The 72,089-nt window shown below is 49.7% G+C and overlaps 1 protein-coding gene across 1 annotated transcript; it reads left to right on the plus strand.

Annotated features, from left to right (window-relative positions):
- Positions 1 to 42,012: 42,012 nt before the first annotated feature.
- LOC121836329 lies at positions 42,013 to 43,341 on the plus strand. The gene has a single exon (XM_042291203.1). It carries the CDS (start codon positions 42,013 to 42,015, stop codon positions 43,339 to 43,341), a length of 1,329 nt encoding a protein of 442 aa, XP_042147137.1.
- Positions 43,342 to 72,089: the final 28,748 nt, after the last annotated feature.

The raw sequence follows: 72,089 nt of genomic DNA on the forward strand, positions 1-72,089 counted from the left end.
AGGCCCAAGCATTTGACAGTCATCGACACCGGCATGCCCCCTCGCCACCGCCAAGCAGGGATATAAGAAAAGGGCTTCACGGGACCGCTCATCTATTGGCAGTCAGCAGCGGCAGTGGCACCCACTTCTCCGTGCTAACCTGTGTTCACGCCATTACAGTGTCTCGCTGAAAACGCTGCGTCGGTTCCAGCCAGGAACGAGACCATCGCCAAGGCCCAAGCGATTGACAGTCATCGACACAGGCATGCCCCCTCGCCACCGCCAAGCACGGATATAAGAAAAGGGCTTCGCGGGACCGCTCATCTATTGGCAGTCAGCAGCGGCAGTGGCACCCACTTCTCCGTGCTAACCTGTGTTCACGCCATTACAGTGTCTCGCTGCAAAACGCTGCGTCGGTTCCAGCCAAAAACGGGAGCATCGCCAAGGCCCAAGCGATTGACAGTCATCGACACCGGCATGCCCCTTCGCTACCGCCAAGCAGGGATATAAGAAAAGGGCTTTACGGGACCGCTCATCTATTCGCAGTCAGCAGCGGCAGTGGCACCCACTTCTCCGTGCTAACCTGTGTTCACGCCATTACAGTGTCTCGCTGCAAAACGCTGCGTCGGTTCCAGCCAGGAACGGGAGCATCGCCAAGGCCCAAGCGATTGACAGTCATCGACACCGGCATGCCCCCTCGCCACCGCCAAGCAGGGATATAAGAAAAGGGCTTCACGCGACCGCTCATCTATTCGCAGTCAGCAGCGGCAGTGGCACCCACTTCTCCGTGCTAACCTGTGTTCACGCCATTACAGTGTCTCGCTGCAAAACGCTGCGTCGGTTCCAGCCAGGAACGGGAGCATCGCCAAGGCCCAAGCGATTGACAGTCATCGACACCGGCATGCCCCCTCGCCACCGCCAAGCAGGGATATAAGAAAAGGGCTTCACGGGACCGCTCATCTATTGGCAGTCAGCAGCGGCAGTGGCACCCACTTCTCCGTGCTAACCTGTGTTCACGCCATTACAGTGTCTCGCTGCAAAACGCTGCGTCGGTTCCAGCCAGGAACGGGAGCATCGCCAAGGCCCAAGCGATTGACAGTCATCGACACCGGCATGCCCCCTCGCCACCGCCGAGCAGGGATATAAGAAAAGGGCTTCACGGGACCGCTCATCTATTCGCAGTCAGCAGCGGCAGTGACACCCACTTCTCCGTGCTAACCTGTGTTCACGCCATTACAGTGTCTCGCTGCAAAACGCTGCGTCGGTTCCAGCCAGGAACGGGACCATCGCCAAGGCCCAAGCGATTGACAGTCATCGACACCGGCATGCCCCCTCGCCACCGCCAAGCAGGGATATAAGAAAAGGGCTTCACGCGACCGCTCATCTATTCGCAGTCAGCAGCGCCAGTGGCACCCACTTCTCCGTGCTAACCTGTGTTCACGCCATTACAGTGTCTCGCTGCAAAACGCTGCGTCGGTTCCAGCCAGGAACGGGAGCATCGCCAAGGCCCAAGCGATTGACAGTCATCGACACCGGCATGCCCCCTCGCCACCGCCAAGCAGGGATATAAGAAAAGGGCTTCACGGGACCGCTCATCTATTCGCAGTCAGCAGCGGCAGTGGCACCCACTTCTCCGTGCTAACCTGTGTTCACGCCATTACAGTGTCTCGCTGCAAAACGCTGCGTCGGTTCCAGCCAGGAACGGGAGCATCGCCAAGGCCCAAGCGATTGACAGTCATCGACACCGGCATGCCCCCTCGTCACCGCCAAGCAGGGATATAAGAAAAGGGCTTCACGGGACCGCTCATCTATTCGCAGTCAGCAGCGGCAGTGGCACCCACTTCTCCGTGCTAACCTGTGTTCACGCCATTACAGTGTCTCGCTGCAAAACGCTGCGTCGGTTCCAGCCAGGAACGGGAGCATCGCCAAGGCCCAAGCGATTGACAGTCATCGACACCGGCATGCCCCTTCGCCACCGCCAAGCAGGGATATAAGAAAAGGGCTTCACAGGACCGCTCGTCTATTCGCAGTCAGCAGCGGCAGTGGCACCCACTTCTCCGTGCTAACCTGTGTTCACGCCATTACAGTGTCTCGCTGCAAAACGCTGCGTCGGTTCCAGCCAGGAACGGGAGCATCGCCAAGGCCCAAGCGATTGACAGTCATCGACACCGGCATGCACCCTCGCCACCGCCAAGCAGGGATATGAGAAAAGGGCTTCACGGGACCGCTCATCTATTGGCAGTCAGCAGCGGCAGTGGCACCCACTTCTCCGTGCTAACCTGTGTTCACGCCATTACAGTGTCTCGCTGCAAAACGCTGCGTCGGTTCCAGCCAGGAACGAGAGCATCGCCAAGGCCCAAGCGATTGACAGTCATCGACACAGGCATGCCCCCTCGCCACCGCCAAGCAGGGATATAAGAAAAGGGCTTCGCGGGACCGCTCATCTATTCGCAGTCAGCAGCGGCAGTGGCACCCACTTCTCCGTGCTAACCTGTGTTCACGCCATTACAGTGTCTCGCTGCAAAACGCTGCGTCGGTTCCAGCCAAAAACGGGAGCATCGCCAAGGCCCAAGCGATTGACAGTCATCGACACCGGCATGCCCCTTCGCTACCGCCAAGCAGGGATATAAGAAAAGGGCTTCACGGGACCGCTCATCTATTCGCAGTCAGCAGCGGCAGTGGCACCCACTTCTCCGTGCTAACCTGTGTTCATGCCATTACAGTGTCTCGCTGCAAAACGCTGCGTCGGTTCCAGCCAGGAACGGGAGCATCGCCAAGGCCCAAGCGATTGACAGTCATCGACACCGGCATGCCCCCTCGCCACCGCCAAGCAGGGATATAAGAAAAGGGCTTCACGCGACCGCTCATCTATTCGCAGTCAGCAGCGGCAGTGGCACCCACTTCTCCGTGCTAACCTGTGTTCACGCCATTACAGTGTCTCGCTGCAAAACGCTGCGTCGGTTCCAGCCAGGAACGGGAGCATCGCCAAGGCCCAAGCGATTGACAGTCATCGACACCGGCATGCACCCTCGCCACCGCCAAGCAGGGATATAAGAAAAGGGCTTCACGGGACCGCTCATCTATTCGCAGTCAGCAGCGGCAGTGGCACCCACTTCTCCGTGCTAACCTGTGTTCACGCCATTACAGTGTCTCGCTGCAAAACGCTGCGTCGGTTCCAGCCAGGAACGGGAGCATCGCCAAGGCCCAAGCGATTGACAGTCATCGACACCGGCATGCCCCCTCGCCACTGCCAAGCAGGGATATAAGAAAAGGGCTTCACGCGACCGCTCATCTATTCGCAGTCAGCAGCGGCAGTGGCACCCACTTCTCCGTGCTAACCTGTGTTCACGCCATTACAGTGTCTCGCTGCAAAACGCTGCGTCGGTTCCAGCCAGGAACGGGAGCATCGCCAAGGCCCAAGCGATTGACAGTCATCGACACCGGCATGCCCCCTCGCCACCGCCAAGCAGGGATATAAGAAAAGGGCTTCACGGGACCGCTCATCTATTCGCAGTCAGCAGCGGCAGTGGCACCCACTTCTCCGTGCTAACCTGTGTTCACGCCATTACAGTGCCTCGCTGCAAAACGCTGCGTCGGTTCCAGCCAGGAACGGGAGCATCGCCAAGGCCCAAGCGATTGACAGTCATCGACACCGGCATGCCCCCTCGCCACCGCCAAGCAGGGATATAAGGAAAGGGCTTCACGGGACCGCTCATCTATTCGCAGTCAGCAGCGGCAGTGGCACCCACTTCTCCGTGCTAACTTGTGTTCACGCCATTACAGTGTCTCGCTGCAAAACGCTGCGTCGGTTCCAGCCAGGAACGGGAGCATCGCCAAGGCCCAAGCGATTGACAGTCATCGACACCGGCATGCCCCTTCGCCACCGCCAAGCAGGGATATAAGAAAAGGGCTTCACAGGACCGCTCATCTATTCGCAGTCAGCAGCGGCAGTGGCACCCACTTCTCCGTGCTAACCTGTGTTCACGCCATTACAGTGTCTCGCTGCAAAACGCTGCGTCGGTTCCAGCCAGGAACGGGAGCATCGCCAAGGCCCAAGCGATTGACAGTCATCGACACCGGCATGCACCCTCGCCACCGCCAAGCAGGGATATTAGAAAAGGGCTTCACAGGACCGCTCATCTATTCGCAGTCAGCAGCGGCAGTGGCACCCACTCCTCCGTGCTAACCTGTGTTCACGCCATTACAGTGTCTCGCTGCAAAACGCTGCGTCGCTTCCAGCCAGGAACGGGAGCATCGCCAAGGCCCAAGCGATTGACAGTCATCGACACCGGCATGCACCCTCGCCACCGCCAAGCAGGGATATGAGAAAAGGGCTTCACGGGACCGCTCATCTATTGGCAGTCAGCAGCGGCAGTGGCACCCACTTCTCCGTGCTAACCTGTGTTCACGCCATTACAGTGTCTCGCTGCAAAACGCTGCGTCGGTTCCAGCCAGGAACGAGAGCATCGCCAAGGCTCAAGCGATTGACAGTCATCGACACAGGCATGCCCCCTCGCCACCGCCAAGCAGGGATATAAGAAAAGGGCTTCACGGGACCGCTCATCTATTGGCAGTCAGCAGCGGCAGTGGCACCCACTTCTCCGTGCTAACCTGTGTTCACGCCATTACAGTGTCTCGCTGCAAAACGCTGCGTCGGTTCCAGCCAAAAACGGGAGCATCGCCAAGGCCCAAGCGATTGACAGTCATCGACACCGGCATGCCCCTTCGCTACCGCCAAGCAGGGATATAAGAAAAGGGCTTCACGGGACCGCTCATCTATTCGCAGTCAGGAGCGGCAGTGGCACCCACTTCTCCGTGCTAACCTGTGTTCATGCCATTACAGTGTCTCGCTGCAAAACGCTGCGTCGGTTCCAGCCAGGAACGGGAGCATCGCCAAGGCCCAAGCGATTGACAGTCATCGACACCGGCATGCCCCCTCGCCACCGCCAAGCAGGGATATAAGAAAAGGGCTTCACGCGACCGCTCATCTATTCGCAGTCAGCAGCGGCAGTGGCACCCACTTCTCCGTGCTAACCTGTGTTCACGCCATTACAGTGTCTCGCTGCAAAACGCTGCGTCGGTTCCAGCCAGGAACGGGAGCATCGCCAAGGCCCAAGCGATTGACAGTCATCGACACCGGCATGCACCCTCGCCACCGCCAAGCAGGGAATAAGAAAAGGGCTTCACGGGACCGCTCATCTATTCGCAGTCAGCAGCGGCAGTGGCACCCACTTCTCCGTGCTAACCTGTGTTCACGCCATTACAGTGTCTCGCTGCAAAACGCTGCGTCGGTTCCAGCCAGGAACGGGAGCATCGCCAAGGCCCAAGCGATTGACAGTCATCGACACCGGCATGCCCCCTCGCCACCGCCAAGCAGGGATATAAGAAAAGGGCTTCACGCGACCGCTCATCTATTCGCAGTCAGCAGCGGCAGTGGCACCCACTTCTCCGTGCTAACCTGTGTTCACGCCATTACAGTGTCTCGCTGCAAAACGCTGCGTCGGTTCCAGCCAGGAACGGGAGCATCGCCAAGGCCCAAGCGATTGACAGTCATCGACACCGGCATGCCCCCTCGCCACCGCCAAGCAGGGATATAAGAAAAGGGCTTCACGGGACCGCTCATCTATTCGCAGTCAGCAGCGGCAGTGGCACCCACTTCTCCGTGCTAACCTGTGTTCACGCCATTACAGTGTCTCGCTGCAAAACGCTGCGTCGGTTCCAGCCAGGAACGGGAGCATCGCCAAGGCCCAAGCGATTGACAGTCATCGACACCGGCATGCCCCCTCGCCACCGCCAAGCAGGGATATAAGGAAAGGGCTTCACGGGACCGCTCATCTATTCGCAGTCAGCAGCGGCAGTGGCACCCACTTCTCCGTGCTAACTTGTGTTCACGCCATTACAGTGTCTCGCTGCAAAACGCTGCGTCGGTTCCAGCCAGGAACGGGAGCATCGCCAAGGCCCAAGCGATTGACAGTCATCGACACCGGCATGCCCCTTCGCCACCGCCAAGCAGGGATATAAGAAAAGGGCTTCACAGGACCGCTCATCTATTCGCAGTCAGCAGCGGCAGTGGCACCCACTTCTCCGTGCTAACCTGTGTTCACGCCATTACAGTGTCTCGCTGCAAAACGCTGCGTCGGTTCCAGCCAGGAACGGGAGCATCGCCAAGGCCCAAACGATTGACAGTCATCGACACCGGCATGCACCCTCGCCACCGCCAAGCAGGGATATGAGAAAAGGGCTTCACGGGACCGCTCATCTATTGGCAGTCAGCAGCGGCAGTGGCACCCACTTCTCCGTGCTAACCTGTGTTCACGCCATTACAGTGTCTCGCTGCAAAACGCTGCGTCGGTTCCAGCCAGGAACGGGAGCGTCGCCAAGGCCCAAGCATTTGACAGTCATCGACACCGGCATGCCCCCTCGCCACCGCCAAGCAGGGATATAAGAAAAGGGCTTCACGGGACCGCTCATCTATTGGCAGTCAGCAGCGGCAGTGGCACCCACTTCTCCGTGCTAACCTGTGTGCACGCCATTACAGTGTCTCGCTGCAAAACGCTGCGTCGGTTCCAGCCAGGAACGGGAGCATCGCCAAGGCCCAAGCATTTGACAGTCATCGACACCGGCATGCCCCCTCGCCACCGCCAAGCAGGGATATAAGAAAAGGGCTTCACGGGACCGCTCATCTATTGGCAGTAAGCAGCGGCAGTGGCACCCACTTCTCCGTGCTAACCTGTGTTCACGCCATTACAGCGTCTCGCTGCAAAACGCTGCGTCGGTTCCAGCCAGGAACGAGAGCATCGCCAAGGCCCAAGCGATTGACAATCATCGACACAGGCATGCCCCCTCGCCACCGCCAAGCAGGGATATAAGAAAAGGGCTTCGCTGGACCGCTCATCTATTGGCAGTCAGCAGCGGCAGTGGCACCCACTTCTCCGTGCTAACCTGTGTTCACGCCATTACAGTGTCTCGCTGCAAAACGCTGCGTCGGTTCCAGCCAAAAACGGGAGCATCGCCAAGGCCCAAGCGATTGACAGTCATCGACACCGGCATGCCCCTTCGCTACCGCCAAGCAGGGATATAAGAAAAGGGCTTCACGGGACCGCTTATCTATTCGCAGTCAGCAGCGGCAGTGGCACCCACTTCTCCGTGCTAACCTGTGTTCACGCCATTACAGTGTCTCGGTGCAAAACGCTGCGTCGGTTCCAGCCAGGAACGGGAGCATCGCCAAGGCCCAAGCGATTGACAGTCATCGACACCGGCATGCCCCCTCGCCACCGCCAAGCAGGGATATAAGAAAAGGGCTTCACGCGACCGCTCATCTATTGGCAGTCAGCAGCGGCAGTGGCACCCACTTCTCCGTGCTAACCTGTGTTCACGCCATTATAGGTTGGTGCTCCCAATTTGACCATTTTCGATCACTCTGCGGTTGTTGCTACTGCCGCTGCTGCCATTTCTAGTGCCTTCGAGTGTACTGTTGTTGAATACTATGCCCCCGGATGACGCCGATGAGTGTATATCCTGCCACGCGACACTTCCCGAGGACAGTTCGTTTTTAACTTGTGTTGAATGCAAGTTCAGTTATCACTTTGGTGATTGTTCTGAAACAAAAACAACTAAGGCAAGGAACGCAGCCGCCAAAAATCCTTGGGTATGCCGGACTTGCAAGATCACTAAAACGAGAGGTGGACAGCCAGCGGAAAAATCAAAACAGAGTAAAGAAACTAAAGATCACGACGATGGAAACATGCTGGTGAAAATAAACAAAAACGTGCTGCACTTATGGAAATGAAAAGCACTGTAGAGAACATTGAAAAAAAAGTACAGGACGTGTCAGACAAGTATGATGGGCTACTTGCTGAGATGCGCAGTCAAAGACAAGAAATAACAGACCTTACAGAACGCATACAAAAGGTAGAAAACACTGATAATGAAGAAACAAAACAGCGGAAGCGAAAAGTTGATGACCTCTAACAATACAACAGGCTACAAAACCTTGAAATTCATGGCCTACAATATTCGGTGAATCAGAATTTACTGCAGAAGCTGAACGACCTAGCCTTAGAGCTCGACCTACCGCCACTAACTGAACAAGAAGTGGAAGGACTACACAGGATGCCAACAAAGCCCGAAAGAACACCAGCTGTGTTGATTCGTTTTTCTACGCGAGCAACAAGAGACCGTTGGCTTTACAAAAGAGGTCAGCTTCGGGGAAACAGGGCGCAATTCTATGAAAATCTGACGGCACAGAACAAAAGGCTACTGTGGCTGGCGAAGACGGAGGCCAAAGAAAAGGGCTATCAGTACACATGGCAGAAGAACGAACGGATATATGAGAGAAAGAAGACTGGTGATAGTGCTCTCAGGATAAACAGCGAAGACGAACTGACAAATATACTTTGAAGATTGAAAACTTTTTTTCTTTTTTTCTTCGTTTTTACTTCCTTAGTAATGGAAAAGTCATCCACTGATTGCTGTTATTACAACTGTCAAACATTCAATAAACTTATAAGAAATAACGCACTAGATAACAAGCGAAAAATGTCCTTATTGCACCTAAATGCAAGAAGCCTTAGAAATAAAAATGACGAAATTGAACTGCTTATGAATATTATGAATCATAACTTTGACATTTTGGCATTTACGGAAACGTGGTTTACTGGGGTTGGCGATGCTGTTAGCTTCAACAATTATACCTGCGAGGGAATTTATCGTGAAAACCGGAAAGGGGGTGGGGTGTCGCTATATTTTCGTGACGGCCTAACCTATGAAATTGTTTCAGAGTTCACGTGTGTCAACTATAATTATAAATCATTAGCTGCCAAATGGGGTAAAATGGTTGTGGTTGCAATATACAGACCACCATGTGGATCATTGCAAGTTTTTCTTGATTTTATTACACATTTAGTAGCTTATATTACATACAATAACTTGAAAATTGTCATAGTAGGCGACTTAAACGTAGATCTGTTGTCTGAAGACCCCTCAAAGGTTGCACTTCTTGAAATAATGCAGTCTTCCGGTTGTGAAAACTTGATTCATTTGCCTACTAGGATAACATCACACAGAAAAACGTTAATTGATCTTTGTACTACCAACTGCCAAACTGATGACGCGTATGCGGGTGTATTTTCAGTTGGATTTAAGTGACCATTTTCCTCTATTTTGTTTTATACACTACGACTATTCAGGAAACAAGAACTCAAACCCACGTGAGAGCATAGCATACCGCGACACGAGTAACCAATATACTAAGAAATTTTACACTCTCGTTTCAAGCGATAACTGGGACGACGTTTTATCCAAACTGGACTCTGATAAGGCATACGACAACTTTGTAGCCAAGATAAGAGGACATTATGACACAGCGTTTCCTGTAGTTCATTACAAGAAGCACTATAAATCAAAGAAACCATGGATTACCACCGAAATATACAAGATAATAACAAAGAGAAACAAGCTCTTTGATAAGTTCATAAAAACTAAAGACTTTGAAGTCCTAGCCGTGTACAGAAAAGTGCGCAATAAACTAGCTGCAGACCTAAAGAAAGCAAAAATCAGGTATCACAGAAATAAGTTTTTATCTGTCCAAGATAGCCCTGAAAAAATATGAAGTATAGCTAGAGCCCTATTATCGTCAGTTCCCAAAGTCATTCCAAACGAACTAACAATTGAAGGTAAGACCTATAAACACGAGTCATTGCCTGAAAAGTTTAATTTCCATTTTTTCACTGCTGGCGCTAGAGCTCCTTCAGTAACTCACAGCGATCTCTATTAAACTTTTATTAATATGAATCAAACGAACTCTATTTTTATGGCACTAACCACTGACATCGAGATCAGAAACATAATTATCTCATTAAAAAACAACACCGCGTCAGGCTTTGACGACCTGACTGTAACTCCCATCAAAGCAATAAACGCCCTGATATGTTATCCTTTTGCTCATATATGTAATAGAATCCTTGGGACAGGCATATTTCCTCATAAAATGAAAATAGCTAGGGTGTGTGTCATACATAAAGGAGGTGAGCTAAGTAATCTGAATAACTATTGGCCAATTTCGATACTGCCATTATTTTCAAAAGTCGCTGAAAAAGTGATAAACTGTAGGTTTTCTAAATATATTTTTGACAAAAACATCATAACGCCTTGTCAATATGGATTCCAGAAAGGAAAATCCACAGAATCGGCTTTGTTAAACATAAAGGAAGAAATAATAAGTAATATTGAGTCTCGCCTTTACACACTCGGTATATTTTTAGATTTTCGCAAAGCGTTCGATTCTATAAAACATGGCATTCTTATAGGAAAGTTACCACGGTATGGAGTAAGGGGAATCGCCCTTAACCTTATCAAAAACTATTTATTAGATAGAACTCAATGTACTGTCCTGAATGGTTTTAGATCGCAGATTTCCCGCATACAGTTCGGTGTTCCACAAGGTTCCATCCGTGGACCTTTGTTATTTCTAATATATATAAATGATATTGTTAACGTGCCGCTTACTCCCTATATTATATTGTATGCTGATGATACTAACGTGTTCTTTTCCTGAGATAATCTGCAAAAGCTTGAAAAAACTGCAAATAGCTGGCTTAATGAACTATCTGTATGGTTAGAGTCAAATCAGCTAGAATTAAACACAAAGAAAACAAAATATGTAATATTTAGATCAAAGAACAAACCATTACACTATAAACCACATATACACTTTCTAAATTCAACAATAGAGTCTACTAGGGCACACAAATTTCTTGGAGTATGGTTTGAGGAGTTTTTAGGTTGGACTAATCATGTAAATAACTTCAGATGTAACATCTCACGTTCAATTGGATTTCTGCGCAAGCTAAGGGAATTACTAGCAAACTGGCTCAAACTAAACCTGTATTACGCTCTTGTATATTCTCGGTTACAATATTGTCTTTTAGTGTGGGGCACAACAACGAAAACGAACACTGAGAAAATATTCCTTTTACAAAAGAAGGCTATAAGAATTATTGACAATTTAGGCTACATCGAACATACAGCATCCTCATTCAAAAAATATAGGTCACTACCAAGAGAACATGTCCTATCTCATAAATTGGCAATCGTAATTTTTGATCAGATCAAGCATGATGAGGCACATTTCCTCGATACTTATCTTCATAAACGTGCGGAATACAATCTTAGGAGTACCAATTATATAAAACCAAATGTTAGAACTAACTATGGAACTCAAAAACTAGATTACCAAATTCCTAACCTACTAAATAAACACCCAAGCATTGTGCAAATAGCACAGCAGTGTAGAACAATCCACCCGTTCAGGAAAAAAGTTAGAGCATATTTCCTTGAAGCTGATCGCCTGCCTTAGATTATTTAATGTGGCTTTTATGTGTTCTTATTGCAAATATAGTGCCTTTAATATGTCCTTTTTCATGGTGTTACAAAGTGTTGTGATGTGTTAATATCAGACGTGCGTTGGATGATTTTGTTGATAATGACGATGTTAATGTCAATGAATGCAGTTTTCTCTGGTTTTTGTTTCATGATTTTTTTTTATTAGTTTGTTTCTTTTTTTATTTTTATTATGACGCATTGCTTATGTTTATATTGATGATTTGATTGGAATGGTTTACTGATGCCTATGTTTATTTCAATCTTGTTGCTAGATTATTGTATGGTGTCTCTGTTGACTGCTATGGGCAGGGGAGGGGGGGGGGCTAGCGGCCTCGTCAGAGGGCTTTTTTGCCTTCTTTTGCTGCAGCCCCCCAGACATATGTATCACAAACGTATGCCTGAAATAAACTATTCTATTCTATTCTAATCCAGTTCTCGGTCGTTATGCCCTATTCGGCCTCAAAGCCACTCGGGCCTTCCGTCAATACAACTAAGAGCTGGCGGACCTCTCAGAATGTACACAAACTGTCCCTCAACGTTAAGTGCCTTTCTCAACGCAACCTATTTGAAGAAGGTGCAATCGCTGCCGTGGCTATTATGTAGGTTCTCTTTGTTATTCATTCTCTCATATCGTATCCCAAGTTCGTTTATAGTGAACTCCTTGTATGGGGAATATGGATTGTTGGTAAACGATGCATCTAAGGTGTTCCACAAGACGTGCTATTCAGCGATGTCACTATTGGCGAGGCGCTCTTACCCGTTTATTTTCTCAATACCTTAGTGTTTACCCAAGCAAGGCCTCTGCACATGCCCACAGGCCTTGTGGGCATGTTCATGTCATCTTTTTTTAAATGAGCACGGGGCACAGTGCAATGTAAAAATTCCTGCAATTAATGAAGCAACGAGAAAATTGACGTTAAGTGCCGGATCTCTCCCGAAAACAGTACTCATAGAATGCGAGCTTGACACACTTAGGCTTTTGTGCTGAGCCGGGCACCGTGCATGCTGCATTGTTCATGCAGGCCGGAGTGGTAACAAAAGAGCCCCCCCCCCCCCCTACCCCTTTCGGGAGAGCACGAATCCCAGCCGAACGCTGACGCCGTGTTCAATTCAGTCAGCCGAGCTCTGAGTCATTGAATTTGTTCTCCCCATCACGGCCGGACTGGAAGCGCGCGCTCTCTTTCTCTTCTTATGGCCTTTGCAATTGGGCAATCGCCACCTCCCGCCGCAATTCGCGGGGGGCGCTGTCACCTCACCCTGGGCTACCCTTTGCCGTTTGCAAAGAGCGCGTCTGACAGTGCATCTCAGCGCTGTCGCAACTTGCGGCCAAGATTTTTATAGCCTTTGACACCTGATCCTTACGTTTAGCCCCTCAGCCACTTTCTAATGCCCTTCTGATGAGCCAAAACCGGTGAATATTAGACGCACATCTCCGAGAGATTCGGGAGTCAAAAGTAGTAACTAGAGACATCGAATGAAATTGCGGAAAAACTATACTCGACTTTACCTTCAGGACTTCTGTTCCAACTCAAAAACAGAAGGAGACTGCCCCCATCTACGTGGAGGAACTTTAAATGATGAGTAATTCGTATTCTCTCGTGAAATGTAAGCAGGCCCAATCTATCTATTGCCGTGGTCTGCATCATAATTTCATAGGGCGCAAATAAAGTCGGTCAGCTGCTCTAGACGAGCTTGTAGTAGTCTGTACAATTTTCGCACAGTGCATATTACAGCCTAAATAAAGTGCTTCCTCGAGGGCTTGTGCACATATCCAGCTGATTTTCCGTTTCTGTCCGTGACCGTCTTTGCATGGTTAATCAGAAGTATTCTGAGGAACTTGTTGCAAATTAAACCAGCCAAGCGCTTTGACTGACTGTTGTCAATGCCATCTGGGCAACTTAGGATTGGCGCGTCTTCAAGATAAGGTGCAATGAGTAGTTGCAGAACTTCGTGCACATTTCTACGCGGAAGGTGCTTAACAGCCTTAAAAAAAAAACAAAAAAAAAAACACTGTTGTTTAGAAGCGCGAGGAACCTAGGATTTGGATAATGAAGTCCGCTTTTATCCTGGCCTTGCAATAAGACAAACAGAGGATTACCTCTGTTACTCGCAGTCAACAGCATAACACATTCGTCGCACCCAAACTCACTAATGAGTTTCACCAGATAGCCACCGACGTACACCAGACCAGAGTATGTCATGGATGGAGATGGAGCGCAAGGCTCTTTCAGTTTCTTCAGGTCAATGGTAACCGAGTCGGACACCGCCGCTGCCAACTGCTCAGAATCAGTGTCTGACATCTGTATTTGCTTAGAAGGGGCCTATTCTTTGACCATGACGGCGCTTTCCGAACAACGGCGTGCGAGCGGACAGACAAGTACAGAGGTCTCGTCTATGTCACAGGGGAACGCAGTATGCGGACGACACTGCCTGTCGGTAGAGTGACTTAAATCGGAGCGAAGTTCACTAAACCGTTGCCAAAACAACAATCTACAAAGTTCGAATACCAGCGCAAAGCAGCTCGAAGGGACTCTCCGAGTGTGGTGAATTGGGGTGAGGTGGTTGCGCCCCTGGCGGCAAGCAAGTGAACTGCATACGGAGAAAAAATGCCATTGACTCCCGGGTGATTGCAAAGGCCGTAAGAAGAGAAAGAGCGAGCGCTTCCAGTCCGGCCGTGTCCCCATCCATCTAGTTTTAAAGTTAACCGCTCGGGGCGTCACTGTGTGACCTCCTCCCCAATAGATAAAGCGACCTCTTTCTTGTTGTCCCAGAAATGTTTTGTAACATATATCAGTGATCAGAGGTGATATAGTAAGGGTGAAAATGAGCAGGTGACTGTTAACCATGTTGAATAAACCTGAGACTGGCGCGCGTGGCCGAATGGTTACGTCACGTGACGTCACGTTGTGACCTATACAGTCTGGGAAAATAACGATATATACAGTCTGGTAAAAATAACGGCATAAAAATGTTAGTCGTGGATGCGCCGATAACCACCATACACAGTCTGCATGCCGAAATGCCCAATGTTCACAACGCACGATTTCATTCAGCATACCACCCACTCTGCGGCCCTCATCCTGCGAAGAACGGCTCACTCCCCCGAAACACCCCGCCACCGTGTACTGAAAAACTCTACCCAACCCGTCATTACCACCCTTCCAGACAAGCACGTAGCCAGGATTTTGTTTCGGGGGGGGGGGGGGGGGGGGGGCCGCCCATGGCAAAATGCTGTATGAGGGGGAGGTGGGAGAGGAGGTCCCAGCAAAATGGAAGATTCCGGGGGGGGGGGGGAGTTCCCTTAGGAGTGCCGGACGAGGCTTGTAGCAATACAAATTATTCCCTCTCCTTCTCTCGCTCAAAATGTTTAATATTTACAAAGTTTCATCAGTGTAGTGTAGGTGTAGCTTCTAGCACACACCGATGGTTCTTTCATTTCATAATTCTTACCGCTTCAATTTCTGCTAGAATATGAATTCGTCGTTCCAGCAAGTTTGCGATATTAAAAAAATATAAGCGTGAAAGCAAAAAATAAATTTATTTTATTAGATTGTACACGTCGTGTATATATATATATATATTTTTATATATTGGAAATGAGTGAAGACTGACAAGTGCAGCGGTGGTAATATTGTGAATGAAGAGGGAAGAAGGTGATTATTGAATTTATTGTTAAGGCGGTTAAGGCGTCGCCCCAGACACGCGAAGGTTGCGGGTTCAATCCCAGCCCCTGGCCCAAATTTTTCGCTGGCTCTCTTTCCCTAACTTTAATGCAATAAATTCAATATTCACCTTCTCTCCTCTTCGTTCACAATATATATATATATATATATATATATATATATATATATATATATATATATATATATATATATAAAGGAGTTGAATCTTGAACGCAGGAAAACACTTGCGTAAATAAAAACATCGCCAAGAAACGATTTGGAAAATTAAAAGTCAAAACTTTAAAAATTTATTTCCCAACCGTTTCACCGGGAGGACCCGACTTCGTCAGGGGTTTTATATGTATATATATGCACTATAAAGGACTTAATTTTCGCGAGGACCTATCTTTCACGAATTTAGAAAATCGCCTACATTTAGCGAACAATATTGGTCCCGTGAACAATTCCGATAAGATGTAAGCACCTTGGAATCTATATTGAGATCCCACTGCGTCGCGAAAATTAGAAGCCGCGAATTATTTGAAAACCTCAGCTTTTACTTAAATCGCAACATACTGAGCCCGCGAAAAATAAGTCGTTTGCAGTATATCTATTGTCGGTGTGAAGCAAAACTATAGATTATATTAAACAGCCAAATTTGTAGAAACATTTAATCGAGCTGATGACGGATTCGTCCAGTTTCCACGCTAGTCGATTTCGTATAATAAATATGAGTTGTAGTTTTATTGAAGCGAAGATTTGTTGATAGCAAGACTTGAGTTATTAAATATGTTGTTATTTTCTTCAAAATATACGAAGAACCCTCCCCTTTCCCCCAGCCCCCCTCCCTGCCCAAACAAATTTGGTTGAATTCAGATAAACCATTCGTATTACTAAGATTGGTCTGCAATAACAAGCAAGGAAAGATATAACGAGTACGAAATAATCTTTTTAACAGGAACTGGTGGGTCCGGCTGGGGCGGTACGACAAAGTTCCATCTAGACGCTGTGGTTCGGAACATGCGTACATCTTTGGAGACTATCAAGTCGGCAATGGTGTTTCTTGAAAGTTTCTAACGCGCAGGCCTTCAATGAATTCCTCAAGACCAAGCGAGCTGCGCACCGCGGAAAGCTGCACGTAGCCGTCGCTGCGTGGACGGAACCTGGTCACGCCGCATCAGCTCCGAGTCTTCTTGCGACTGCTGTGAAACCGGGAGGGTAAGCATATTTCTCTTGTCTCCTCTGCAAAGCTGCACGCTGGGCAGTGCTAGCGACACTATTTGAGTTCATTTGTGGAACTTTGGATAGACGCTGCACAACAGAGGTCCTCCGAAAGCCTCTCCGCTGTGGTGGGGATGTAGGAGCATTTGGAACGCGTGACCGTGTGCTAGCTCTTCCAGAATCTCTGCTTCCTTGTCCTGCTGTTACATGCTTAAAAATGTATATATATACATAAATATATATATTTATCTATATATATATGCCATCTCCTGACGAAGACGACCCTCTCGGCAAAACTGTCGTAATACAAACAATAAACTCCTAGCATAGCAACTCCGCAAGTACGGATCTCTGACTTTCTATATATATATATATATTCCTTTAGAAAGGAAGGGTCCTTTGTCCCCCGAATCTGGGTAGCAAAGTTCCTATTTTATCTGCTTCTTATTGTGGCGGCCCCAAATTAAGCGAATCGAGCTCAGTAAGGCTCAACGAGATCTTTACGTATACTGTCGGTCACTGCGTATATTGTCGAACAAGAAAATACTTCGCGATACTGGCGGCCCCCCAGTGTTTACAATTACAGGTCGCAAGAAAAACAGTCAGCTGCTTCGCACTCATCTGAACAAGTTACCGCTTTCAGAACAAAAAAAGCAGCAAAAAAAAAAAGTGCTTTTCGGTAAATGCTTTTATTGACGAACCGAGCTTGTGGCGCATGTAAGGAAACCTGTGTTTCCAACGCTGCCGCTCAGTCTTATCGCTGTCAGCATTGTGATGTTAAAGGGAGAAAACCAAAACGTACCACTTCGGACACTTTACCTCTTACCTTCATTATACCTAGAGTAACAATACGATTGTGGCCCGATAAGTACTTAGCCTACAAAAGAAAAACGAAAATTTTGGAAAAGTGGCGATTTATTTTTCAATATAGTGTCCTTTTAGTTCGATACACTTGACCCAGCGATGCTCGAACTTCTTTGACCCATCTGAAAAATACGTTTTCTCGAGGTCTGCAAAGTAGGTTTCCGTGGCGGCGATGACCTCCTCATTCGACTCAAATTTCTGCCCGGCGAGTGACGTTTTCAATTTTTTAAACAAAAACAAGCCGCACGGGGCTAAATCTGGTGAATACGGTGGATTAGGCAGCAGTTCGTAGCCCAATTCGACCAATTTGGCCGTGGCGAAGGCGGAGGTTTGAGCTGTTGCGTTGTCATGGTGGAAGAGCACTTTTTTCTTCGCCAAATGGGGCAGTTCTTTCTGCAATTCGGTGTCGAATCGGCCCAATAATTCGGCATAATACAGCCCTGTGACCGTTTGGCCCTTCTCTAGGTATTCGATGTAGATCACACCTTGTGAATCCCACAAAACGCTGGCCATCACCTTTCCGGCTGATAGGACAGTCTTCGCCTTCTTCGGAGCACGTTAGCCGGGTGAAGTCCACTGTTTTCACTTTTCCTTGGTCTCTGGTGTGTACCAGTGGATCCATGTTTCGTCGACGGTCACGGAACGACGCAGAAACTCCTTCGGATTGCGCTTAAACAGCGTCAAACATTGCTCTGAAGTGGTCTCACGGTTGCGTTTGTTGTCCGGAGTGAGCAAACGCGGCATCCATCGCGCCGACAGCTTTCTCATGCCCAGAAGTTTATGCAGAATATAACCCACGCGGTTTTTTGAGATGCCTGCTGGCTCAGTTATCTCGAGCATCTTCAATCGGCGGTCTGCCAATACGAAATTGTGGATTTTTGCCACATTATCCTCCGTGGTAGCCGTTTTCGGGGCGCCTGGGCGTGACTCATCGAAAACCGACGTGCGACCATGTTAAAACTCGTTAAATTTATTTTGGATGGTCGCCATGAAAGGAGAAGAGTCACCGTACACAGCATCCAAGCGCTCTTTGATTTCACTGTGCAATTTCCCTTCCAAAAAATAAGAATCGAATCACCGACCGATATTGCCTTTTTTTCATTTTTCTAAAATTCGCGGACCTGCCCGCTTTCGGATGCGGTCAACACAAAACTACAAGTCCGATTCGGCTAAAATTTCGATAGTAGCCGTCTACGAGCATGTACTACACGATAGTGAATTTTTCTTGTGATAGTGGCGCCATCGGGTGGTGAGTCTAAGTACTTATCGGACCATCCTCGTACCTTTCTAGGGTACCACCTATTTCATGGTCAACAAAATATATTTTTTGTTTGGTCGCTTCGTCATTGCGGCTCGGTCATATTTATTATTTACACATGTACATAAATTACGGGTACCGCGACACATGATAGATCAGTTGAACATCATGTACCACAAGAGCATACACATACCCAGCACATACGGATATCAAGATAAACCCATACTACCCCGATTTGTAATTCGGAACACTGCGCTTCCACCTTTTATTGGTAAGTTCAAAGGAATATAGGGGGCGCTGAAGAAATCGAAGATGGCGGTCAAGAGAGAGATCGGGTTATCCATGGGCATCGCAATTCAATGAGATGAACGAGTTTTGCGACACAAAATACTGTGTGATCGACTTCAAAATCTTAGTTCACTTTTTAATATGGCTAGATGGCTAATCAACCATCTGACAGCCCCTGGTAAGTGCAGGTCACGCAACACAAGGAGGACTACAATCGACCCTTAAAGCGATCGAAAGGGGATCGTCTGGTTGTGGGTTTTGTGGTTCTGCAATATTAACCAGTCTTTCTACACGAAGTGTGATGCGATGGACAACTGTTTTTATGGCGCTTATGACAAATAAGCAAAACGACCACACTGATACGCCGTCATTCAGGTGTACGCTCATGTGATAGATATTGAAGGAGGCAACTTAACTAGGGTGTTTTTATGTTGTGTCTCTTTATCGCCAACAAACAATGTAGCAGAAAACGTTAAGCAGTTAGAGAAATCTCGCGAGACGAGCGAATGCACATTGACCAATGCCCTGTCTGGACAGTGCCGTTAAGGTTCGGAAACTGCAAACGAACGAATCAGGCCTGCGGGCTAGGTTCACGGCGAGTAAGTAAACATGATGCAAAATTTTGTTTCCGCGCGTGTTGCAATACGGTGGACCAAAACCGGGTTGCTGCATTGTCACATTCCCAAAACGAAAACCTCTACAGAAACTACGAATTATAAGTTTATATCGCTTAAACATTCCAATATTGCACAAAACTTTGTGTATAACGCACAACAGCACGTGTCGGAATACGCAATTTTCTGCAATCCGCATGAATTCATTAAGGTTTATTGGATGTCGAGCAGCATAATTCCATGTTGCTGTTAGAAAGCGAACTTCAGATGCAGCAGCGATCGCTCAATCGCCACTTCGACCAACATACTTCTGCTCTCCTCATACACAATATATATATATAAAAACTTGGTGAAGGTTTCCAAATGCTTTCGTTGATATATAGGCAAACTTATGGTGCGCAGACACAGCGGCCCTGGCATGATACAATTAAGATATCTAATTTAATGACGATCAAAAAGTCATCACACAGAAAAAAAAAATTGCCGAAAAAAGTTGCAATAGCTTACAAGAACAATCGAAGCAAGAAACAAGACCGCTAGATACGCAAGTAGTGATGGCATTTTAATTATAAAATGGGGACAAAGAAGAGGAGGACATGAAGGAGGAGAACAGGGATGTTCGCCGTTGCTTGGCACCAGTCTATGCCGCTTTTTCTTACATTTATTCACCATTTCAAAAACTCTGCATTGGTGACAAGGCTTTTGCCGACGGTCTCCACACACAACTCCGGCAAGTACTCACATTCCAAACCCTCAGCACGCCGCTGCTGTGCCGAAGCTTGACAACTTCACAGCTAAGCCTCATATAATCAACGATCATGATGATTCCGACTCCCCCCCAGTGAAGGTTCGTTTTCTTCTTAGGATTGCGTCAGGGACCCGATGACTGGGAACGCCGATGGTATGCGGATGTTGATGGTCAAAAAAAAAATGACTGAGAGGACTCCATTAGTGAAAGAGAAATAAAAAGAAACGTCTATTTACAGTACAGATCGAATCGTTGCCCGACCGACGTTCTTCCCGGCCCTCGCGCGTCTCCTCTCTTTTTCTTCTCTATCCCTGTATCGCTCGAGCCACAGTCGCGTCGCTCACTTTAAAGTCATCCTGAGCGAAAAGAAAGACGAAACCGAAACTACAGCTACTGCACCGAAACCCTGCGCATGTCGCGCCTCTGGGTTTGTGGCTGTCATTTACGTTGACCTTCACACCTCCCCAACAAGTATAATTCTGGGGCCTCAATGTCACAAAATTATCACACACAAAAACAAAATGTCCGCCCGTCATACACTGGTCGCTCTGGTAAGGTGATTTTGAATGTGCCCGCCAAGGCTCTAAACACCCGTTACTACCAAAAGTGCCTTAAGACTTGCATCATATATGGACTAAAACGTGATAAAAAAAAATTAGCAAATGCGTATGCGGAACATATGCTCTCTCTAGGCCAGGCTACTTTCCTAACACACGCAACTGCCCGTTCAGTCATACCAACAACAAAAAAAATCTCACCAACTTAAAGTATACAATTCATTTAAAAAGACACAGCAAAACTTCGGTTCGCGCATGCGACGAACCAAAAACCATTGCTTGACAAAGCAATCGCTCCTTCTCTGTGCGGTCAGTGTGAACCATGTGGACCTCGCGCTCCACTAGCTGGTCCATCTCGAAGGCTCTCAGCTGCGGTACCCGGCCCTCCACCGGGAGCTGTGGGGCCATATCCTTCTTCTCTTTTGGGCTGGGCCAATCCTCCTTCTTGACAGGTTCGCCCTCGGCCACTTTGTCGGGGTCTCCACCCTGGGTCGGGAATGCCTCTTCGCCAGTCGCCGCCTCCGCCACCGCTAGGTAGCCATCGTTTGCACACCCAGCACTTGCCTGTCGACCGTCGGGCTTGCGCTCTGAGGCGGACACCACCGAAAAGATGTACCGCAGGTTGCGACGCACTTTCTCCTTGATCCTGAACGCCTCGCCTTCGGCCGCGGAGACAACCTTGTTCACCGTGAAGCTGACCGGCTGCAGGTCCGCGTGGGTCACCGCCGCCTCCTGCGGGTACTTGGCCTCGATGTTGAAGGGCTTGTTCCGGTAGATGGTGAGCATCTTGCTGAAGGGCAGCTGGTGCCAGCGGGGAAACACCTCTGCCCGCTTGTACGATCCCTTGCCCGGGTTGTGGCACAGCTCGATGGAGTAAAGCTGGGCGTCCACCACCGCAAAGTCTCGCATCTTGAAGATGGGTGACAGCAAGACACACTGCAGGGCGCAGCCCCGGTTCATCACCTCGTCCTGGTGCGGTGTCGTCGAAGGCTCCCGTTGGAACACCTTGCAAACCAGCTGCTTCCGTCGTCGGGTCCCGGCGCAATCTCGAAGTAAAGAACATCTTTACTGGCGCAGTCGACAGGATTGCGTCAGCGGACCCCGGCGGCGTGATCTTCACAACGGAATCGGCGGACAGCGACTTGCGCGGCTTTGGTGGAGCCTTTTAAAGAGAAGACTGGACCACCGAGCTCCTTGAAGACTGGACCACCGACCTACTTCGTGGTGACAGAGCTACATCGGACCTGATGCCGTCCCACTCCAGCGAGGAACGCCTGAGTCTACAGCTCGGACATCATTTTCGTGCCTGACTATTCTGAGCAGCGGGCTGCGTCTGTGATCCAGCGGCAGTCGTTGACCTTACGGTAAGGTGATTCTTTGACGTGTGCCCGCCTTGGATACAGACAGTGCAGAGCGGCGGATGCCAGTTCTAATGCCCGAGCAGAATAGGGGTCGGAATAGGGATGTTGACGGGCCAGGTGAATCGTCACCTTCGAGTGGATTAGGGGCAAACTCGCAGACACAAGGGGAGGGGAACGGGGGAATCCGATCAAACAGTTTAAATGAAAAGGAGATAGAACTAGTGAGGGAGAAAGAACGGCTGTTACGTCTCGAGCTACAGCTAGAACATCTACGCTCAGAAAACCGAAGGCGAGCCAGTGGAGGCGGCATGGAGTTTAACCTCCGAGATGAAGTTTTTCGCTTTTCGAGATTGATGAAGGGAGTGCTGACTCCCATGCCGTCCTCCGACATATTAGTGCCGAGCTTGTTTGATGGCGTAGAAAACGTCTTCGAGACATATGAAGTCCCTGAGCGGCTCAGAGGATATCTTGTGCGACCTTATTTCACGGAGTGCATGCGTGCACTAGTGAATAGGCTGAACATGGGTGAGAGAAGTGGGTATGATGCGGTCAAAGGATCGGTCTTGTTAGAGCTCGGAGTGTTGCGAGCTGAGGTCTCGAGGCCCTTTATTGAAACCACCACTTCTCTCAAGAAAAAACACGAGAACCCAAGGCAGGGCATGCCTGAATATTATCGGGTGAAGTGTTTTAAATGCAAGGAATCGGGGCACCTTTCCCGCGAGTGTCCCGGACGAAGACACCAGACGGAGATCTTTTGTTTCTCAAGAAAAGAGTGGACGCCGAGAATGTCACTGTGGAGGAAGACTCCAGCCGTGAGCCCGACAAGGTGACGACCGATGTGGGCAAGACCGACGGTAACAACTTGGACCGCCAAGGTCAGAAGATGCCAGACTCATCGGTCCGCGAGGCGCCTCAGATTATGTTACAGGCCGATGATACGAAGCGGTCGTCAAAAAACAATCGCAGATGCGTGTCTGTGCAGGCGGACGTTGACGACAGAAATGAGCTGAATGTCTCCCGTGCCTGGAGGACGTCCCAGCGAGCCGAGGATGACAACGACGAGCAGGTGAACGTCGACGACGAGAGGCCATACACTTTGCCTGGGCGGCAGGCGTCCCGGCAATCTGAGGACGACCCATGTGTGAACTTCGACAACGTCGAGGCCGGTCCCGACTTCTTACCTGGGTTGCACAAGTTCCGGCAAGCCAATGACGACCAAGTTGAGAACATGGGCGTCGGTTGCAAGGAAGAACCTAGAGTATCTCCTGGAAGGTGGGCGTTCCGGCAAGCCGAGGACGACGACGGTGAGAACGTGGACGACGGCGAAGGACCGAACTTATCGCCTGGGCAGCAGGATGACTATGACGAAAACGTGAACGTCGACGACGAAAAAGAACCGGATATTTTGCTTTGGTGGCAGACGTTCTGGCAAGCTGATGACGACCACGGCAAGGACGGGGGTGTTGACAAGAAGTCGGACAACCTGTCAGAGCGGCTGACGTCACAGCGGGCCGGTGAAGATGTCAGGGAAAGCGGGGACAGCGACGAGGGCACGGTCTTCGAGATGAAGTCGTCCCAGAATATAGCTAAGGACGCCGATGAAAACTCGACCAACTACCAGCCGGCCACGTATGAGAGAGCTGGGAGTGCAGAAGACGTCAACAACGGCAACCGCCTGCGAGGCCCCTTCCTGATTCGTAAATCAAGACAGAGTATAAACTGTCGTCGCTCTTGCGCGGAGAAATTCCGGAACCAGCTACACACCGTCCGATGCAAGCCCCGCCGAAATCTGGGTGGCTTGAATAACCTGTCGGCAAAGAGGCCTAGGCTAGGAGGCTAGATGCTGCGCTAGTCTCGGCGCGATATTTATCACTGCTTTGGAGCCTTGGCGGGCACAGTAAGAATCACTTTACTGGCGTGTGATTTGCATTTTGGTGTAAATTTTTTTGATAGTTTGGATTCTGACGGGTTGAGTCAAGCTCTGTGTAAGGTGTGTCTGTTATGCGTACGCGTTTTAGTTTAGTTGTTATATATTATTTTTGACATTTTGGGTCTAAAAAATATACTTAGTCGGGAGGTGTGAGAATCGGCCCGCCATCACCGTGAAAGGACGCGGGAACAGGCTCTTTTCTTGGCGTGTTTGCGTTTGCACGTGTGCCCCGGTGTGTGGGTGAACTGGCGACGCTCGTGCGAGCTGGGGCAGAGAACATTTTTTGAAGAGAAGAAGACGAGGAGAGCACGTGGTGTAACCTTCTGGAGACATTCGGAAATTAGCTTCACTTGTAAATAGACGTGTTTTTTGTTTCTTCCCCCTACCCGCGGAGTCCTGTCTGGTTGATTCTTCCGTCAGCGACCACCAGACGCCTCCGTCGTCGGGTCCCGGCGCAATCTCGAAGTAAAGAACATCTTTACTCCCCCTCCCCCCTTTTTTTCTGTTGGACGCCACCTACGAAAACAACATCGGCTGGTAATAGCAAAAATGGTTTGCAGTCTTTGAAAGCTTCTTCATTGCCTTCGATATAAAAGACAACGTTCGGCATATATCACTTCTAGTCCAATATGCTGGACAACGGGTCTACGACATCTCCAAGATCCTCCTTTAGTTACTAATTGCCTCAACGCCGAGCCAGGCGTCGACATCAAGCTCATCATCCATACCACTCCCGCGAGCAACAATCAATACTAAGTTCTCAAAGGCAAGCTTAACGCCTACTTTAACCCACGCACGGACATGGCGCTTGAGTTTTTTTTTTTCACAAGGGAGACAACTAGAGAGGAGCTCCAATGCCAATTGTGCGTCCGACTTCAGCTTCTTGGTTGTCACTGCGAATTCAAAAACACTGACGTCGAAACCAAGAGCCACATCATAATTGCAACAATGTCCCTACGCCTTCAACCTGATGCTCCCAGGTTAGACTTAGATCTGTCATCACTTTTGAAGCACGCCGGTGTGCTTGAAGATGTTAATCGAACAACAACCATGGACGAATCGACTAGTGCAACAATGCAACGCCTCAGAAAATTTTCGGCCAAAAAATGACGTAGGATTTCTCCACTTCTCTGCATATCTAGAGCCGGAACGTTGCTCGCAACCACTTGCGTACCCAGACCTGTGCCAGTGTTTTTACTGTGGTGGTAACTGGCCCCTTGAGTGAGGGTAAGCAAATTATTCCGCGAAACCATTCTGCTGCAAAACATGTGGCAGCAGGGCCCCCTACATTAAGGTTTGAAAATCAGCACCTGGGCCCATATTTCATATCTCTGATGATATTGACTCCGACGACAGCGTGTACACCTTGGGAACTGTCTCAGTGATATCTTCACAAGGTATCCCACAAGTTTGTATAAATGTCAACAGCCCCCCTGTGTACATACAATTTGAACAGGCGCATCAGTATCAGCCGTCCGGATCCACACCCTAACAAAAGTTGGCACAGCCGCTAAGCTTCAAAAGGCAGAAGTTCGAATCCACTCGTGCGGGTCTAGCAGCCCCTTGCCCACCCTCGAACGTCTCAATGTCGCGTTATCTCACAAAGATAGCCACACAACTAAAGACCTCTTTTTCATTGAAGGTACCATAATATCACTGCTCAACTTCGCGGCTGCCAGCAGACTATATCTCATCACAATAACATATGCCGTCAAACTGTGCACCAACACGGATATGTCTCCAAGTCCTACTAAGACAGCACTCATTGCTTTTCCTGATTTGTATGACGGTGTTGGAAAACTCATGTATTTCCAAGTACATCTTCATATTTATGAAAACGTCGTTCCGGTGGCCCAACCACAGAGACGCATCCCGATGTCTCTGCGAAGCAAACTAGCAGAGAAGATCAAGCAGCTTCTCGCCCTTCACGTCGTAGAAGAAGCATCATGACCCACTTCATGGATATCTTAGTCGTATTTGTGCCAAAACCACAAAACCCAGAGGACATTAGATGATTCATTGATATGATATGTACAAATCGCGCAATCCTTCGTGAGTGACATGTTTGCCCCACCATTGATGACATCAAAGCAGTGTTTAGTCGGGAAAAACTTTTCAAGAAACTTGACTTAAAATACGTATACCATCAACTAGAACATGATAATGACTCTAGAGTAATTACTACTTTTGCAACTCACAATAAACTTTGCCGCTACAAACGACTCATGTGTGGAATCAATGCAGCAGCCGAAATCTTCCAGGATACCATAAGGCAAGTTCTAAATTAAATATATTATGTGGTCAATATCAGTGATGACATACTCATATTTGACAAACGAAAGACCAGAACCATGCTTTATAGAATACACTCCACAGATTAAGAGAGTCTGGCCTCCCGGTGAACCACAAAAATGCCTCTTCGTGCAGTAAAAATTCTCATTTTTCGGGCACATCTTTTCTGGCTCCGGCAACACAGGGGACCCTTAAAATATGGAAGCCTAAAAAAATGTTTCTCCCTTCCAATGCACTTGAAGGGCCAATCCCCGTCGGCACTGTCAGCTAATGTGGGCGCTTCTTACCTAACCTTGCTGATCTGACACACCGGCTTCGACTTGCCTACACCATGCTTCAAAGATCATGACTAGTGCGGAAGCGGTTTCAGCCACCGCTGTCGCCCCACATACACAGCAATTAATTTCTGCCCCCTATAATCCTACCAACTGAAGAAACCCAGCGCTGACCAATTTTGCAGTAATACAATATTAGCTCTCTCTAGCAGACAGCGGTCTACTGCTGAAAAGTAATTGCATTGTTCATCCTGCCACTCTCCATCGGCGAGCAATGCACCTTGCACCTGCTGGCCACCAGAAGACAACAAAAAATGACCGCATCTCCACGTGGTGAATGATGCTGATTGGGGCGAAGCTCTGGTGATGCTGATATTACTTGTTTTAATGTTCATGGGTAGTGCTGATTGTGCTGATTTTCTTATTGCTCATAGGTAGTGCTGAGTTCCGGGTTGCGTTTCGACTTCGTTATTACTGCTTTATGATTGGTGAAATGCAGAGCCAGTGGTTCTTCTAGCGGATCAGCTTGGATCCGCTAGAAGCCGTGGGAACGCACCTCCAGCGCTCAAGTCAACGGTCCATGTCAGAAAGGGAATGTGTGGTATGGAACGAGCTTATATACGCGTTTGAGCATTTGAACGCAGCGCCCTCTCGTCTATAAACGTTGAGCCAATGCATGCAAAGTATAACGAGATGTGACAACAAATAAAACTTGATTTGATTTTATTTGACATACGCAGTTGACCGCAGTGCCCTCTTTTGTATAGAAGTTGAGCGGCTACGTGCAACGTTTCCTCAATGACAGAAACCCCCAGCTCTTGAGTTACTACCACATCTCAGAGCCCCCTACTCGTCCCGCAGTCGTGGCCAAGTGGTTAAGGTGATGGAGTAGAGTATCCATTGGGGTCTCCCCGCAAAGGTTCGAATCCCGTCGACTGCGCAAACATGTTTTTTTCTTTTTATGTGAGCACGGACGGACGGACGGACAGACGGAGAAGGCTAGACCCTAAGGATCTTTGCCCCTAAAACAAAGCTCTTATGAAGCAATGTTTGGTTTTCACAACTGGATAGCATGGTGCAGGCAACTCTAAAGAACTGCAAGGCATGCCGGGCACCTATCAATCACCAACAAGCTGAATCCGTCCCTGTTCCAACAAAACTCAAGCAGGTTTGGGAACCCTAGCAAGACCCTATTAGGCCCTCTCACTTGATTTTCGAAGAGGTTTTTTAACGGAAAATACTTAATGGTCCTAATAAATGATGCTTCACGATTTCCTATCGCAAAGATATCATCATCACTCGCGGCCCCAACAGTAATTAACAATCTTATCAAGATCTTTAGTATTTTTGGAATCCCGAGAATCATCGAGACGGAGAGTGGACTTACATTCTAGAGCCGAAAATTCCAAAACTGCTGCTCAGTCATTAGGAATCCGCCAACACCGCACTACTCCGTGCAGGCCATAGGCCAATGGTCTAGGAGCACGCTCAAGGAAATCATACAAGCGACGACACTTGAAAACATAATTTGGGCCAAGGAGTTAAGTAGGTTCTTAATGAAATATACGGCAACTCCTCACTGGACATCAGAACTGACGCGCTTTGCGTTACTTTTCCAACTTCCACATGCAGCGAACAAAAACACCGCTGAACAGCAGGTGTGGCGACAAAGAAATTTTACAACTCCGAAAAAATTCAAGATCTACGCAGACGAGCAGAGACACCCAAGAACTCACACCGAAAGATCGAAGATTTTGCATTTCCAAGCAAAACCAGACAAATAAGCTGACTCCTCTGTATGACCCCAAGTTATTGACGGACCCGAAGATCAATGGAGCACGAACCACTGCAGGAAGGGGTCAAAGAACATTCACTAGGAACTTTGGCTTCTTTAAAACTTTTCCTGACAGCACAAATCCAAGTAAAAATTAAGAAACGGATGGCACAGGCGCCACATTGTTCACCACCAACCCATACAAAATTAAGGCTAAAAACACGCCTGAAGAACACAAAAATTCTGTACCCTTTGAACGCCTTGATGTGTCGGAGGAAAAGGAGAGGAACTACCCGCTAAAGCACAAGGTCCCTCAGATGCGGGACGACCAGTTCGTACAAGACGCCTACCAGACAGATTCAAAGACTATCTGTAACCAACTAGATGATTTATTTCTACCGATATTTATTTATTCTCTAAGGGAGGGGGATGATGTAGTGATGAGATTTTCTTGGAGGAAATAACGTTGGAGACCAGGGATGGTAGGCCTCGCTTGACTCCAGTCTCTTCCGCTTTTCGGATATTCATTTACCACTCAAACAACTCTAGAACGCAGAAAAAGACACTTAAAATTCACAGATTAAAAGTCAATATTAAACACAAGAACTTTCAAAAATAAATTGTCACATGAAAAAAAAAATAAAAAAGGAGCCTGACATAAAACTTTTTTCTTGGTTTTTACTTTTATTTTTTGTTACAGAGCTCATGCAACCCTCCCCGAGCCGTGAAAAACAGGGGGTTGTATCATTTTGGGGTACTGAGGCATTTTGTGCAGGAAAAGCAATTTGTTGTGACACACCAAGTGCCTGATAACAGTTTCTTCGGATTCCTATATCTCAATATATTGTTTAATCAAGTACATATGTGTGCCGTCTTTGTGACTCAGGAGTTCACGAACCACACCTACCGTTTACTTCCGCTCTCTCTAAGCTCGTCAACAGAGGAATTTCATTCTTGCTGTTTCGAAAATATATAGAACACTTTCTGTCAATTTGGTCAATGACAGTTTCGAGAACCAATCATCAAGGCTTACATCTGCGAGCTATCTATATTATGAACGGTTGCAGAAGATTAAAAAAAAATCGCTAAAGTACTACAGATAAAAGTATTATAAATAATCAGATTGTCACCACATTATAGTACCTTCAAAATGTATAAATTTAAAGAAAATAGTGTTTGCCTGTCTTTTTTTAACCTGTCCGTATGATTGCGCTGTTTCTATCTTTAGTTATGAACCAGCTCGCCCAATCGTCCATGTCGTTGTTCGATGCATCTTTGCTTCATACATATGTATGCTTCAATCTTGTCTGCAGACTGTCTTTTGTATGATGTAATGGCAATTGGACCGCGGCCTAAAGGGTGCGATAAACCTACTTTCCCGTTTATTTCAGTTACCGCAGGTGTTTCTCGAAATCCCAGAGCACTAAAAATCCAAAGCCTTACGACCTGTTCACACACTTTTGTTTACACAGGACTGAGCTCTCTGTGTAAATAGTGTAAGAGCGCAGGCGAGCTTTTGCAATAACGAACGGCAAGAAAGCACAATGGCACGCTTGTCTCATCTATGAGGTGATGTTGTAATTGCATTTCACTGCAGTGGATATTTTGCTGTACTTGTGGGACAAAACGTTCCTCCGACCCCCCATGGTCGATTCCAACATTCATAAAACTTTGTTGAGCCAAAAAACAAAGTATTATGCACAAAAAAAAAAATGAAATATCAGATGACCCCTTTCTTGTCTTTTGTTGTATAACAATTTAATAGGTTTAAAGGCGCTGGATCGTAAGCAGTCGGAAGTGTGTGAACCAGTCGTTACTTGCATGCACTAAAGAAGCAGGCACCACAAAAATATTTACACTAATCTATTATCATGGCACACCCTACTCCTGACAACATTTAAACTTGATCATTATGATTATTCTCCGAACACTGGGGTGTGTCAGGTGTACAGCGTATACAAAGCAAACAAACCAGAGCTCCCGGTAATCATGTGTCCCATGTTAAAATGCCAGCAGACTGTGCGCATGACATAGTTTATGTGCCCCGGTTTTTGTCACAATAATCAAAACAAAATTTCTCGTTTTTCTTTTTGTCATGTAACAACAAGTATAGTGAACTCAGTCGTCTCTCCCATTTAGTGTTTTATGTTCTGTCATGATTACCGCGGATGGGTTAGTGTTAGTAGCAGCTTTCTTTGGCTAACCTGTTCGAACTAGTTTTGGGTAACATCCCGGGATATACGATTTGCTAAGTATCGACAAAGACTGATGTGCCGACGCATTCTCTCATTGCTCCGAGCCCGCCTTCCGTTTCCGGATAGGAAGAAGGTGGCGGATCTGACTCGAGCTCATTCTCCAGTAACAGGTTCACTCCTTGGCGTTCTAAAACCCATTTCCGTCCAGGGTTGTTCTCTCTGGATTTTGGCGTGACATGACCCGCTGGAGTAGCTCGGAAGATTTAAAACACAGGCATGCTGGGAGAGTTAGGATGAACATGACGGACCATGTGCTAAGAGACGAGAGGAGCGAGGGCAGGAGAGCGGGGAGGACTTGTCGGTACCTCGCATTGTGTTATCTACGGACGTTCGTTTGGGCTGCGTCCTCCTTCGCTCAGCCCTCCGCAACGAAGAAGCTGCTACTGGAGCTATGCGCCCATGGCCTTGTCTGTAGAGTTCGTGTTGTACCGGGTTGCGGAGAGCTTTGCGGAGCAGCGAAAGCGATCTGTGAAGAGTCCGTATTGTCAAGGCTAGTGTAGCTACCGCTATGCTGCAAAAGCCCTTTCACACACTCTCAACCGATTACGACTGAGGAAGACGAGGCCTGTTAAAACATCTTAACTTTTTTAGGACGAAATAACACAATGGCACGCTGGCGCCATCTATGCGTTGAACCATGGAACTGCATTTCACAAGAGCGAAGGTTTTGCAGGATTCCTGAGGTCAAATGTGCGTAATACCTATGAGAAAGACTCGTTCATAACGTTCACAAAAGTTCTTTGAACCAAGAAAGAAAGGATAATGCGCGAAAGAAATAAACATTTTGCGGCACCGCCAAGTTTGCACTGCAACCCAAAAGATGGCGCCAGTGTGTCCTCGCGTAGTAAGACATATTAAGAGGTCCCGAGGCACCCGGTTTTAAAAGGCCGCAAGTATCTGAACGGGCCGTAAGGCTCACACTCTGAAACCTACTTGCATGAGTGGGTGACTTCGGTTTGCCGTGCCCCCTGCTCGAGCGTGCGTCTGAGTGAGGCGCACAAGTAAAAGCCCGTTCACACGTAGATCGCAGTGCTATGGACGTTCGCAAACATGGCGTCCCGACTGGTACCCTATGCGTGCAAGCACGTGCAGCGTACACGTGGATATAGCTTTGGCAAGCCTGCCACTGCACGTGCTTGCTCATGCGAGGAGGAAGGTGGCAATCATCAGATACCCGGTTCAGGATCATCTTGCAGACGGGAGCGTTCACTAGATTTGTCTCGAACCGACAAAGTTCTTACTAATATCAGAAAATAAATAGCCGACGTCGCGTAAACAGCGCTGTATCAGTGCACCAATCCATGTGGCGACCGGAGTTAAGCCACGTGTTCTCCAAAGAGTGCGCGGCTCAAGCATTGCGTAAGCCAGTGAGCTTTGGCCACGTAGCACGGATAAGTTACGCCGTCCAGAGTCACGCTGATTTATGGTGATATTCTCATGTCAGCGAACTCAGTTTCGTCACGATCGTCATTGTCAAGAGTCACGTGACACACTGGCAGTACACGCCGCCAGGGGACATGAAGGCCGTCGGTCCCAACACCATGACCATAGTGCCCATCCCGTCTCAGCCAACCAGCGTATGTATTTGAGCAGGACTCGATTCTCGCCTTAGGGAGATCGAGATAGTAGCTTCCTAGCACCGTGCAAGCGACGGTACAAATAGAGGACTATTCGTCCGCTAACAGTTCGAGGGGAAAGCGGGGTTTTCTACGATTCAAAGCGTCATTGATCGGCGAAAGTATATCCCGTTTCACGTCAATTCACCGCATTTCACCGCATCACGGAGCACCAGTAGATGATCGCAGACTTGGAAGGCAATCCGCCTTAAGTAACAGGTTACTTGTAACCCGTTAATATGGAAGAATATTTGTAATTGCCACGTTAATTTTTTCCGGCAGTAATTGTAACGTAAAGTGGTCACATATATTAATAACGGAGTACCTTAAAGGACACATGCAAAGGAAAAAAACATTTCTTTTTAAACGGCTTAGATGGAAAGAGTATATCACAAAACGATTTTACAACGAAGAAAAAAAAATTACAGCTATATTTACGGCGCAAAACGAATTTTTAGTTGGCCCCCGCGGGCACCGCGGGAAGGTGGCCCATACTTAACACGTGACTGGCCCTCATTTCTCACGTGGTGCTTGCGCTCTTTCGAAAGCTTTCTCTGGAATTTGAAAGTTATTTCTTTTCTTCATTTTTTTTTGTTGCACTTATTTTGTGACAAAGTATTTTGACCTTTGGGAAACTTCAAGTATAAGAAAATCATCACTTCCGTTTTGACGCTTGCGAAACCAAACAAAGACCGCCATTTTTTCTGCGAAGGGGCGCGGAGCGCGGTCGGCGCGGTGTTGTTTGTGACATGCCAGTCCAAGGAAAGCAACGCCGCTGCTCGACGAAAGGCTGCAGTTCCCGTGATCGAGACCAGGAGGATTTCAGCAAACATGCGGTACCGGTGGAGGAGCATTTGAGAGCGATCTCGCTAGAGGCGATCGGGCGTACGCCTGGCACGCCTAGCGAGAAGAATGTCCCGGTGTGTTCTCGTCACTGCGCCTCGGAGGCCTTCGAGCAACGCAGCGAGCGAACGCGTGACTTTATAGCCAGGGACGGTCCCAACGCTTTCCTTGCCGACGCCAACAGCAGGAACGGCTCGGTCACCGGTAAGTCAGGCACAGTCAAACTTCCAATGCTTGTAACGCTACGCTAAAATGCAGTGTCTATTCTGTCGGCAGCCGGCAAAACAATTCCCCTGAAATTCTGGCGGCAGTTACCTCCCACTGGCTTTCGGAAAGCATGTGACAACTGCCGGGAAAATATTCGCATCTCGACAAATCGGATATCGTCCATTTGTCGAGTGACGAGACGAGCGACAGCGACAAGAATCCGCTGTCGTGCGTCGAGGCAAAAGGCACAAGAAGCGGCGGAGCAAGCGACCACGGGACATGAACCTTGTTTTCTACAAATCTGAAAACCGGGCGCCGCGACAAGCGACGCTCAAAAATCTCCGTCGCTCGTTGCTAACTTGTCGCGTGTCGTCGTCGCTCGCTAAATCCCTTACACTCGGTTCAGTTCGAAACGACACATGTGTTTCGGCAACATAAATGGTTCATCAATACTCGTTATAAGCTCCAGGCTTCCTTTCTTTTCAACATTTCTCTCTCTCTCGGCACTCGTTACGCGAATTGAACACTGTAGGGACATTTCGTCTTGCGTGTACCACTGGCGCCTTCAGCCGCGCTCATCTTGAGCAACTAGAACCTTCCACTATAACCTTTTATTTAACCGTCCAACACGACTACGGTGCCAGCATTCAGCAAGGAAATGTAGCAAGCCAAATCCTCGACAGTTTCACACAGAACCGTAATGTGTAATCGATGAATAATTACCACTGCGTGTCTTCGAGCCTCCTCGAAGACTCGGGCGGGAGTTGCGACCCGCCGGCAACGCCGTCCGCAGGCGTATCGCTGGCCTCGGAGCTTTCCGCGGGGGGGTTCGCTGGTCGGCGAGACGTGTCCTCGTAGGGGCGAAGCCCTAGCTGCCTGATGCGGTCGAGGAGTCTGCGCTTTCAACTCGAGATCCATCGTAAAAGACGCGGAGCAGACTACCACCGCTTCTACCACCAGCACACAAACCAAACAACACAGCGCGCGCCGAAGTTGTTAAATTGTTTCATTGTACCCTTTTTCCAACTAAGCCGTTTAAAGAAATGTCTTTTTCCTTTGCATGTGTCCTTTAATTAGTCGTTACAATAAGAGCGTGAAATTCAGCCGTATAAAGATGGCAAGTTAAACAAAATATAAAACATCGTGAAGAGGAGAATAACCGGTCACCAGAACCACTGGAAAAGCGCGCAAGACACATTCAAATATGCTATAAACTAAGATGACGAAGGCAGCGCCAAGAAGGCTCCTTCCATCGACTTTCATTGCGTTTTCCTAATGTCCAGAACAAAAAAAAAAAGCTCTTCGTTTTCATTTTTTTTTTGTATTTTACACAATTGCACGCTTTCCAACTTCTGCGTCTAGACTCTAGCGCCACCTGCACAGACATCACACGTGGGTTCACAGCTCGCGTGGCGGACAAGGTCGCCTCGCGCGAAAGGGTCGAGGTTACTTCTCTTTGTCTTTGATGTGCGCGACTGTATTCTGGCATGGTCTTCAGGCACGGCTGAAAAGCGCCCAGCGTTCTCGTTGGTCGCTTTCTTCCCCTCCGAATCTTCTTTCAGAAAAAAATAACGTGACAATTACAAATTTACTTTAAAATGTAACGTATTACAAGTAATCCGTTATATGTAACGGCTTACTTTCCAAGTCTGCTTGTAACTCATAATAAAACGGTAAATTATCGTTGCGCATGGCCTTCAGAAACATTTTCCTTTTTTTTTTTTTTTTTAAAGAAATTCTCCCAGGAACACCAAAGGGCAATTGTGTTTTGTTTTTTCGCTATTTCTTGGACAAAGCACGAAGGCTATTTCTTGCACGAAGGCCAAGTTGTGCACAACAGCAGTGTCTGGGATAAATAAATTTTATGTAGTCACTATCGCCGTCAGTTATTATCATTGATGCTCCTTACGGGAATTACAAGGTGCGTTACCTTTTTTTTATTTTCGCGCGGAATTTTAACACAGAATAAGGAATTAGTAAGATAAAGCAGAAATTAAAGTGGACACCGAGGCAGCAAATTTGTGTGTCAGTAGTGGTAACAATGGCGTTTTGTAGTATGTTCCAGTCGTCGATGGCCCATGGTGATGTGCAATTACTCTAATAAGTAGTTCACAAAAATAGGCCTCAATTTAAAAAATCGGTCAAAGCGGAAAAACATTTGCTACGAGTGTAAACGCCATGATTTGCGAAGAGATATATTGAAAGCTACGGCGATGGAGAGAGAGACCAGTGTTGCCAATTTAGCGGTTTTCCCGGTAAACTTAGCGGTTTTTGGCCCTGTTTAATGGGATAAATTATTGTCCTGCGGGAGGCGGGATTTTTAGCCAGGTGCCGCTATTGCAGAACGGAACTATCGGCGAAGCGCGAGGATTTGGTCACGCACAACGAAGAAGCATGTTTCGGCCACTGCACCTTTCTCCTCTGGCAGGCAGACGACTCTACGAGTTGAACGGAAGTCTGACCACTCACGCACTGCTGAAGGGTCCCTTGCCATGTTCGTATATGCGCTCACTTCGAAATTTCGGCTTCGGATCACCTGGGTGAACTGTAACGTGGCGTGACAGATTTCTAGTGAAAACAAAAGGAAAGCTTATTTTCAGATGGCATTGATACGAATACAGGGGTGGAACGGCTGCGCTATTTGCGCCATTTTGCTTTAGACACATTTGTCTGCGCCATTCTGCGCCATGTTGCGGAAACTGCGCCTCGGAAACTGCGCCTCGCGCAATAATGCACCAAATCGCAAAACGTGCGCCAAAAAATTGTATTCGATCTTGGTTTGGTTTTTATCGACTCGATTGGCAACAATGAGCGCGTTTAGCTTGGTCGACCTCGCAATCCTTTGTTCTGTTTATTTTCCCTGTGTATCCAGAGTCGGAAGCGCGCGAAAAGACTGCGGGGCCGGATTCCAAGCGTTACACCACCTGCGACTGGATGGTCATTTTTCAACAGTAAGCGGTTAAGCAAGTCGGCCAAGGTGAGGCAGAGTCGTAAAACGTCGCATTGCCTGAAGCTCTGTGGCCCGGGATCCGGATGTCAGCCAGTTGAAAAGAAACGAGCAAAAGATTCCTTTTAGTACTTCATCGCTAGAAGTTGGAACGGCATTCCTGCAAGGTAAATCGTGATTTGATAGAACTGAAACGTGGTCCGATCCGAACTTCTTGCCGGCCAGCAGCTCTCACGCGAGTGGTAGATCTGGTCGGCGTACAATAACCTTGCTTTTGCTCACCACTTCAAATACGATAACTACGTTAATCGTAGTCTCCTGATTCGATATTGAACTGCACAATAAAATTAACTCGAAATTCGTTGCCCCGTTCCTCCGCGCAACTGCACGGTCCGTTGCACCCGCACGTCACATGGTTCGCACATATTATTACTATGTCGAGGACGTGTGGGTTGTGCGATAAGCAGTGCTGGTTGCATTTTAAGCAGTTGAAAGCCACTTAGATAATATCAAGGACACTATCTTTAGAAACATATGGTACTTACTGTTTGGCTCTTATTAAGGCTCACAAAGTTTCAAGTATTCGCATCTGTTACACTGTTATTCCATCTACCTAGGTCCCTGACCCCTCATGTTCATCTGTGCTGCTAAGCACAATTTAAATTGCTCCCGTGCTTGTCTAAGACGCAAGCTGAAGTGCAATGAAAGTTGATCTGAGTTGCTCCTAGCCTGCTCCAGAACGTAGTTTTAGCTGCTCCCAACCTGCTCCAAAACGGCTGTTCCAGCTGCTCCCGTGGCTGCTTTAAAGTACATTGCATGAGTTCCATCCCTGGAATACGATCTATGCTGTTATTATATTTTTGGCACAAAGTAAAGCACACAAAATTGTTAGGATGTCATTTCTGCGCTGTGTTTTGCATTTAGCGGTTTTTAGTGGTTTTTGGGGATTCCGACTGCGGGTTTTAAATTTTTGAGTTGGCAACACTGAGAGAGACGCGACACGACGCCATATTGAAAGTATGTGAAGCTTAGCGATTTCGCGCAATCTCAATGTACTGTTGAATGGTGAGTAATAAAAATAAATAAACCACAGAGCTCTATTTTGGAAGGATTAAAGTTTTATAACTAGGTAAGATGGCCAAGGGCACCATACAGAAGAGGCGAAATGCGGTTTCCAGAGTGTGCATCTTAGTTCTGCTTTGTAACTTTGCTCTTGAGTATGACCCTCCTACCTTATCTGCGACGGATGAACTGTTGGGGAGGGGGGGGGGGGGGGGGCAAACCCTCCATCAGGCACTTGTGTCTTGATCTCTGCCTGTTATGCTGAAAAGTATCCGCAAAACAAATAAAGAGAAAAAAAACAAAACAATTATATGCTTAGGTCGAACTGAAGTTACGTTTGCTAGTTGTTTTATCACTGGTATTGCGAATTTAGTCTTGGGTGCAAAAAAAAAATAAAACAACCAAAGGGGCGGATTGCATTTGTTGATGTATTACTGACGTGGGAGATTCATGAAATGTCAGTTGTTAAATGAATACCTTTTTGTTTTTATGAGCTGCAAACGGTGAGAAGGGAGACGTTAAGATGGTAAGAAAAGAGTCGGAAGAGCTCAACAAGAAAACGAAAGAAATTTTCATGTGTCAAAATTTAGGGTCATCTGCCATTTACTCGACTATTGAATAATATGTTTAATATAATTTCCGAAGGTCTGGTGATCGTCGGGTGAGAAAATGAGCCTGTAAATGGAGCAGTCATGTGCAGACAGACTGACGGATGACGAGATGTGCTCATAAATGTCATTAATGTAAATTAAAAAAGGGTAAGGACCGAGTACACTGCCCTCAGGGATATCTGAGGTTTCTGCGCACAAGAGGGATTTGTAAATATTAATGTTGGGTGTACTGAATGCGGTTATAGTGAAACATTGGGATGTCCATTTTACAATTGAGTTCTCGGTTTTAAATTTGTAAAGCTTCATTATAAGACGGTGATGAGAGACCGTATCAAATGTTTTAGAAAAGTAAAAAAAAAAAAGAATGGCGTGAGTCTGAATGTTTCTATTAAATCCTGCTCGAATCTCATGAATAAACGCCGTTAGTCGGGTTTCACAAGAGTACGCTTTCTAGAATCTATGTTGGTGGTTAAATAAAGTCACTATATTCTCTAATATTGGTTATACTGAAGTATAGTACCTCCATGAGCTTAGACAATACGATAGTTAAGAAAATGGGCCGATATCTTGTAAGTAGGTGGCGGTCACCAGATATAAAAACGGGTTACGTTGCCAGCTTTTCACTCTAGCAGAAATTAATGACAGTGTGACTGGGAAACTATGTCACAAAAACATTTGCCCATGTTTGTGTTGCGTTTTTTTTAGATTCTTTGAACTGTGAGAACTGACGACAGCTTCATGTTCTTGATTGCTTTTAAGACGCTAGCGTATTCAATGGTGATGGGTTCCATTAGAGTGTGTAAAAACTGACGTGATATGGACATATTCAAGAGTTTTTACCTGTGAAGACAGAAACAATAAACTATTAGGTGAAAGAGCGCTTTGTTCATCGGACAGATTAGAGGAGGCGACGTAGAAGTATTAACAATCTTGCAAAATGTGTTTGGCATGCAAACCAAACTGTAAGAAAGGTATCGAATATAGAATTTTGTTTTAGCTTCATTAATATCTGTCTTGTAATGTGTTGCAGAATCGTGGTGTCTGACCCAAGCATCCAGTCTGTCGCAAAAATTAGCCCGTCTATAAGCATTCTCTTTTTGCTTGGAGTGCTTATGAATGGCTATGTTATAACACAGATTGTTGTTACCAGAGATGACGCAAGTGGGTGGTAAAATATTCTAGGACTTTAAGTAGTTTATCTTTGTACAGTGTCCATTACCGCGGGCAAATCTTTCATCTAAGCTATTCGAAAACGCGTCGTAGAAGTTTTTTAGTTGTAAGTCGATACAGGTACAGCCGGCACTCGCGTAATTGCGAATGATTTTAGTGAAGCGAGATTTATGAGGAATGGTGATTAGAGTGTTAATTCAATAACACGATGGTCACTAATGCCAAGCGACCGTCTTGTTATATGAGGTTACTGATAAAGGTTGGCCCTTGTGTTAGGCGTGTTAGGCACAGGTCTTCTACATTGCCTCAGTTTTGGGTAGTTCTGGTCGGTTGATAGATTATGTTGAAAATATTGTCAAGGCAAATGCCGACGAAAGCTTCGGAAAAGCATCGCCGGATCAAATGGCAGGGATAAAGGGTTGCAAGTTTAAAGAGTCATTTATGGAGCTCGGTAACAAACTCACTATAACTCTCTGGCCGCCCGTAGCATATGCCCAGTATTACACTTGGTTTAAATATGATTCATTCTCAGACGACCTCCGCGGCTTGTTTCTAACCAGAGAAGCCTTGATTGGATAGGATTATCGACAGCTGAAGGAACACCGCCCCCTCACCATCACACTTGGTCATTACGATAAACACAGCAACTTAAATGTGTAGGAAACAATTCTTAGTCAGAAACATCAAAACTTAGCCACGGTCCAGTAAGTGAAACGAAACTTACGTTGCGTGTTTGAATTAGAAAATGCACATCTTCCCTTTTATGTATGAGACTTTAAATGTTTGTAAAAAGGACAGAATGCTCAATAGAAACGTTACAGATGCGTCTAACTCTGAACGTCAGAACTTGAAAAGGGTTTGCTGAGCAACTGATGTCTTGGGCAAGCCTTTTTTGTTTGCCTCCGCCCCCAGTGCAGGGCGGAGGCAAGGTGGTCCCTACACTAATCATTCTAGTCCCTCTACAGGCCCGTTGCAGAACTCGAGAGCTACTTGACTTCGAAGTGAAGTGATGGGAACACTCGTGTACTATCCTCACGAGCGGTGAACGCCCGACAGCCTCTAGCCGATTGTCTCGCAAAATCTTAGCTGTGTCGGTATCTTCACTGTATTGAAATTATGGTCTGGATCACGACGATTGTACAATTCACAAAGCAGCGGGGACGCTCTTACGGGAAACCAACATCTTTATTCAGCATCAACACGCGCAAACGAACAAATCAAACGAGATCAAGAAAAACCGTTGACGTCGAAGGCTATGCTTAGGCCGGTCACGCCATGAAATCAAGCACCCGCGCAGCGCTTCCCAATTTGTTTGCTTGCGACAGTTGTTTGCTGGAATCAGGGCAAAGAAACACCAGCCGTCTGTTGGCCAAGACAAGATGCTTTTTGTGTAAGGCACGACAGAATGTTAAATACTGGAGCAGAGCCGTGTATTGGGAGAGTTTGGCCAGTCTATAATCTCGCCGCCGTAATGCCCCCCTCCCGAACGAGCGAATCAGCCCCCGGCGCACAGCAAGATGCGTGAGCGCATACGCGTGAACTCTCCGTTGCTCCCAGCTGAACGGGGAGGACCGCCATTTTTATTCATTTCGCCCGATGGAATGCATGGGATCGGCATCTAAATTTCGGTTATTTCCTTTTATTTCACTGGCTCTGGCAAGAAAATGTTAAACTGTTATTCCCTCCGGGGGTCAATAAGCTACGAAATGAAGTTTTCTTGACCTCTCGCCAGAAACTTTTATTTAGGCAAAAATGGGTCTGCCCGCAGCAGACGACGCGTAGCCTACGCAGTGCTCTACGCCGAGGGCGTAGCGTCAAAATGGCGGTCGTCTCCTCCTTAACCCCCCCCCCTTTTCTCTCTCTCTGCTTGAATGGTTTCTTCCCTTTCCTTCACTTTTCTGCTCTCCAGCGCCTTCCCCACCACACCCACTTGCCAAAGTCTCCCAATATGCGGCTCTGTGCTGGAGAAATTCAGCACAGAGACCCCAAGACGAGAGAGCCCAAGTACGCACCTGATCTCGATGCACCACTGTCCTCTTCCGCACGACAAAATCTGTCTCCTACAAGGGTTTTTAAATGCCCCAGGACGAGGCATTACAACATAACCAACGACACCAAAAAAAAAATGGATTGGTTTGCGCTCCTACGCCCTCTTATCAAAGCTCCCATCGTGTGCTCGCCATTCGGGCGGCTGCTGACGCTTAGGTGACGCCTGCTCCGTTACTGCGGTCTGCTTCTTCAGCCCGCTGTCCCGGCTGACTTTCGATCCGATCCGCGCACCAAAGAATGTTTTGGACGCACATTCCCATCACGATAGAGGGAAACGAACTCGTGGTGAAAGCGAGGCTTGTACGCTCTTTCTCATCTAGACGCCATTCTCAGCGTTTGTTCGTTCTTACGACGTCTGATACGATCGCTTTTGAAGCCAAGCTGTGACGACTTTCTGTAGAAGACGCTCTCGTCGTCCAGAGCGCTCGTCTCTCGCCGACTTCTTGCTGGAAAGGAAAGTGTTAACTCTCAATCTCGCCTGTTTGAAACAAATTCAGTGAACGGTGCCATGAGAATATAGAAAAAACAATAGCTTCGCCACGGCCATGCTATGGTGACGCTGTTGGTTGGCCCTAAAAGTTTTTAATGAAGTGTCCTAATCATGATGAAAATTACCCGCGATTGTAGTAAAAGTTGTAGTACTTAAAAGAGAGAAAACAAAAACGGGAAAAAACGCCTTGCTGGACGAGTGAGTCCAGGTACGCTTCGATCCATTTATGGAATATAGGGACGCCACCTCCTGCCCATTAAAATCCTTGGTCTGTTATGGTCACCATGATATCAATAGACGGGCCCACGAAGGCAGTGTAGCCAGCTGCAACAGTGCCTTCTCCTGAATGTAGTCTGTTATCGACGCGGATACGCTATCTTCGGCTCTAAGCTACGCTGCCAAGCGATCCCACTACGGAAGGACACCCCTCGCATCGTTTCTCTCTACTTCGATCGGGGAAACTAATATAATCCCGGGGCCGAGCGAGTAATAAGCCTCGTCGGAACCGCCAAAGTTTGCCAGGCGACTGCCTTCGGCTCTCAGCGTCGGCCTCCATAATGGCGCGTTCGACATTGACGAGACAAGGCGGAAAACTGCTTCTCGGTTCACTGTACAGGGCCCCCAATACAGGTCATGGTGTCTTCGCTGAGCTGTGCGCAGTTTTCGATCGGATCAGCTCCCGTAAAGAAGGCCACATGAACATTCTGTTAACTGGGGACTTCAACCTCCACATCAACTGGAATTCTGCTGATCCGATGCCAACAAACGAGACAGAGGCCAAGTTCCTGGACTGGATGCAGTATGCGAGCCTCACACAGATTGTCCGCTTCCCAACGCACGTCCGTGGCAATGTTTTGGGTCACTCCCTAGACCTATTTCTCTGCCGGAACCCTGCCCAATTACTATCTGTGTCTGACACTCCCCCGCTATCTAACTCTGACCACATTGGAATCTCCTCCTCCTGGAACTTCAGCTGCACAAGAAAACGAATAATCTCAAAGCAAGCAATCTTGTTTAACAAGGACGGACGTGACTCACTGGAACGCTCTGTTGCCCTGGCTCCTTGGTTTCTCTGCACGGACTTTCTGACGGACTACAACCCATGGGACCTATTCTATGATATGTTCTGGGCTGCATGCAGAGACTCTACGCATACTATGATCTTTTCCAAACACAAGAGAGGCAAACCATGGATAACTGGACTCATCAAGCAGCTATCAAGCAAGACTAGGCGCTTCTTCAAAAGGGCCTCTAAAACACAGGATGCAACTCATTGGGCGGCATACAAGGATCTCTTGAGACAGCTGAAAAGGGGGATAAGAGGATCCTATCGGAATTACCTCTGCGACATGGCAAGCCAGGCAAGAACATGCCCCAGACGTTTCTGGCAGTTCTACGGATCATTACGACGTAACAGTGTAGCTACCCAGTTTCAAATAGGAGGTACATACACTGACAATGCTCAGGTCATCGCCAACTCCTTTGGCCAGCACTTCAGCGATGCGGTGCCCGCGTTTAACAACACCTGCCCTCCTCCCCAAGTTGACAGTCCACCTGCTGAGAAGCACAACCGCACAGAGTCAATTCCTGTGTTCGTCCCTCCACCCGTTACCACCGAGGACGTTGCGGCTGCCATCTCCCAGCTGAAGCCTGGCGCCTCCCCTGGCCCAGATGGCATTCCCCCCTTCCTGCTGAAGGCCTGCGCTGCGGCACTCTTGTCCCCATTGGCAGACCTGTACAACTACTCCTTTTCCAGGGCACTCATCCCTGATGTCTGGAAGCTAGCGCATGTGACCCCTGTACACAAAGGAACGGGGAAACCACTGAACTCTCTCGAAAGTTACCGGCCAATAAGCCTCACCTGCATCCTCCGCAAAATATTTTAAACCTTAATTTGTAGTAAAATCTCCACGCACCTAGAAGTCAACAACCTTTTATGCAGCTCTCAACACGGCTTTAGGAAGGGGCGGAGTTGCGAAACTCTGCTCTCTCTCTTGCACCACGACCTGAGCAGTGCCCTGGACAGCTCGAAGGAAGCAGATGTGCTGTCCATAGACTTCTCGAAGGCCTTCGACAGTGTGAACCATGACCACATCCTTACCAAGCTCCCAGGCTTTGGGATCTCCGGAGCAACCCTTAAATAGGTATCGAACGTCCTGGGTAATCGCCGTCAGCGAGTTAACTTCCACGGTGCCTTTAGCCAATGCCACAATGTCAGAGTGGGTGTGCCTCAGGGCTCTGTTATAGGGCCACTCCTCTTCAACCTCTACATCAACGACCTTGCGGTCGACATACAATCTAACATTCTTCGGTATGCAGATGATCACATACTGTACCGCATAATCCACTCCTCTCACGACCGCCAAATCCTGCAGTCCACCAATCCTGCAATCCTGCAAATCCTGCAATCTGCACAAAATCTGCAGGTGGTCAGAATTCAACGGACTGCTCCTCAACCCAGACAAAACTGTGTACCTTAAAATATCAAGAAAGAAGAAACCCGTCGACGTCGTCTACAATGCACAAGGGAAGCGCATACAAGAGGTCACAGACACTAAGATTCTTGGTGTTTGGTTTGACAAGACCCTGTCCTTTAGAAGGCACGTTGACTACGTCTGTAAAAGGGACGAGCAAACTGAGAGGCTTCATAACCACGACAACAAGAGAGATGCCAAGCCATGCCTTTTGTATACTGTACACGGCTCTTGTACTGCCGGTTTTGGAGTATTGCTCCTCTGTCTGGAGCCCCCACCAGGTTGACCTACAGAGGAGACTAGAGTCGACGCAAAGAAAGGCCACAAAGACAGCACTCTACTTGCAGGACAAGAGGGCAAGCAAGCTACCCTATGAAAGGCGGCTGCAATCCCTCCGGTGGTCCAGACTTGATAAACGTCGACTGTTCTTCAGACGGGTTCTCCTCTACAGGTACCTACATGGTGTCTGTCCCATCCCCGATGGTTACTTGAGGAGGTCTAGGCGAGACCCCTCGAAACTTGAACAGCGCTTTGCCCGCACCATTAGTGCCTCTACCTCCCTCTTTGTCCAAGCGCCTACCCTGTGGAATCACTCACCAGATGCTGCTCGCCAGGCCCCAAGCGTAGACGAATTTAAAGATCTGGTGCGGAATCACTACGACACCTACTTTTTCATTAGACTACGTATTCTCACCCTTGTGTAAATTACATTCCAACATCTCCACTTCATCTGTTAACGTATGGCCGAGGAGGAAATCAGCATATGTATACACGGGCTTCTGCCTTTTGATTGCCTCAGGCTCTCGGTCGTATGGTTGTTTTAGCCAATAAACACCTTTGAAACTTTGAACCTTTGAATCGCGGCGTTCACGATAGTCAGACGAGTATCGCAAGGTGACGACTCCCGTTGCTGGCTTCAGGTGCTGCGTTCGCGCATTCCTCCATAAAGAAGCAGCTTCGTTGTCACCGTGACGCTGACTATGGCAGACAGACTTTATCGTGCGGAAGGAGATGGAGGTGTGGCGAGTTCAGTTGCTCACTTGAGCTCTTTCGCCAAGTTTCAATGAGCGAGACGTGAAAAAAAAGTGTTCAAAATAAGGACTTGACACAGCGCTTAATATCTGAGCAATCCTTACGGAAAAATTGTTTTACCCCGGAATTTGGACGATGTTTCTCCTACTGAAACAACGTGCTGAACTACCGCTGTGTCAATCACCTCTCCAACATTAGGGATGCAAGCAGGTTATAAGCATGGGGGGGGGGGGGGGGGGGAGCTTAGCGTGCTGGGACCACCGTCTTCTCCACGGATGTTGCGTCTGGCGGCATAATACCCCTGAAAATACATCGGCGGTTTGTTCCCTATCTTAGGCGTTAATTCTAGGCTCTTCTAAAAGTTTTTATATCATTTTTATTTTTGTGTTTTTTTAGATAGACGTCGCTTAATGTGATTACGCATCTTGCTTTGTAATTTTCTCTTCTTTGCAGTGGGTCGTCGGACTAGCGTTGAAGTACGCAAACATTGACACCACCAACAGATACGTGGTGATGAGTTTCACGATGGGCAGTGCTGGTTTCCGCATGCCAGACCAGTGGCAGAAGGGAACCCATGACGTACCTGTCGTGCACAGTCTCATGTTCTACCCGCAGGTACGTGCGCGTGAACCTTGATGAGTGGGTTTAGGCTCCACGTTTGAGGTCATAAGCTCTTAAAGATATGCTACCAGCCTTCTAGCCATCGCAACTCTCGAAACTCTAAGGCCCGTTCACACTCTTGCAACCGAGTACGACGGAACGAGACACGACCAGTTTTTGAGCCTCTTACGACCGGATGCGCTGCTGCGGAGCCGGTGGTAAGCTGTCACAGGAGGATTAGAGACGGTCCTGTCTGAGTCGGTTGTAGTCAAACCTACATGTGTGAACGGGCCTTTACTGTTTTTGCAGTAAAACTTGCATTCTCACTGAAGCTAATTTTCATGTAGCCTAAAGGGTGAAGCGTACCGCGAGCTCCGGCGGCCATGCAATGCAACTGTGAAAGAAAGGGACAAAAAATCCAAAGAGGAGAGGCGGGAGAAGGGACTGCGAGAAGCATGCAGAAAATTCGCCACTAACACAGGCTTCAGAAAAAGGAAGGAGAACATTAAACTATAATAAAAGGGGGACGTGCTGACGCTACACACTAAACATCGTTTCACCCTTAATGGTGCAAAATGCTTTGTCCTATAACAAGCACCCTTATTGGTGTAAAAACCAAACGCCTAAAGAAAAGGCCGTTATTTATAGCTTCACTAAAGGAAGCCGTTATTCCGAGCACAACTTTATTTAGCTGTGAATCCAAATTTCTAACTCCACTAAAGGAAGGCGTTATTTTTAACACAACTAAATTAAGCTGTTATTCCAAAGTACAACTATTTAGTATGGCGTTGTGAGTGCAGTACTCCCCACATTTGGGTGTTACACCGCCAGAAGAAGAAGTAAAAAAGGCACAACGAACAGCATCCATGAAATAGTTTGCAATAACGCAAAAGAGTGCACAAAAATGAAGGGGTGTAGGTCGGAACATGCTTGGTTCACTTTTATTTATCGATCAAGTTTCTACAAAGGTCCACTAAGTTTTCTACAATTGGAAGCAAGTAATCTCTCCGACGCAATGTCTCTGCTCATGCGGACAAGTGAGTGCAATTACAGACTTGCGAAAGGCCAAAGCTGTGTTCACGCGCACGCTCCAAATGATTGCATGCATGGGGCACCATTGAGGCACCACAGTGGGCTGCGGCTCAGCACATCCGATAGGATTCGCCGTCAAGGAGAGACAGCACCCCGCAGTTTCGATTACACAACAATTTATATGCAGCAAAGGAAACAGCCATCTAGGGATGCCAAGGGGGCACTCGCGGACACCCGCAAGAATAATAGTAACGGGACAGGCTCCAAGAGCATTGACACACGGACACCCGCAAGAATAATAGAGCAACCAAGTCTACATGCACAGCAGGTCCAGAGTTTCCATAACGGCACAACACAGCACTGACAAAGTTCCTACGCGCTGCCAGGGACCCAAATATAAGCAGTGACCTTCCTGCTGCGAGGTCTGTTTAATATAACGCTGAAATGTTCGAAGTGGCTGCAGACGAACTCACGGACTCTTGCTCGGCCGTTTGTTTCGCTGAGGCTTGTGCTGTGTCCACTCCCTCCCGTTGGACCTGGCCACTTCTTTTTTTTTTGCAGTTCGGTTTCTTGTGGCCGCACCCCGACAGGACCCTACTTCCCCGTCTCCTTTCTGAACGTCTATCCTTGCTCACGTGGCCGCTCCCCACGTCTCCTCTTCGGAGACTGGTCTTATTTCCCTCAAACGTCCCTTTTTCTCGGCGCTTCGAAGGTCGCCCAGTTCTCCTCCCCCGCCAGCTGACGGCCAGCCACTACATCCGCGTCACGCACACTTTCACACACGCAGTGTCTCTCTATTGGGGTTGAAGTTCACGACGAGGTCAACAGGGTCGTCACACTCGCCCAAACACGAAAAGAATTTTTGCACAAAAGTAAAAATCACGCTCAGACTATGCTCGGTATTAGCACAGACATCTGACAATGTACACCCAATCATCATGAAATCACACGCAAGGACAGAGAACTCGAGGAAACAACAATGCCTGTGGCACTGACAATACGAGCCGCTGTCGCGCGCTCTGACACCGACCTCAAAATTAGGGCTTGGTATCCTGAGCCCCGAACGGGTCCTCTGACCCCGCCGATCCGAAGCTGTATCGAGGAATAGGGCCCGACTTCGCAACGGATAGTCGTGACGCATGAGCAGACCCCCGTCTCGAGGAACCGTAGCGGCGCGCTCCAGTTCCCCCATCAGGCCTAACTTAGTGACCTCGTTGGTCTTATCAAGACCCAATGTTAGATCATTCTCACATGCTCGGCGTTCCTTGGGTTTCTTGGATCGAGGAATCGCGAACGCGAGTCCTCGATCTCCCCTTCATTTGTCCTTGTCAGGACCTCCGCTGCCCCCATCCCATGATCGTCAGCCGCCCCCGCGCTGTACCGCCGAAGACGATTCGCATGCACGACCTTCTGCTCTCCCGTTCGCGCATTCCTGATTCGGAAAGTCACCATCGACAAGCGCTCCACCACCCGAAACGGTCCGCACCACTTGGCCGTCAGCTTTCTTGCAAATCCCGCCGCCGCCGCCGGGTCGCTGACATAAACTACGTCTCCCACCGAGAATCTCGGAACATCGGCATCTCTGTCGAACCTGCGCTTTCGAGCGTCAGCCGAGGTGGCCAAGGACTGACGCACCAAGTCGTGGGCTGGACAGCCGCTGAAGTAGTTCCTCTTTGGAGCTCTCGATGGTACCGTAATTACCTGAGGCGGGGGGGGGGGGGGGGTAGAGTGCTGAAGGCATCTTGGTGTGTCGGCCATACATCAGAAAAAAGGGGCTGTGCTTGGCACTCTCGTGTGCGGCGGAGTTGTACGCAAATGAAACAAAAGGCACCAAGACGTCCCAGTCCCGCTGGTCTCATGCCACGTAGGTTCCAAGCTTGCTGGACACGGTTTGGTTCAGGCGTTCAACCGCGCCATTGCACTGTGGATGGTACGGCGCGGTCAGTATCCTGAACTCCCAACAGCCTGCACACCTCGTTCATCAGTCTGGAGGTGAAATTTTTACCGCTTCGGCAAAAGCTGCTGCGGCGCACCATGGCGACGAACCTCATGCTCTAAAAATAGACGGGCCACCGTCTCTGCGCGTTGATTCCGCATGGGCATCACCTCCGCGTACCTTGTGAGGTGATCAGCAAAGACCAGCGGGTAGCGGTTTCCCTGGGTAGACACGGTTACCCTCCCCATGATGTCCGTCGAGACCCTCTGGAACGGCGTCGACAGTTTCTAAAAAAATTGAAGGGGAGCTGGCTTTCGGCCCTTGGGGGTCTTCCGCAGCGCACACGAGTGGCATCGCTCACAATACTCCTTCACGTCGTCTTTCATTAGAACCAAGTAGAAGTCCCTGGAGAGCCTTTCGAGGGTTTTACAATACCCGATGTGACCTGCGTACGGGGCGTCGTGTGTGGATGTCAGAAGTTCTGATCTCAGAGTCTTGGGTACCACCATTCGCCCTCGCGCTGAGTCAGGCCCCGCGCCGGGGTCTGAGCTTCCCCGGCACAGTACACCATCTCGATTAACGTAATAGCCACTGGATACCTCACTGGAGTTATGGCATTTCCCAAAAGTCGCCTCCAGCTCCCCGTCTTTCTCCTGCTCAGCCGGACGCGCTCGTCGTCCAGCACATGCACAAACTCGAACAGCTTCCGTATTGTGGCCCTGCTCAGCACATCGGCATTTTGATTGAGCTTTCCAGCGCGGTGAAGAATCTTAAAATCGTGTTCCTGCAACAACAGGTTCCATCTGGCTAGGCGAGAGTTCGGATCCCGACAAGACATGAGCCACCTGAGCGAGTTGCAGTCCGTGACAACGCCGAAATGTCGTCCGTACGGGTAGCAGCGAAAGTGACGGACCGTCCACACCACACCCAGACACTCCTGTTCTGTTGCGCCATTTCGCGTCTCAACGTCATTCAGTTGGCAGCTAGCATAAGCCACCGGGTGTTCTTCCCCATTGAACACCTGGGAAAGCACCGCTCCGAGGGCCCTTCCCGAAGTGTCGGTCAACAAAATGGATCCTCTCGAAAAATACGAAAATCGCAGAAGCGGGGCGCTAGTTAAAGCATACTTCAAGATCTCGAAAGCTTCCAGTCCCTCTGTATTTCAAGTAAACGCAGCCTTGGATGATATCAACCGAGAACTGTCTGACCTCCCTGGCATTGCGAGGTGTTGGATAGTAGCGGACGCAACTCAGCTTCTCGGGGTCCGGCCTGACACCCTCGCTTGAGAGAATATGTCCCAGGTACTTGACATCGCTTCTCAGGAATCGACACTTGGATGGCTTCAACTTCAAGCCGGCGGAGCGAAAGCGCATCAACACCTTATCGATGTCAATAAGAAGCCGGTCAAAATTGTCACTGTAGACAATAACGTCGCCCAAGTACACGTGGCACGACTTTCCCAACAACCCGGCCAAAATGACGTCAGCCGTACGCTGCCAAACGGCCGAACTGTTGACAAGACCCATAGGCATGCGTCTCCATTGATAATGGCCCGCCAGTGTGTTGACGGCAGTCTTCTCCTTGTCCCTTTCATCCATTTCAATCTGCCAAAAGCCAGATGCCATGTCCAACACCGTGAAGGATTTGGCCGTGCCCGATTGGGAAATCGTCTCCTGAATGTTGGGGAAAGGATACGGGTCGATTCGGGCGTAAGCTTGTTGAGCTCCCGATAGTCAACGACGAACCTGAACGAGCCGTTAGGCTTCTGAACGAGAAGAGCAGGAGAACCACATGAGGATGTGAAATGTTCCATTATGCCCTTCTCAAGTAACTCCTCGACCTGTTGCTGCATCTCATATCTCTCTGAGAAAGGGATTCGGTACGCCCGCCCCTTGACGGGCACGAAATCGGATGTGATGATTCTGTGCATGACCGTGCTGCAATTACCGAGGTCCAGTCTTGTTAGAGAAAATTCTGCTCGATACTTCCAGAGAAGTTGAGTGATGCGTTCCTTCTCCTCGTAGCTAATGTGCGAAACGTCAAACATATCCAGGAAATCACTCTCCGAAATGTCATCCACCATGTTGCAACTCAGTATTCTTTCTTCAAGCTGGGGGTCGCATTATACGTCAACAAAGACACCGACACGCCTGTTCTTGGCCAAGCGCATCTCTGTCAGCGTGAGGTTAGCTATTCTCACCAGCACATGTCCTCGCTCAATGATGCGGACCAGCGCGTGAACACCCAGAAGCCCCATGCGGCTCCATCTCCGCCATCCCTACCACGCCCACACAGCTACTGTGTGCATTGCCCCGAAAATTGCCGACAATAATAATCTCTGTCCTTGGCTGGACGACACACTCCGATACCAACACGATAGGTGTCTCAGCGGGACGGACAGACCAAACTGGCTGCTCCTTTGACCAGTTCAAAATAGGGACGTCTTCACCGTTGAGCACAGCCACCCCTTTCGTTGTTAGTAGATCTAAACCGTGGGCTCGCACAACATCCTGTTCTATTATGTCGGACACGGGGATTACCGCATTGTCGGTGCAGACGAAATAAGGATGAGAGAACGACGTGTTCCCGATCTCAACTGGTATGAAATAGCAGCCACTGGTCCGCAGCTCTTCCCCTGTAATGCCCGTCAGCCGTGTGTGCATGGCTCCAAGATGCTCCTCGAATTTGCATGCACCCTCACTCAACTCTCTGAAAACAAACTCCTTCGACAGCCGACTTTTGATCGCGTATCAACTGAAAACCGCAGCTCCCTTGCCCCAACTTTTACCGCGATTACCCGACTGCTCTCTCCACAGAATCTAATAGCCCCGGTGCTTCGCCTCTGGGTGCTCTCCCTTTCCGCCGGCATCGCTCGGGAGGGGATCAGCTAGTTTCCCGGCTCGAGGGGACCCTCCAAACTTCTGCTTCCCTATCGTCCTTGACCGGCGGGCTGAGAGCTAGGACTGTTTTGGCGAGGCCCTGCTGCCCTCTCCTGCTCTATCTTAGCTCTGCACTCTCTCGCTCTGTGACCGACCATGTTGCGATGCCAACAAAGCATGCGGAGGCGGACCGACGTGTTTTGGGAAGCACAACAGCGTTGAAGCACCCTGCTCGATTGCTGCCTGCTGTAGAGCGATACTTTCAGCGAATAGCTTTTCCTGCCTGTCGAGGCGTTCCGTCAGAGCGTCGGTTTGACTCTTGTCCTCGCGCGAACCCACCGCACGCACTGCAGGGCTGGACGTAACCAGCCTCTTATTACATTCCTCCCTGGCGGCGGCCTCCATGGCCTCCTCGAAGCTGGCGGTGTCTTTCGAAAGAACGCAGCGTCTGACTGGGTCGCGCAGCCCCTTCACATGTAGGAAGCGAAGCTGCCGTTGCAGCACAGTCTTTGCAGCGACACGAAGCTGAGCGGCGTTGCTCCCCCCGCCCCCCCCCCCCCCCCCCCCCATACACTGGAATCGACTTGGCACCCAGCGCCTGCAAACGACTCGCGAATCCCCGCTCATCCTCGCCCGCGTCTTGCCTGGCGTTTGAGAACTTTTCCAAGCTTCAAGCTCTCCGGCTTATCATCAAATCGCTTGAGCATTAGCTCTTTGAGCCCCTTGGACGTTTTCACCGTTCTCATCTACTTGTCATTTCAAGCGAAGGTATAGGCCTTCCCAACCATCTTTCATTTGGCTATGCCTATCTGCTGCTCTTCACTCCAGCCTCCCATTTGCGCTACCTGACCCAGTACCTGGAGAAAATATATCACACTTGGGCCGCTACCGTACCTCAAAAACGATGGCACAATGCAGCCTAACGCTAGCACTCCCGCGCCAAGTAAGTTAGTCATAATCTGAGCCACGGTATTGATGGCCGCCGTGCTAGCCTTGTAGGTCGCCATGGGCGCTGTCTCAATCACAGAGGTTAGTCTCCCCCGAAAGCCTCAACGAAAAATCCCACCGCTGCCACCAATTGTGATGTCCGGGGAAGGGGGGAGGGGGGGGGGGGGGGCGGGGGAGCCACAGTGTGCTGCGCCTCAGCACATCCGATAGGGTTCGTCGTCAAGGAGACACAGCACCCAGCGGCCTCAATTACACAACAATTTATATGCACCAAAGGAAACAGCCATCTAGGGAAGCCAAGGGAACACTCGCGGACACCCGCAAGAATAATAGTGTGGGATTGTGATCCCTCAACATTCTGTCGCGTCAGCGTTTTGGCACGCCGTGACGGCCGCGCTGACGTAGCGAGAGGTGGCGCTGCTTACCACTGTGAGTGGCTTCCTCCTCTCCCCATTTGGGGCGATTTTCCTTACGAGCCGCCGCAGAGAGGAGATCTATCTACATATCGCTCCTTGATTGGCCAGTTCGCCCCCGCCGTTATCTTAAAACCAGCGAACAGCAGTATCTCGCCCTCCCTTTTCTTCCTGGGATTCGGTGGCGGCGACAACGGGGAACCGTCTGGCGCACCGGTGAGCGTTTACCCTGTCTTTTGTACCTTTGTCAAAGACCTTTCGGCCGTGGGCGATCTCCACACCGACGGCGTTCACCAGCTTATAGCCTGTTTTCTTCGTTTTGTTACATTGTAAACAAACAGAGTTTATCACCGTTACCAACGTGACTGGTGTCTGTTCGCGCTCAACGAGTAGCATGCCACGCGAGTACGAACCCGCTTCGCGTAGAGCGTCTAGCCGCGAGCGTGGTACTCCCAAAGGCAGTGGCCCAAGGGAAAACCACATCTTGGCGCCCAACAAAAGGGCTGACGACCAGAATTCCGGTACGTGTGTGTGTGGCGACTGCTGCTGAGTGACGAGTCCTTGCTTAACCAGCGCTTACCGTGACGATGCAGACCGACTTCTCGGATTTGCTCACGCTGGCGACCGCAGCCGATGCGTTCACGCGGCCCCCACTTCAGCGGAAAGCCTAAACGCCCACCCTCCAGTAAAAAGCGCCCTACGGCGCACCCCTGGAGCCGAGCGTGGTTCCCACGCCATTGCGGACGGGCGCCATCGCTCCCGGATCTTCCCTGAACGCACGTGCCCCGCCGCCGGCACAAAGCGAAGCCTACCGGTCTCCCCACGGAGAAACTGCTGTGGCGCCTCATCACACCTTGCTCGAAAACGCGGCACGTGTGATTGAGAGAGGTGCGTTGCGAACGACAACACTCGCACCACAGGCCCAACGAGCTCCGGTCCGAATTCCCGTCCCGACTTATCGGGGTAACGCAGACAGAGCGAGCGCTACGGACTTCCTTGACGATTTACGGAAGTACCAACGCGCGATGGGAATGTCCGATTCTGAAATACTTGACCGCATTCTGCCAATCGCGCTCGTCGACGAAGCCGCCCGCTGGTTCCGACTTGTCGGTGACCAACTCGGAACACTCGATCAGTTCCGAGAGGCGTTCCGTCGCGAATTCCTTCCCGCCGACTACGAGAGAAGGATGCGGCGGGAGGTCGAACAGGCGAACCCAGCATCCGGACGAGTCCCTGCTGGAGTTCGTACGAGCCGTGCAACAGCTCTTATGGCGGATTCACACTGGAGGGGGATCCGCGTTCGCGAAGCGGTCGCGGATGCGGTTCGCGAGCGACCCCGTTCAGACACACTGAGAGGCGGTTGGCGGTTTCTCGGCGATCACGCGTGATCTTGTGAGACTTGCGTTTGGCAACCCTGTTTTACAATCCAAAATCCACTTCAAGTCAAGATCCAAAGCCAACGTTTTGCTATTTTGGCACTCGGAATATTTTTCTCCGGGATGTTCGCGCGCATCACGAGTTCACGCAGGGAAAAAAGAAGCCTGGACCCGCCAAACTCGCCTGTGATTCCCTCGACTTCGCCCACAAGCAAAGCCCAGCTAGGCGCGCCTTGCTGACTCAGAACAGGATGCCCCCGACCTTTTCTTCGAAGTGGACCCTTCCCGAATGAATAGCTGACCTTGTTCTCGGGATAGAGGGCCAGTTTTCCCCCTTCGTTGTTCGCTCTTATCATTTTCGAAGTTGTGAGCGGTGGGGTGGACCGTGGTGCGGGGGAATGTGTTCGGTGCTAGCCGGTCATTGCTTCGTTGGTGGCGGACTCTCCTCTCGTCACTCGCTCGTCGATCGAGTCTACTGTTTGTTTGGCATTAAGCTCAAATAAACGACATATGGATTACCTCTGCATTGTCTGGTACGTACACTTTATTCTTTGAGTAGGTTCCCTTTATTTATTTTATTAGCAGTAAACGTTACAGGTCGAGCTAGCGCAGGTACCCTGCCCCCTCCGCGGTAGTGCGTTGGCTACGCAATCAAGATCACGACGTCTCTATCGGCCTTCCTGGTGGTCATGCACGGTGTCGAAAGCTTTAAATAATTCACGCGACTATCCTAGTGGGTAGAAAAGCTATCATTTCGGTCGATCAGGGGCGGGTTCCGACGTTCTACAGGCAGAGATTAACAAGGCAGCGAGCTTGGGCTGTGGCACCCGGAATAATAAACTCTTACCCGAACCAAATCACCGGTGCGAAGCCCGTTAAAATTACGAGTCAATTCTATTCGTGGCGGATTCAAGTGACGGACGTGAACATGAAGTTTCTCCGTTGATTTGTCGAAAGCTAAGACTACAGCGCTAGGACTACAGCGCCTTGGACGCCTCACCAGCGACAGGTGCCATCTTGTTTCGAAAGTCACTGACGTCACGTCAGCGTCGCGTTGTGATTGGTTGCTGCTTTGCGGTTCGTGAAAGCGGTTGGGAGAAATCGGTCCGGAAGCGGTTGGCGAAAATGCGCTCCAACCGCTCGATCCTAGCCGCTTTGCGCAGGAGAATGCGCGGATCCGCTTCGCGAACGCGGATCCGCTTTAAGTGTGAACGCGCCATTAGAGCCCGCGGAACCCTCAGCTCCCAATGCAGAGCGAGTGGAACGCGTCGTACACAAAAGCCACCCGACTTCCGCTGCGTATCTTCTAGGCAGCCGTTTCCGCGTCCTGAACGAGCTCGCCTCCGAGGCCCGGCGCCACCAGGGAGATATTCTTGCTGCCCGTGCACACCGGCCTCCAGCGTGAGCGGCCCTCGAACCGCGCTGCGCGTGGAGCGGGCACACGGCATCCGGAGCACCGAGGCGCTATGATTCCGCAAACTATGCGGAAGATCGGGGCCGAGATACATACGCAATCTCAGATCGTGCGCTCGACCCGTACTCCTAAGGCAGACGAACAAGCCGGCCGACGCCGCTGTTCAGATCAGAACCACCGACTCGCGCCCCAACGAGGCAGCGAGGCAGGAGGAAACGAGGCTCCCTCAAGGTCAGCGAGCCGATGCACGATACGACAGAGCCGGCGAAAACCAAAACGCACGGCGAAACCCCCGCCGAGGCGACGACAGAAGATGTTTTTGGTGCCATCGCCCCGATCATCTCGCGCGCCAGTGCCCGGAACGGCCGAACACGGAATCGCACCGTGCGGGAAACGAGCAAAGCCACCGGTAAACGGCCCTTAGACGGACGGACCGGTGGCTAACAAGGAATCATAGGGTCCCATGGCCACTCTTTTACCGTCCGCCTATAGAATAGGCTTCCCGACCGGCACGCCGGCCCCGTTCATTTCTGTAACGATCGCCGGCAAGGCATTCAAGGCACTCCTCGACACCGGAGCAAGCGCTTCGATGTTCGGCGACGAAGTGTTGACTCACCTCCGACAGAATTCTGTCCGACTGAGAGAATGCAACACTGCCGTTCGCCTGGCCTGTGGAACCGCCCTTTCGGCTGCTACCGCGCGGCTGGTCGCGAGATGGGAGAATCGAGTAAGACGACAACGCTTCGTTCATCTGCCTGGCCTATCGGTGCCCATTATTTTGGGCAGAGACTTCCTTGCCAAAACAGGCATTGTAATTGACGTCAGCAGCGCAGGCTATCGGTAGGGCACTTTTGCGCTCCTAAAAACCTTCTGCGAACCCCCGGCCGTACCGCCAACGCCACCATCGGCACACGCGACGAGCAGTCAAGAGGAAGCGAGGGACTCCCTAAACCGGGTAACTGACCCCAAGACACCGAGTCCAGCGCCGGTGGCAGCGAGCGCCGCCCCCATTGGGGAAATAACGCACCCACTGCTCACGCAATCGTGCAGCGTGTCAGGGCGAGAGAAAGCCCGACTGTCTTCGTTCTTTCGCCACTATGACGCACTGTTCACGGACCGACCGGGCTGCACAAACGACGTGCGACATCGCATTGACACGGGCGACGAACTGCCAAGAAGGCACAACGCGCGACCCGTAAGCTTGGCTAAAGGAAAAGTCATCGATTGTGCCGTGGACGAAATGATCGACACCGGAGTTATCCGGCGATCTCACACCCCCTGGGCATTCCCCGTGGTGTTGGTCCCAAAGAAAGACGGCAGCTCACGCCTTTGCGTGGACTACCGCCGTCTGAACGACGTCACACGAAAGGACGCCTACCCGCTACCGAGCATCGACTCGAGTCTGTCCAACTTGGGCAGCAGTGCGCGGTATTTCACCACCCTGGACGCTAGCCGAGACTACCTCCAGGTTCGGATGCAGCCCGGTGACGAGGCAAAAACAGCCTTCTGTTGTCAACGCGGGCTTTTCGAATTCACACGAATGCCCTTCGGTCTGTGCGGAGCGCCAATGACGTTCCAGCGATTGATCGACCGAGTACTGGGAGAAGCCAAATGGAAATACGCAATGGCCTATCTCGACGACACTGTCGTCTAGTCCAACACCTTCGATGATCGCCTACGTCATCTCGAGGACGTACTCGACCGGCTGAAAGCCGCGAGAATGACGCTGAACCTCGAAAAGGCTCAAATAGCCGAAACCCGCATCGCCTTGTTCTGGTTCGAACTTCATCGCGGGCGCCTTGCGGCACATCCCGACAAACTACAGGCAATCCTGAAGTTTCCTGCGCCAATCGACGTGAGCTCCCTCTGCCGCTACCTGGGAATGGTGAACTTTTATCGACAATTCATCCCAAACTGCGCGACGCTTCAAGCACCACTGACACGCCTTTTGCGAAAGTCCGTGAGTTGGAGCTGGGGTCCCGAGTAGGAAGCAGCCTTTCGCTGCACCTCCCGAGCGCTCGCGGACACAGCTGAACTCAAGCTACCCGACTTGAACAAGCCCTTTCTGATTCAAACAAATGCCAGCAATCTGGGCTTGGGCGTGGTCCTGCTCCAACAGCACGAAGGTGTACTCCGACCGGTGGCCTTCGCCAGCCGCTCGTTGACGCCAGCTGAAAGGAACTACAGCACATGCGAACAAGAGTGCTTGGCCATCGTCTTTGCACTCCGACGTTTCGACATTTATGTCGACGGGACTACTTTCGTGATCGAAACATCACCAAAGCCTAATATGGCTCTCCCGACTTCGTGAACCCGCTGGTCACTTGGCAAGATCGGCTTTGATGCTCCAAAAATACGACGAAGTCGTGGGGTACCGGAAAGGCAGCACAAACGTGGTGGCGGACGCAATGTCACGCGCCCCCGTAGACTGCACACAGGTTTCCGCAAAGACCCAGGCCGAGATAACGGCACTCACAGTGTCAGGCGAAGCCGTGACTTAGTCCCAAAGGGAGCCGGCAGATCTGACCACCCCGGACGAGACGATCAACCACCTAGACGCAGTGAGCGCAGTGGGAATCGTGTTCAGCAAAGAAGAGCTTCTGAAAGCCCAGCAGAATGATCCGTTTTGTCGAAAGGTGATCGACGGACCCGCGGAAGAGTCGGACGCCGTGGAGGCGGGCGGTGCACCCGCCGGGCGCAACACTACTGGTATTGTATTAGGCGCCGAGTGTCGGGACGTATCTGGTATTGGTGCGGGCACAGAGGATTCATATCTGCTGAGCAATGACGGGCTTTTGCTGAGGTACACGCCCTCCGAGAGCGACTCCGACGAGGTGTTCAAGGTAGTGGTACTCCGCAGTTTGAGAAACGCAGTTTTGCGCTACAATCACGACCCACACTTGGCTGGACACGCGAGCGGCTCCAAGGCGTACTCAAAGTTGTGTCTCATCGCCACCTGGCCGGGCATGAAACGGGACGTTTTCCGTTATGCCCGCACGTGCCACTCTTGCCAAAGCTTCAAACCGAGAGGCGGCAAACCGCCGGGCCTAATGGAACCGATTCCGAGCCAGCAATCATGGTCTCTGGCAGCTTGCGACGTGGTCGGCCCCCTACCGAGGAATCCTAAAGGACACCAGTATCTGCTGGTTGTAACTGACCACTTCAGCAAATGGACGGAACTTTTTCCACTCCGTATGCTGACAGCCCGAGCGATCACGGAGAAGCTTATGGAGGTTTTCACCCGTTTTGGGTTCCCCGAAGCTCTTTTGACTGATCGAGCGAGCTACTTCGTCGCGAAGGTATTCTTGGACGGGTGCAAGGCCCTTGGCATAAAGCACAAAACAACCACGCCATACCATCCGCAGTCGAACATTACGGAGCGATGTAACAGAAACATCAAACCAATGCTGGCCGCCTTCGCGGAAAGGCACCGTGACTGGGACGCATATATCCCCGAGATCGGGTTCGCACTTCGGACCACTCTCAACCGCTCGACGGGCTTCACCCCCGCTTTCCTCACCTTCGGGAGAGAGCTTCCGAACCCCATGGACCATGTACTAGGGGCGAGTGCCGGGGTGGACAACGCGCAGCCGACGCAAACCGACCACGCGCGCAGCTACTAAGTTGGATGACGGAAGCCTTCTCAGAGCCGCGTCACAATCTCGGGGTAGCGCGAGCGATCAAAAAGCTCAGTACGACCGCTCGCATCGCGATCTGCGCTACAAAGTGGGCGATCTCGTCCTCAGCGTAATCATGTTCTGAGTGATGCCAGGAAAGGCGTCTCGGCCGCATTGACACCGAAGTGGTGTGGCCCGTACCGAGTGCAAGATATTCTCTCCCCACTCGTGTACAAGCTGACAAACTTACAATCAAGGAAAGTCGGTGTGCCGGTTCATGTGTGCTATCTGAAACCCTACAGGCTGGTTCAGACATGTACAACGAGCGCGATGCGTCCGTTGCAACCGGAACGACCGCTTCTACGCCGCCGTCAGCTGTTTCAGCGGTGCCTCTAAAAAGGGGACGCACTGCCACTCAATGCCGTAACAAAATATAGACGGACAGTTTTCCATAGCCTAATGCTTTACTTTTTTTTTTTCATGATAGGCTTGGAGGGTACTGTGGATGAAAAAAAATAAAAGAAAAAGATGGAGTACGCCGTTTTGGACGATCACGGCCCAAATACACGGCTTTGCCGATAGTCCAAATCTCGCCACACGCCTTTTCTATGATTATAAAAGACGATGTAATGTTATCAGCGATATAGAAAATAGAAATACGATTTGGTGATCAGATAGACATTGCGAGCGTTCAGGATTGCTCACATAATAACTTTTCTCTGGTGATGAAAACGCGTGAAACTTCGCATCCTTTATACGGTACGCCTCAGTAATACCTTGAACTTAAGCACACGCATGAAATGCGCCAGATAAGAAATCCGAGCGATGTTCGAGGACGCAAATGCTTAGAAAGCACCACCGTCGAAATAAACAAACACGATGGCATGGGCCTTTCTGCTGTCTTGAGAGTGCCGCCACGACATCGCCGCACCGAGTAGGTGGATCTTCCCATCTAGTACGTGCTGGGTTACCTAGCGACTTACGAGGAAAATTCACAGTCAAGGATAGCGCTTTTACGCGGAACGATAAGCTTTCACCACGCCGTCCACGTCGACGATCGTAACCGACGCCATGTTCGCAAACAGAAGGAGCCGGCCCGCGACCGGCATGCAACGCGCGGGACCTATTCTCTTCGATGTGTGATTGGTCTGTCGTTGCGGTTGTTTCCAACGCAGCGGGGAAAGTTGGGTTCGCTGCAACTCCTTGCGTCGTGAACGACACGCGCGTGCGTCCCTCCGGCGCTATGGCAACTAACGGTTGCAGAAGCTTGCATCGGTCGTTTCGGTTGTTCCGGTCGTTCTGGTCGCTACGGACGCATGTGTGTGAACGGGCCTTACCATGAGAGAGAAAACTGGGCCAACGAGCCAAACTCAGCCCCCGCAAAAACATGCTCACGCAGCGCGAGACGACGCCAGCAGCGAGCGGGATGCGCCCCGCTACAATCTGCGTAGACGGAGGAACTATTATTCGAAGTTTTCGTAGAGACAGCCCCAGTAAGTGGCGAATGTCACATTAAGAAAAGTGCAAAGCACAATGCACCTGCTGCCTTCGCGAACGCGCCAGACACTATTGTTTACTGGCAAGCAGTGACCTAGATATGTCACCGCAGCGTTCGCTCCCGGACCAACCGGTAGGGGAATCCCCCGAACCACGGCTTCCGAAAGAAAGGGTAGGCGTAACGGCCATTGGTCAGTTATTCCTACTTATGCTCACGTGTGCCATACGTCAACACAAGAACGCGGTGTGAGCGTCGTCACAAGCGGTCGGAGACCAAGTGGTCATTCTACCGCAGTACGTTCCGCACCTACGAAGAGGATCTCCAGCCTTTGCTTCGCGTCGTTCGGGAGCTGCTGTCTCCTGGCTACGACAGTTCAGCGGCGTCCAGGGTCCAGAGCTGCGCGTGACTCGTCAGGCGGCCCCGCTGCCCCAGCCGGCGGCGGGCCAAACCAGCAACCCGTCGTTTTCATGGGCCGTCGGGATCGACATCCGGCCAGGGGCTGCCCGCTCATCATCTTCGGGACCCGCGCTGCGGTCGGAAAGCTCACCGACCAGGGACCAGCTGTTCCCGTTAGTTTCGTGACAAGTCCAAGGGCCCCAGGGACCTGGCGCAGTTCGCCCAGCAGGTCTCGCAAGCAATGCACTACATCGGCAGTCGAGGGATAATCCACCGGGACCTGGCCGCTCGGAACGTGCTCGTCGACGAACACGGCTGGTGGGTCGCCGACTTCGGACTCTCCAGGAGCACTGGGACCCCGAGACACACGTCTACCACCAAAAGTCCGAGGGCGCCCTTCAAGTCTGACGTCTGAGCGTTCGGCGGAATACTGCAGTGGGACATCATCACTTTGGCCTCGAAGCCCTAGCCCCCGGCCGGGCCCTCAGGAGGTGACCCGCCGCGTGTGCGACGGTCACGGGATGACGCAGCCGACCGACTGCCGCTGGGAGCTTTACCACCGGGTGAGGGCCCGCTGAACATCTTTTCGGACCCTGGACGTATGAGCCGGGCTGTTCTGTGCCGTGTATTTGCAGCCGCAGGCGGCCTTTCTCTTTTTTTGTTTTGTTATTTTAATCTAGATGTTGTGTGTTTTTGTCGGTTGACCCTTTTGCGGGTGACTATTGGCTAAGGAGGGGGGAGTGTGGGGATTGTGATTCTTTAAATAATTAAAAGCGCTGAAAAAGACAAGGACAAAGAAGTGGAACGACACAAGGCGCATGTGGATTGTGATCCCTCGACATTCTGTCGCGTCAGCGTTTTGGCACGCTGTGACGGCCGCGCTGACGTAGCGAGAGGTGGCGCTGCTTACCACTGTGAGTGGGTTCCTCCTCTCCCCCTTTGGGGTGATTTTCGTTACGAACCCCGGCAGAGAGGAGATCGACGTGTCGCTCCTTGATTGGCCGATTCGCCCTCGCCCCGTTATCTTGAAACCACCGGTGCGGCGGACGGGGAACCGTCCGGCGCACCGGTGAGCGTTTACCCCGTCTTTTGTACCTTTGTGAACGACCGTTCGGCCGTGGGCGATCTCCACACCGACGGCGTTCACCAGCTTATAGCCGCTGTTTTCTTCTTTTTGTTTCATTGTAAATAAACAGTTTATCACCGTTGCCAACGTGTCTGGTGTCTGTTTGCGCTGAACGAGCAGCATGACACGCGAGTACGAGCCCGCTTCGCGGTAGAGCGTCTCGCCGCGAACGTGGTACTCCCAAAGGCAGTGGCCCAAAGGAGGACCACAATAGTAACGCAACAGGCTCCAAGATTATTGACACAGGGACACCCGCAAGAATAATAGAGCAACCAAGTCTACATGCACAGCAGGTCCAGCGTTTCCATAACGGCACGACACAGCACTGACAAAGTTCATACGCGCTGCCAGAGAGCCAACTATAAGCAGTCACCTTCCTACTGCGATGTCGGTTCAATATAACGCTGAAAAGTTCAAAGTGGCTGCAGACGAGCTCACGGACTCTTGCTCGGCTGATTGTTTCGCTGAGGCTTGTGCTGTGTCCGCTCCCTCCGGAGAAGCCGGCCGCTTCTTTTCTTGCAGTTCGGATTCTTGTCGCCGCACCCCGACAGGACCCTCATTCCCCGTCTCCTTTCTGAACGTCTCTCCTTGCTCACGCGGCCGCTCCCCACGTCTCCTCTCCAGCGACTGGTCTTCTTCCCCTCGAACGTCCCTTCTTCTCGGCGCTTCGAAGGTCGCCCGGTTCTCTTCCCCCACCGGCTCACGGCCAGCCACCGACATCCGCGTCACACACACATTCACACACTCACTGTCTCTCTATCGGGGGTGAAGTTCATGACGAGGTCAATAGGGTCGTCACAACACTAAAGGGGTGTCCAAACAGGACACTGCAAAACCCGCGACTCCGGCAAATCGTGCCGCGCTCTGCCGCGATCCGCTTCCGGCCGTCGGAGAGAAATTTCCTTCCGTCAATTCTTCCCGGGGCGAAACTTCCCTCCGTCAAATCTCCCCCTCGCTTCCTCCACGGCGGCCTTGCTCTGCTTATCACGCGGGTCTGGAGAGCCACTCACACGCTCTGTTGGCTGTCGGTCAATTTCTCAAGGCCTCCGCTCACAATACGGAACCGCATCGGACGCCATCACGACGAAAGTGAATCTCGACAAAGAAAGCAGATCCGAGGCGGGCGAAACGCACCCTTCGACACAGGAAAGTCCCAAATCCACCCAAAGCCGGACCTCCTTGGCCTTCGAACCGAGGCGACGGCGGTACGCGAGGGCGTTGGCGAGGTGAGACAGACGCAGGTGGCGTGTGACGTCAATCTGAAGAGGAGAGCAGTCGTGATCGTAAAAATTTTCACGACTCCTGCAAACATTTTCACGACTCCGACAGACCGTAAAAATAGAAGCGTCCGCTTCAATTTTCACGATTTGTCGGAGTCGCGGGTTTTGTAGTGTCCTGTTTGGACATCCCTTTAGGGATCCGAATTACATCCGAGTTGAAATGCCTTTTTTCGCACAAAACTAATAATTTTATCTACGTTTTAGGCACGTGCTTCCCTTGCTTCATTTGCGTGTACGGGCCTTTACACGCGGCTTCACACTTTGCAGGCGTGCGTCAGTGACATCGGGCCAGAGATGGATTCAGCAGCGGACGTGTCGAAGCGCAAGGAGAACTCCACGCTTCACTTACTGATCATGTACGACGATCATCAACTGTTCAAGACCAAGGTAAATCCTGCGCGGTGCGATAACGAACATTGAGCTCAAGTGCGATTCATTTAATTCAGAATTGATTGAAGGATTGATAATATCTTTTAATTTTGTGTCGGATGGCTCTTTGACCGAGCTGTTAAAATTAAAGTGCGGAAAGTAAAGAAGAGTAAATTAGGCGTTCGACACCTGGTGCGAGAACCAGAGTCCATAGCGATATTAGCGTTTCCTTGGCTCGGCTGGCGTTGTGGGGTAATACCAATAGTAGTATATTCAAAAGCTTAACGCGCTCCGGATGACACGGTGGCAGTTTCATGATAGTTAATTAGTCAGGGACGATTGTTTGTGCGCCAGTTCTCGGACGTTTTTCATTAAACGGGCACACTAAAAATCCGTGTCTGACACAGCCGCCATCTTAGAACTAACGCCTTGCCATCTGTAGGTCGTTAGATTTTTGCAAGTATTCCCACCTATCTATTGGGCATCTTGTGATAGGGCTTTCGACAGGGCACGTTTCATCATCTTGCACCCTTCTCACCCCCGCCTAGGGTATGCCATCCCACTGACAGTTGGCGGTCGGCTGTCTGATCCGGTAATGTTTGGGAAAATCGCCTGCGTCACGCGTGCCCCGACACAGGTCCTGGAAGGAGGCTAGGCCGTTCACTTCCCGCTGACAGTGTCCTGGAGTTAACCCTTTTTCATTGAAGAACTCCGAGACAACGCCCAGGCGGGACGAGCGAACTCCGAGCCAGCGGATGTCGGAGAAGTCATGTTGTTTGAGCTCTTTTCCCAAGAAGGAGAAGAGGCAGGGCAGAGACATCATTTCGTAATTTGGCCCAAAATGGTTATGATGAGCAGCGTCATCGGAGGCGCAATGCATCAAGCCAAAAAGAGCTGTTGTCAAGGTGGAAAAAGAGGAAACACAGAATCACCAATTCCAATGACCCATCCACCGACAGCGTTTTCGAGACCACAAAATCCAGGGGAGAGAGACGCCTTCGAGCCCAGACTGAGCAAGGGAGACCAAAGTCAGGGACTCTGGGGAAAGTCGCCCTGTTCCAGCCAGCCTTCTAAGTGGAGGCACCGAAAATTCAGCGTCGTACTATCTGGCCCTTACGCTCCTGATAAAAAGCGCTGCTGAAAGCTCGACGACGGCAAGTCCAACCAGTGGCAGTGGCAGCTGCCGTCGAGGTAGGCAAACACTAAGCAGAAAAGAACATATCCCAAGGATCTGCCACCCGATGGAGGCTGTAAGAGGAAGAGACACAGCAGGAGCAGAGAGCGGACCAGGCAAAAAAAAAACACAATTTCAAGCGGAGTCTCTTAGAAACTTCGTCGTCATCGCAGAATGATGTCAGGTGTTCGTCCTAACATAAAAAAACACACGGGAAAAAGCCAGCACATGATAAGCGTCCTCCGAACTGGTCGGGACATTTTGAGGGAGGGTACCATAGGAATTCTGACGAATACAAGTCCCGCAAGAGAAAGATGTCGTCGGCGTTGGGAGAAGTTGGGATATTAAAATCGTGGATATAATAATACATGGGAGCTATCGACAGACAGTGGCTTTGAGAGGAAGCGACTTAGCAGCGACATGGCAGAGCCAAGTCTTGACAAACAAAGATCCGAGGCGGAGGTGATAAGAGAAATCGACGCTCTCAAGGACCGGCAAACTTGACATTGAAAATTTAGGTGCCGACATGGTTGGCGCGTCTGCTTGAAAGAGAGCCCGAGAAACAAGTACTGTGCTGGGTCACTGACATTCAATCTGGTCCGGAACAGTCCAACGAACAAGGTCACCAAAACATGAAGGAGCTATACTGTAGAGAGCAAACGCTGTTGTCTGGTGTTAGAGATGAAGATCGCTAAGATAACCATCCCTGGAAAGCATCAATCGATGCTTATTACGAAAATATTCCCTGGAGAAGGGGAACAAAGGGGACGAATGACAAACACAATCAATCGATAGTGGCTGGAAGAGCAAGAGACGGACCAGTGACATCAAGGAACCGAAGATGGACAACCGAAGAGATCCGAGGGGGGGGGAAAGAAAACACCGGCACACCCAGCCCGAGAAACCGTCGATCAAAAGCAATCTACGAGCAACAGGCTTGAAGGCGACACCTGTAAAACCCACGCTAGATGAAGAAACCTCGAAACGGAGCATCGCGAATAAGAGGAACATAAGCTCAACGGAGTCATCCATCGTGAAGAAGGTGCTAGACAAGCCGCCAAACTCGCCTCACTCTTGCAGTACGAGAAGAAACGAAGATAATCGAGGGAATGCTGGAGCGGTGGTGGACAAGTCTTCAACCTCGTCATAGTACCTGGAGCCCCTATGTCCCCGTAGCACGTCAGGCGCGGAAGTGAATAGAGAATGTTTCTGGCTAAGCCGAATAAACTCGGCTTAGCCCGGTGTTTTTTTTTTTTTTTTTTTTTTTATTATTTACTTAATTATTCAGCCCTCAGGGGGCAATGCATTAGACAGAGGAGTGGCAACAATAGGAACACTAATATAAAAAAAGCAAAATATATAATACTTAAATAACTGAGGACATGAAATTGCTAATAGATGTACAAAGAAGCGCGTGGTCCCAAATTGATGTGAGCGATGCGGGTAAGCCGTTGCAGTCTTTGGAATTTCTGGGAATAAAAAAGTCATATTAAATGTTAGAGTGGCACAATTGGACGCCGAATTTGTAACGATGTTCCAATAGTGTTGAAACAAAGTAAGGGGAGATAATTTGTTGAGAGTGGAGCACAGAAGTATGGTGATCGATTTTAGCAAAACGACATATGCAAGAAGCTGTTGGACAATGTGCTAGGCTGGGGAGTAACAACCTGTCGTTCATCGACGTTACGCTTGCGGTGCAGTTATCATTGGCCAGCATGAAGCATGCATATCTGATCTTAACACCTTGAAGTGAATCAGTAAATTAATTGATAGAGATGTCCCAGACGAAAAGTGCATCCTCTAGGTTGGACCTAAGTAGTGTTAGGTAAAGAATTAATTTTAAGAATAATGGGTAGAGGTAACTTTACGTTTGAGCAAGCCAAACCTTCCATTCGCGTTGTTAGTGATATAGTTAACCTAAAGTTCCTAGGAAAGGTCAGCACTTAAAATCACGCCCAGGTACCTGTGTGAGTCCACAAGTTCTAACGGTGGGTTAATTGTACTAAGAGCAAAATTTAAATTGGGCTTACCTCTTGGACGCATTATTTTGCATTTGTTAATATTGAGCGCCATTGAACAGAGGTCACACCAGTGTAGTATGGAATCTAGGTCATAGAGTGTTTTTTTTTTACTCAAAATCATGAAATATTGCAGGATAAATAGCACAGTCGTAAGGAAAGTGTTTGATTAAATGAAAACACACCTCTTGCAAGTTAATAAGATAGAAATAAAAAAGTAGAGGTCTCAGAACGAACTCCTGAGGTACTTCGGGAGAAAATGGTGCGGCGGAGTTCGTACCATTTCGCTTTAAAGATTGCGAGTGATGAGTTAGATATAATACCAAGCAGTCAAAAACAGAGTTGATGTGAAGCTTTATTAAGCAATAAACGCCGGTGCCCAATCTTAACAAACGCTTTGGCGAACTAGAAATATTCAGCCCTCCTGGCCACCCTGAAAAAATCTGAATAAAAGTCGCTGGTGATAGACACAAGTTGAGTTGTACAATATAAATATCTTCTAAAGTCGTGTTGAGCTGGGAAACAAGTTAATTGAATTCTAGCAAGATAGCGACTTGCGTAAATATTATGTCAAAAAGCGTTCCTGGGAACGCTGGTTAGTGAGGTGGGGCTATAATTGATAGGAACGGGCGTAATATGAGATTTGTGCAAGTAAATAATATTACCAATTTTCGAGTTGTCTGGTATGAGTGCTGCCTCAAATGATTGCTGAATAATATGGGCAGAGATTACGATAGGGAATTGATTTGTTGATTTAATAAAAAATTGAGTTAAGTTTCTTCATTAAATCCGCAGAAGAGAGCATAAAATTATTTATGATGCTCAGAACGCCATCGGGAGAGGTGATGACTGAATCCATTAAAGGGGAAATAATCAACATGATAGCTTGGTTTTGGAATGATGGGGGTACTAGAAAAAGACCTAATAAACACTTCCAGAAACATTTTAGCAAATATATAATCATCGATCAAAGTTTCGTTAAGTGTTTTTAATAAAAACTTGAGGGCCTATCGCGGTGGCTGAATACATTCTACAATTGAAGTAGATTATTTTTTAACATTGGCGGAAGTAAAGTGTGGAGGAAGTTTAACTTAGCATTCTGAACTGCGTTCTTTTAAGACTTAGCACCACTGATATGATTTTGCCAGCGAACGTGGCAGGACTGGAGCCTGGCAGTTTTAAATATATGTTTATTTTTGTTCCATAACCACAAAAGCGCCAGATAAACCATGGTGAAGTATAATTTTTAATTATGTACTCCAGAAGTATACATTTTTCAGTGAGCAAAATCACCGCTTCCTTAAAAAACGGTAAGAAAAACAGACATACAGAAAACTGCATAATTCAATATTAACGTCTTCAAAAATTGGCTTTGCTGAATAGGTTTTCTTTTCACGGGATCCGATTGTATTGCGTTTCGTTGAGTTGTAGTGCGTTGTGTTATAAGTTTTCTCTCGGTTCGTGGTAGAAAACGTTAGAAATGAATTATAATAAAGGAAAGCTAAACGGGAATGCTGATGACCTGCGTTGAAGAGGTGTACGAGCTTTATGATTGGATGGTACTAAATTGTAAAGTTAATTTTGTGTCTCATTCTCGGATATTATTATTTTGTTCTTGTAATTCTGGCTATTTCAAAGCACGATACCGTAATATTCTATTCTATTCCTGGTTGAAAGCATGTTTTGCTTTTAAAGGGCTTAGTCACTGCCTGACCTTGAATGGTGAGTGAGAAAGATGTCCAGTGTTAGGTGTGGGGTTGTCAAAAATATTGTTGGGTCTTGCGAACCACTTGTTGGTGCGGGGATAGTGGCTTGCACTGTTTGTACTGCTATGCCTTCCTTTTGGGACCTGAGTAATGGCGTATTTTCACGACGGAGTCTCTTCTCGAGGAGAAGAATAAACGTCAACGAGTTGTGAGGTCACGTCCTTCACGTCACGAATGTTCGCTAATCCCCCGAGGTCGCGGCATGCTCGTGGGGATCCGAGGAGAATCTGTGACAGGCTTACAGAATATCCGCCGTTCCGTTGGTATCCGTCGGAGCGATCGGGCCCCCTCTTTTGTCCCCCTGCTTTTGGGGAGGGATAATGATCAATAGCTTCGAAGTGTGGGGTGCCTTTTTTTTTTGCTATTCTTTCTCTGCCTTTTTGTTCGACGAGCCCCCGAAAGTCGGCAGCAGGCTGAAGTGTGGGGTGTATTTTCTTTATTATTTTTTCCCTGCCTTTTGTGCAATGACCCCCGAAAGTCGCCAACAGGGTTGCGAAAAGAAAAACTCCGGCGACTCAACTACATGCGACTCCGTCGTGCGGATGCTCGCTTGGATTTTCTGCACTGCCGCCCCCTTCTCGTGCCGTTTGGTTCTCTGAGCTCTATGACGTACTCGGCTTTCTCCGGGGATAAAGCTCTCACCTGCAAATACACCATTAAGGTAACACTCCTTCGGATATTTCGGATCCCGTCCTCACCAACGTCACTAATGTGCTGATCACCAACGAACCCTTTTCAAGGGAAGCAAGGCACTCATCAGGTCAGCGCAGAATTGTTAAACTTCTCCACGTATGATGAACTCAATGGCGGCAGGGGAGCGTCATGGCAGGCATTCTGCAGGTCGCGGTACCTTCTCCCGCCTCCCTCTCACACTCCGGGCCGGGGGTGGGGGGGGGGGGGGGGGAGGTGTTATCCCATTGACAGTCGGTGACCGGCCGTTTGAGCCGCTAATGACTGCAACGTCGCGCCCCGACACACCGGAACAGAGTCCTCGAGTTAAGCCTCTTACAGCGGAGAACGTTTGGGGCATCCGCCGGAATATCTTTCGCTTTCGGAAGCCTTCTATTCATCAGTCCAGGCACTACGGCGGAAAATGCGAGCGCAAGGTTGACAAGGCGCCAATGAGTCAGAGTCCTCAGCGTGTCTCCGGTGGGCTTGTGTGCAAGGAAAGGGATTGGAAGCGTGATCGGAGTTCGGAAGCTGACACTGCGCTTCCATTGGCTGCAAATATTACTACATGAATTATCATCTAGGGAAGCGGGGAAATATGACACCCTTGAAAGGAGCAGCAAGCCACAGCGAGAATGTTTTCTTGGACGATGTTAATACACCTGTAAATGTGTATAAAGCATAATTTATTGTGAGACAGCCTACCGTCTTCTGATATTAATTGCTAGATACGTCCCTCGGTTGCCGTCTTTGTATAGCCCTGCTTTAGCATGTCTGCATACCTCCTTGGTCACAACAAACGTTCGAGTTGCGAATGTAGCCGTCCTCAGACGTTCGTCAGCGAACGAGCGCACAAGAAGAGGCGCGCAATTATATGGCTGGAACAAAAAACCGGCGATGCCAAGTGAAAACCGATTGCGAATTAGATGATAATGCGTGTTCGGAAGGGGGCCATGTGTTTTATTAAGTGCTAAAAACCTTGCAGCTTTGCGAAGAGCGAGCGCACTTTGGGTACCGGGCACGTCATTGTGTGCGGCAAACAAAATCTTAGGGCAGCGGAAGCATCGTAGGGTTTACGCTGCGCCTGGCACCAATGTTCCAAAGCAGTGGTTTTCAGCCTTCGGTGTTTCGCGAACCCCTTGTGAATCGGCGGAGATGATGGATGACCCCGTTCGTGGTGAACGGAGGGGAAAGATAAACGTTAATTATAATAATTATTTATGAAACGGATATAGCTAAGGGCTAGCGTAAAGTAGACTTCTCTTATTGACATACACCCGAGAAAACTCGCCAAAGAACTGGAACATGACTTCTCGATCTAAAAAAAAGACTGTTGCACGTTTATATTTACTTAAATATGTGTGCAAAAGGAGCGAGCCAGCGTGGCTCGCAGCCGAGACCCCCCCGTCGGCATCCCATCCGTCTCGTGCCGCCCGCGCTCTGTATCCACTGCCAGCCGCCAGGTGCGTGCCGCTAGTTGCTGCCACAACACCTTTCCCCTACAAGTCCGGGGTTATGGCGAATATTGCGGCGGCGCCCTCCGGACTCTTTTAGATTTTTGGAGGGCTGGGGACTCTTGATCTGCAGGAACATCTGGGCGACAGTTTCCTGTTGGGCTGACACGCACCCCTGGTTTTGCTGGGATGCCGGGCTGGAAGTCGCTCGCCAGCTCCACCTGCCTATGTGCAGCTGCCCCGTCTGCTTCCTCTAGCTGCTGCCTGATAGACTGTGGCTGATGCTCTCTCGATTCGTCATCCCTTAGGTCAGCCTCCTTAACCTGGCGCCGCAGGCGGTCTCCATGACGGTTCCAAACTGAACCATCTGTGAGCTGAACTTCGGTCGAGGATGCACTAGTGGTCGCTTCAGCAATCACAGGCACCCAACGAGGTCCGGGCCTGAAAATCTTGGCCCAATGAGCATCTTCTGGCCGGGGTACCGGCTCTGCTCGTGCTAACAGGTATATGCATACTTTTTCCTGCAACTGTTGGAACTGCACCTTGCCCCGAAGATCCGGCCGCAATAAGTTCAATGCTGTCTTCAAGCGCCGACCCATGACCAGCTCTACTAGGGTGCGTCCAGTAAGATCATATGGTATTGTCCGGTACGTGAACAGCACTCTGGCCATCCGACACTCGAAATCCCCAGGTTCAGACTCCTTCAGTTTCTCTTTCACACTCTGTCCCACCCTTTCTGCGGCACCGTTGGAGGCTGGATGGTATGCAGGGGTAAGTATTGGCCTGACCCCATTACGATCCAGTAACAACTTGTACTGTGCGCTTGTGAATGCGGGACCATTATCGCTCACTATCCTATCCGGCAGCTTTCCACTTGTGAAGATGGACCTTAAGCATTTCATCGTAGCTTCTGACGACGGTGACGGCAGGTGGACTATTTCCACCCACTTGGAGAACGCGTCCACCAACACAAAGGAGTAGACACCTTGAAAGGTCCCCCGAAATTCATATGGAGACGTGACCACAGACGCTCCGGGAATGGCCGCGGTGTTTGTTTCACTGCCCATGGCGCCTTCCGATACACTTGGCAGACCGCACGTCTGCAAACTCTGGCCGCGATGTAATCATTGATGCCCAGCCACCACACGTGCGTTCGACCCACC

The sequence above is a fragment of the Ixodes scapularis genome, unplaced genomic scaffold, assembly GCF_016920785.2.
Source record: "Ixodes scapularis isolate PalLabHiFi unplaced genomic scaffold, ASM1692078v2 PGA_scaffold28__5_contigs__length_5199819, whole genome shotgun sequence".
In the NCBI taxonomy this organism is placed as follows: domain Eukaryota; kingdom Metazoa; phylum Arthropoda; class Arachnida; order Ixodida; family Ixodidae; genus Ixodes; species Ixodes scapularis.

Bases quoted from the DNA above. Each gene is read 5' to 3' on its own strand.
- LOC121836329 (XM_042291203.1), top strand. From the start codon at position 42,013: ATGGCGCGTTCGACATTGACGAGACAAGGCGGAAAACTGCTTCTCGGT.